Raw genomic sequence first — 72,089 nt, 5'->3', positions numbered from 1 at the left:
AAGGCAAATTAACCTAGCTCTCTCTCTCTCTCTCTCTGGCACTATGGAGCAGCTGCCTTTTCTGAGAAGACGATACCTGCACCAGTCAAAGAAATAAATTTTGTCAGAATAATTGCCAATACGAGTTGAAAATCTTGGACCGTTTGAACTGGCAAAGCTCGGCTGTCGAGTTGGTGAGATTTTAATCATGGTCCAATCGGAATATCAGAAACCCAACTAAAAAAACAAAACTAAGCACATGTTTCACAAGATGGGTTTTGGATTTCATACAAAGTCCTCTTCCTTCTCCGAATAATTCAGGATTTTCAAAAGCATTTCTGCATCTTAATTACTTATTGAGTGGAACTGGGTTTTTAGCAGTGGATTACAGCTTTTCCATCAATGGTTGCACCAAACGACTTGGCTTCTTATGCTCTCGGATGTATGTCTTGAAGTGATGAAGTCATTCTCTTAGTGGAAAAGTTTCCGAAACTTGGAAATTTGCTCTCAGGGCTTGTCAAAAGAGAGCTAAGCAAACAGCATGTCTATGTTTATGCTGGAGGGAAGCAATGTGGGTCACTTGCAGAGGAAGAATTCGGTTAGGTAAACTGTTGACAGACTTGGGGATTTCGACAGATCACTTCTGTGGAATTGTGTTAACCTGAAACGCAGGATTCCATTGATATGGTGGAGCGTCAATTGCAAGTCCTCTTTCTGTACCCTTTTAAGGGGGAGTAGATTCCTCAATTTTCAACAGAATTCAGGGGTTAGATCCTTTTCCAGTGTTCTTCAATCATATGTTACCCACCCCTGAACACGCCAGCAACAGCAGTAAGAGAAATTTGTCTCTCTTCTACTACTGATACCGGGTTGCAGAGAAATCCCTCTCTTCATTTGGATGTTAGCTGCGGATCAGTTTTCGTCAGTGTTAATTCTCTCTGCGTCGTCTTCTCCAATACATCGAAATTCTTACTGATTCTGAAGAAATCGCGTGCTTTCGGCTTGTATGAAAGGATCAAGACGACTCTCCACTCTCAGGCGAAAGGATTAGTTCTCGTACAAACAAACTGGAGAAGTAGAAGAAATAGAATAAGAAGAGGAATTTTAAAAAAAGGGTTTTCTTGGGGTCATGTCGGCGCCGCTCAGCTTGTTATATAAATTGCAATTTGCATGGTTTGAGGAACAACCACGACTTGTCCGGCAACATAATAATCCCTTGATTCCGGATCTTATCTTTGATCTTTGTTGATGGCGATGACGATATTATTATAATAAACATTAGACCCAGTAATGGAATTCAACATAGTTGAGAGGGAAGAGCTTCAACGTGGTCTTGTCTCGTAACATTTTGATGCAATTTTCTGAACTTCGTTTCTGGAATCTCTGCACGAACCTGAATGCCACGCCATTTACTTATCTACTTTTACTTAATTAGCGGAAACGCATGCAACCTCGTCTTCGTCAAACATGCTAAATCTCGTAATTCTGTAGGGAACCAGATAGCCGTGCACTGATACTGCCGCAATTGGTTGAAGCATTTACAGGCTAATCCCTTTTTCGAATTAAAGAGAAGATGAAGATGAAAGGTTCGAAAAAATAAACTGAATTTGAAAGGGAAGAAAGATATGAGCAAGCCAAAATGCTTGTTTTTCTAAAAGGAAAAAAATTAATTAAAAAATAAAAGATTTACAGAGCCATATTAAGCTGCAGTACTCTCATGGGCATGGTCATGGCCAAGGCGCCGCCGTACGAGGAGGAATTACCATAAGAGTCGAAAGCAAATGGTAGGTGCCACCGAGTCTGTTGATCAGTCGGTCTGATAGTTTGTTCCCTGGGTCGTCGGTTTGTTCTTCACGACAGGCCAGGCTTAACGGGAACAGAGCGGTAGCGAGACGATGATCTACATAACAACGATAAGTCGCTCGAGTTGGCCAAATTACCCACTTTCTCCTATCAGGGCCCAGCTGGTGCGAGGCTGAGATGCAAATCCAAGCTGAGTCCGTCATCTGTAGTCGTGCTCCCTTCCATCACCCCTTGAAATCTGTTCAGCATCGGGATGGCAGCGTGCGGTCTGATGATGGAGCTGGAGTTGACTCCGGAATCGTCTGGCCCGAAGCCGACGGCGGGGGAATAGGAGAAAGCCGATGAGGGAGCCCGTGAGGGGTAGACGCAGCCGTGAGGAAGGGTGTGGAAGGGGGGCGCGGAGCGAGAGACGTAGACCCAGGAGGAGGGAGGCGGCGGCTGAGGTTGAGGAGAGGGAACGACGACTGGCGGTGCCAGCAGGTGCGGCGGGGGTGCGAAGGCCGTAACCATAGGATTGTTGCGCTGCGCTTGGAAGTGCGCTCCGCGACCCGCCTGCATTTGTGCGCGCTTCAGCTGCTGACGCTCCTTCTTGTGGGCGTTCTGATGACCCCCGAGTGCCTGCGAGTTGGCGAACTCCCGGTAGCAGTACTGGCACTCGTACTTGCGCCCATCACCACCGCCAGCTTGGACCACAGTCGACTCTTGCGAGTACGTCTCCTTTTTCCCAGAATCCACTTCTTCCTCCTCCGATACGTGGAACCCGAACAGCTTTAGTCGCGTGCTATTACTAGTGGGTTTCTGTATTTCTGCCATTGCTCGCGTATAATATGAGAGAGAGCGAAGCTCAAAGAGAGGGAGAGAGAGAGGGAGAGAGACAAAGATCACGCCGATTAATGGACTTTAAATTCGAAACTCCAAAGAGGGTACTCTCGTTGTCACACGGAAAGAGAGAAAGCGGAAGCAGAGAACAAAATAGGATGCGGAAACAAGAGCGAGGGGAAGTGGAAAGATGCACAGGATTGGTGGCTTCAGGAGATCAGAGAAGGGAAGTCCGGGGAGTCTGCATGTGTGCGTGAGTTTATATAAGATAACGTTGGAGGAAGAAAGAGAGAGAGTTGGGTTTGGTTGCGGACATCCCAAGGAGGAGAAAGGGTTCTTGGGAACATAACCTGGAAACACTCCGGGAGGACTTAGATTGCGCTTGTCTTTGCTATTCTTTTAATGGCATCCTTTCTGAATTTACTGGAACCACCCTCGTCCCATTTTTTATTTTCCTTTCCACCTTAGTGGGCTGCTGTTGCGGTTGGAGAGATGATGATTAATCGATTAATTTATGTTTATAATTAGTGAATATGTTTTTTCCTTTCTGTATAGTCGTGAGTTGTGACCATGTGATAAGCTTCTTTTAGAACTTGTTCTCCTTGAATAAGAGCCAAAACAAGGAGGAAGTTCTTAGTCAGTTCCTTTATTAAAAAAACAAATAAAAGAACTGAGACGGAGACACCTCTTTGCCGAATTACATGACTGACCTTTGTTTAAACAAAGAAGAAATCAATCTACTTTGAATTCGATTCAGAAAAAGGGCCAATCTGTAGATGATTCTTGACTCTTGACTCTTGAATCTACTGTAATTTCAAGCTTCTGCTTTCTGAAGCAATCTGTAACTTAATACGGTTGGATTTAAAGGAACGACACCCGATGTGATGGAGCAAAGCCCATGTCTCTCTGCCTCCGCTTCTGTCAACGGCGGCAGCAGCCAAAAACACCCACAGCCACTTCCCTCTGCAAACTGCATCACATTCCCTTATTAATTCTTTTCAAGTATTAAAGACCATTGGAAGACACAGAGGAAGTTCCCCGTTTGCCCTCTTCCCGTCTTTTTCCGCTTTCATGTTTCAGTGAATCGAACACGGAACCTGAAAACCGTAAAGTCAATTTATTGGCGCACCCGTATTTCCGGTCAGGTCGATAGAGATGAAAAATGTCACTCGGTTTTTTACAGAACCATTCCTGTCACCGGACTGACCTCCCATCTCCATAACATTTGTCTTCACTCGCGACTCGTTTTGTTCAATAACAGTTACACAGTAACTTCTCCTTTTCCGGCAAGACTCCATTCGGTGCGATGGAAATAGGTAATCGTGTATAGTTGCGTTCAGGAGCATCAACTAATAATAAATACAAGAGGGGAAAGCGAACATGGTGGGGCTCGATCCAGTACAAAATTAAGGATATGGCTTTTGATGGACATACATACGCTCATGTCAAGAAGCTCCGTAGATGGTAGGGAGAGTCAGAAACCTAGCTGGGAAAACGATAGGGTTGGTGAGTTTGATGAACCCAGATTTGTGTCTTCTCGGTAGGGAAGACGAACCAGGTGAGTGAAAATGGCGTGTATTGGGGCATGTAAGATTCCATATCCAACTCGAGTACCCTATCATTGTACGCAAGATAGATAGCAGTGGCGGACCCATTTGGAGTTCCAAACAAAAACCAAGTAGGAGTAAAACGAAAACACAGTAGCAGGAAAGGAAGAGTACTGTGTCCTCGTTAATCTGTTTTTTCCATCTTTTCAGGGTACAAGCTAGGATCCTAGGGAGAACGACAGAGGACGATCCACTTGGTTCATTAGCAGTTTGGTTTTGAAATTAGGTAGCAACAGAAGACAGAAGGTAGAGAGGATTTGATTAATTAATTAGGTTGAAATTGAAGCAGAACAAGGTAGAAGAAGAAGAAGAAGAAGAAGAATGAAGGGTAGATGGGTAATGTGGAGAGTAGTGAGGGAGAAGGAAAAAAACAGGAAAAGGAAATGAAAAGCAGGGCGACTTTGGAAGGGGACCCTCCATTGACGTAGAGGAGTGATGAGGGGAAGAGGTTAAGTTTAATGTAAGCGTGATTGACGTTGGCCCTGTTTTTTTCCTAGGGAGAGATCTCCTCGAATCTTACTAACTACAAAGAAAAGAAAAGGATCCTTTCTTGAAGAATATAATAGCCTAGTTAAATCGCACTTAAAAAAGCATAGAAAATGTCATTTCTTCCGAACTCCCTTCAAACTCCCAAAGTCTTCCCACAACTCACAACCAAGGACCCACCCTGTCCCCTTGCTTTTGCTTTTGAACCCTCGCCGTCTCCATTCATTGGTCATGTCCATCCCGAAGAAACCCAGATTTTTCTCTCGTCAAACAGATACCTTTCCTCCTCCTCTTCCCCTTCTTCTCTCTCAAATCGTCTTCCTCCCCGGATCTTCCTCGCTTCTTCTCTTCTCTTTTAAAAATCAAAATCCAGGGGGGAGCCCACATGAATAGAAGAAATGATGTCGAACCCTTGAGAGAGTGTTCAGCCTCTCTTCACTTCACAGACTGGTATCCATCCCATCGGTCCTAACTCCGCGGGTGCTTGTCGGAGCTTCGAACAGGTCCGCCTTCCCGGCTTTTCAAACAGATCGGAGTTGATGATGACTGATGACTGATGGGGAAGGGACCCTCCCCCTAATCAATTTTCATGGACACACATGATGAAACATGTTGGGATGTTTAAGGAGAGGGACGGATGGGGGGGCTCCCTCTCTCTCACATGGCCTTACCCCTGCGACAAGGGGACACTCATGTGAACCTGCAACCTGTAAATACGAAATACCGATCATTGATCTACGAAGTGATTAAAGCTTCATAATCATGGTCGAAATGTGTAGTTTAATGGCTCGTTGTTGATTGAAGGGAAGCAGATAGGTACAGCAAGGATTTTCCGAATCAGGATGGGACCCAATACAGTTGTGTTCATCAATGGAAATTTTTTCTCTTTGACGAGACAACATGATACACAAAGAAGATGACTCCAAAATCCCAAACGAATTTTTTTTTTTTTTCTCCTCCATTAATAATCTAATGCAACTCCCCCCCATTAACTAAAACCCTCTTTTGTTTCTTTGGGAGACCATTTATTATTTGATAAAGCCAGAGCCTCCTCCCAAGTTGATGATTATTGAGTTGAGATCTCTCTTTCTAGATTTGTTCAAAGCATGTTAGCAATCCAACCAATGTGGGCAGCCATTATTTTATTCTTCCCATGTATTCCAAGTGACATTACCTACTTCATTAAACTAATCCCCACAGATTGGGTGGAGTTGGCTTTAAGTCATGTGAACTCTTTTTCTTTTCAAGTCATTTCCACATTAGCTCTCTTCTTCTCCGATTGCTCCTCCTCCCATTTGGTACAGACAACTGAGAAAGAACAAGAAGATTAAGTGGAATAAAAGAACAAGGGGTGACAGGAGGGGAAGCCCGTGAGTTGGAGTTTGGATTGAATGAAGCAATCAAGTGATAAAAAGAATTGAAGGAGGTTTTGGACATTAGTGAGAGCTAGGTATTAGGGTCTGACATGCAACATATAAAGACGTGTGAAGAGATGAAATGCACATGACCGAATACAATAAGAAATCACAATTTCTGAACATTACGTTGCATGTTTTGGATAAACAAGTCTTTGAAAAAATTGCAGCTTTTGGAGCTCAAACACTCTAACCCTCTTTCTTACATATCCTCAACAAATACTCCATCTACTTGGAAACTTTATTCACATGAAAATTGCAGCTTGTCGGGTCTGAGGTGCTTCTCACGCAGCCCTTTTTCTACAGGGAAATTACCGGCTTCCGAATATCTAATTTAGTTTTTTTTTTTTTTTTTTTTTAATCATAAACAAAAGAGCTGAAGTCATGTCTTTCAGATTACGAAATCAAAGGCAACAATGACTCGTAGAAAAGAGAAGCCTTCTCGAACCTTTCCCTGTCGATTTGGTATCCTATGCTCCCACTCCAAGTAATTCTTTACTTATCAGAAAATTAAATAATAAAATTGCAGGCTGTGCTGATGGGGCCCTCCTTCGTCGCTGGGTTATGGCCCACTACACGTAATCTGAACAGATGAAGACTTTTTAATGTCTCTGTGGGTCCTGCTAGTCATGGACTTGGTAGGGTGAAGAGACCCATTTATAGCCCAAGCCTATTTGAGGCACGGCTTTGCTTTAGGTCCTTTTTTTAACGTTTAATTCCATGCATGCCCCTGTAAACTTTAGTAATTGCTAACATATTTTTTAAGGGTTGATTATATATGTAAATACTTAAAATATGGTAGAATTTAGATTTGAAATACTACCTTTATACCCTTGTAATTTACCTTAATTATTTATCTTGAGGGTTGATCCAATACGAAAAGTCGTTTTGTGTGAAATATGTAAAATGTTATTTCAGTTATCTGATTCGTGATCAACGACTATCTCAATTATCCGAGTTTGAGCTTGAACTGGGTTTGAGCTCTAACCTATATTTAAAATTAAAATAAATAAAAAAAGAAAATATTATGATGAACTTAGTACCATTGAACTGTAAGATGTTACAGAGGCGTCCCCGACTTTGTAATCGAATATACTAATCTATAATAACCAACTTAATAGACCTAAAAGAAAAAAACAAATACTTTCATCAATAGTTTTATTCCATTGGCGAACAACAGTAGTGCATGTTATGGAATCCAAAAGGGTTGAACGATCGAACGTCTATGAGGTTTGAGGTAATAAGAATAATTATCAATCAACTAAAAAGAGAATTAACGAGAGCAATTAGAGTAAAGAGAATTTTTGTAAAAAAATCTATGTTAATAAGTCGGTTCACAAGCTAACAAGTCGAGTTTGGAAAATCTAAAGTTTGACTTGTTTCAACTATAAGCTCAAACCGACCTCAAGTAAAAACTGAACTGAGCCAGGTTTTTTCTAAATCGAACTCGAACGATTTGCAAGCCGGTTTGACTTGTTTTTAATTGAGGAGTTCCACAAAGAGCCATTGGGATGCAAAAAGAGAAGACTGAGTACATTGATTAGCGTGGCTGGAAACCAAGTAAGATAGTTTTGGAAGCATAGAATAGAGACATGAGCTTAAAAAATGGAAACCAAACACGAGAGAACCAAAGCAAAAGCAATGAGAAAACCAAGCTCTTGGTTTTATCCAAAACAACTGGGAAGAAACGCATAAAGTGCAAGGAAGTCTGCTTAGAACGCATGCAATTGTCAAGGAGATAGACATGAAATGGGGAAGGTTGGAAGCCTAGTCAAAGAAGAGAACGAGAACAGTTTAGTGTCTCATGTTTCTTGGAAACATTTTTCTAGCTAAAAATTTTTACTAGGAAAATCATATAATTTTCCAAGCAAGATGGGCCGGAAAACTATTAGAATTTTTTTTAATAAGCATTTGACTATTGACGTTGTAATACTTTTAGCACAAGGTAATTTTTATGACAATTTTTTCTTTGACAATTTATTTTGTTGAAAATTTATCGGATAAGTATAGTAATGTATGAGGTTGATTATTAATTTTTATCTATTTTCCATGGAAAAGGCACTAATAAGTCCATTTATTTTTTTTGGAAATTTCTAAAATTTTCCATGTAACTTCCTAGTAAGGCACTAATAGGATTTTATCTGAAGATTTCTTGGAAATGTGTATCCTACGAAAAGTAGTTTTTCCTAGGATATAAATTTCCATCCAGGGGCACTAACGGGGTGATATTATTTGTCAATGTCATAAAAATTGACCTAGTCACCAATCGGTCCTACTAAATTTAGGTTAATTGGGTTTGACCTAGTTAATTAGGTTTCAAGGATACCTGGGAATCCTTCACCAACAATGTTGAAAGAAATCCAAATTAACACTTAAGGATACTTTATTGACTTTAAGATATGAGGGGTATTTGATAATCTCAATTAAAACTGAAAAGATATTAATATTAGATGGTAAAAGTATCTTCAAGCTAGAATAATATCTATTTTTTTTAATAAAAGCCAATTAAACATATGAGGGGCAACTTTTATAATTCCATTTGATGAGGATACTTTGTTACTTTTGCCAAAATTCAAGAGATATTGTAAGTAGACTATACAACACGTATTTAACCCAAAAATATGTTTGTTTTTGGAAATTTTAACTTGTCTACTTATTTGTTTTGTAACTTTGATATATATATATATATATATATATATATATAAAGGTATTTCGATCATTTTAAACAAAAAGGAGAAATAAACCAAAGTCATAAAGTCCATAAGCCTTTTGGAGACAGTAACCCAAAGAAAAGAAATCCAACAAAAAAACTTGTTATTGGGTTACCCATTCAGACACGCCCAAATCAGCTCAATTCAAACCAATCTAGTCCAACCCCACCTAGCCCAAGAGACAAGGGATAAGAAACTAGTACAATATGGGAAAAGAAAATTTCCTACTTGTAGGATGAAGCTCCGTACACCAGTAAAAAATGGTTATAGTCTAAAACACACTCATCTCAATTTTAAAGACAAAAAAAAAAAAATAGCCCAACTTGAGGGCACAACAAATAAACTAGTCACTTTTTAAGGGTAGCTCAAATGCAAATTACCTCTTGGGTGAAGAACAAAAGACTTTACTTAAACTGGATGTTGGGCATACTCCTATACTTTTTAGGTAGTGGGTATATGCATTGCTCTAAAGTGATGAAAACACAAGAAGATAAGCTGAAGAAATACTACAACTTTAATTGAAATGAGATAATTATACAACTCTTATACTTCCAAATGAATCTAGAATATGATTTTTCATCTAAAAAAACTAGGGGAGACTATAACGATAGAACTTAATAAATTTGACAAGTATAATTATTTTTTGAGGGACAACAATTTTCAAAGTTGACGATGAGTAAGATACACAACCATGTAATTAAAACTCAAAAGTTAAAAACAACATCGAAGTTGAAAATTTTTGCACACCTTGAACGAGCACATTATGGAGTGATTAATTTTGACCCAAAATATCTAATTAGAAGATAATTTTGGCTAAAAACTAGGGTTCTAGGATAAAAGAAACCCAATTCACGTTGATGCTCGGAGAGATAATAAGAAAAAGAAGAGATTTTGGGCGGAAGTGACCTTTAGTATTTCTAATATCAATATCTCCCACAATATATATTAGAATTACAAACCGTTTGTTGCTCAAGAAACTAGACTCAATGAGAATTAATTTGATATAAAAATCTTTGTTATTGAATCTGTTATGACCTCATTATTTTATTCATTTTGTAGCTTAATGATTGCCAACTCCAATGTGGATATCTCCTTACATATAGATCATATTGAAAGAAACTTTCTCCTTCTGAAACTAGACTTTGATATATTTCATTAAAGTATAATTTTTTTTATAAAATATAATTATTTTGAGATAATAATCTTATATATTTTGAACTCTATAATCTGGCCGAATTCATTGTTCTTTCTTCTTTATCTAACATGACCATTAACACTTTCGATATTGATATCTCCCTCTAGAAAACTCAGATTGAAATTTTGTTTAAAAGGTAAGAAATAAGACTTAAAAATCTATTTTTTGACATATAATTTTACATGTAAAATCTCATTATTTATAGAATTCGAAAGTTGAAGTTTTATGCTGCTGCTCGAACTTATCTTGCTTCGCTTCAATTATTTAATTCTATTTTTAGAAAACTCTTATCACAAAAATTATTTTTGTGTTGGAAAGTAGACTCAATGATATTTTCGTAAGTATATAATTTGAAATATAAAAAGTTTATTATAGAGATTTGAATACCAAGAAAATAATGTATATGGATAAGAAAGAAAGAAAGAAAAATAGAATATGAACCTAAACTATTAGAGATGATAGATCAGAAAAGGATCACATTATTTTTGTGGGTTGACCAAGTCAACTCACATAATCCCCTCTGATACCATATTGAATTTCTAGAAAAGAGAAAAAAATTCACTAATTTGTAGTAATTTGAGAACAATAAAGCTCTATTTATAATAGAAGAAACAAATAGAATCCAATTACAATTAAACTACCTCTGTCCCGATTACACCCAAAGTTAAACAATAAGTCCTAGAATAATTGAATAATTATACATAAATAGAAAATTAACATAACCAAAACACTTTTAATTGACACTCTGCTGTGAGACCTCCTTCCATGAGATTCTTCTTAGACTCCACCATATTAATTCTTGTTCTATGGGACTTCCTGTGAAAGTCATATAAGACTCTTCCATACATGTTCTTCAACATTAAAAGAAACAGATAATGAGTGCACTCCCTTGCTAAAAGTACCATTAGCACATGAACCCAATGTTATTAAACCTAGAGAGAGGTGGTGAAGGTTTATAAAATTTTAATGACTAATTAAACTCACTAAAAACAAATAGGTCAAGCAATAAGCAAATAACTTTAACAAACACTATAGGTTTATAATGGTCCAGTAATCAGCAGTCTAATGGTATCTATAGCAGCAAACCAATCACCCCCATGTTGACGCCTTTCTATCTCTCTTCTTCTCTATCTCTTTTTCTCTAGTCAACTTGCTCTTTTATTCTATCATCCCCTCTCTTTATCTCTTTTATTCGTTTGGCCCTTCATCTCACTTCCCTCTATTTTTCTCGCCCTTAGCCGTATTTCTTGCTTCTTAAATTTCTATCTCAAGCATCCCTCTTTCTTTCTTCTTCTTTGTGATTATAATATCCAAACAAAATCTGATCCACGGACAACCCAACTATCTGTGAAGCTGAATGAGTCTCGATGTGAGTCTTCTGTTTCTTTAACATCAGCTTCGCTTGTTTTTGAAGCTAAAGATATCTTCTCTGCAACTCTTCTGTCTTTTCTTTCCAACCATTTAGTTCAACCAACATGTGAACAGGCACATCCAGTTAGTCTACGCAGATTAAATCACAAAAGGGCTGAGAAATGATAGATTAGCCTTAGGACAGGGAATACTTAATGGGGTCTGAAGATTCATTTAAAATCGCAGCTTCACTTCATCTGGCAGTCCTTAGCATTTCTCAAAATAAAATCATTGGCTAAGATTCATGATTTAGCTCAGGTGAGTCATGATCATGGTGTTTTTGGATCATCTTCATGGTGCTAAAATCTTCCTTTGGTTTTGATTTGGATTTTTAGATGAGGAGGTTCCTCCAAATTCTCACTCTATTCTTATCTTTCACAGGGTGGCAACAACCTCTTGCATGGGCAAACATGGATCAGAGTTGGAATATTATGAGGAGTTGTTCACTCGTTCTAAGAAAGCTAGTTTACTTGCTCGAACATCAATCAAGGTCAATGGGAGAGTTAAAAACTATATAATTGGAGCTGGATCACCTATAGAGTGTCTTTAAAGAGAGAAGAAGGTTGGTAGGAAGAGGGTCTTCCTCTAAATTTGGTGAACAATATCATTCATCCGTCTAGATATGTAAATGAAAACCTCTACAACAACCTCTATGGATTAAGATTGTTAATATTGAAAGAAGCAATCTTCATCATGGTTAGACTTTTAGCACTCTTGAGATTCACTACCGATTAATGTTGAAACCGATCGTGACACTAAAAGAACTTTTAGTTCCTAAGCGTATGGTAATCATACGCATATTTGTTTAAAAAACAACTAAAGTAATTTTGACTTCTCTTATCTCATCTTGTAATGGAGTATTCTCTTTTTTAATTCCTTTTTCTTTATTAATCGTTTTCGATGATTCTTTTTCTTTTTTCTTCTTCTTCTACTTCTTTGTTAATTCTCTTTTCTTCATTTCTAATTCTTCTTCTTATTATTTGTTAATTATTCTTCTTATTAGCCATTAATTCTTCTTTTACCAATTACATTTTAGCCCATCATGATTTTGACATCTTCTTTACTCAAATCAATATGATAATGTTGTAAAAAATTTGTGATGATTTGAGCATAATTAAGTCTTTGTATTTTTTACGACCATGACATATCTCATGAACCCTTTTTTATAAAATATTATTATAAAATTTATTCTTTATTAAAATTCCCTGAAGTTGTAAAAGTTTGTAAGAGGAACACCATATTGTTTACCAGAACTAGGACTAATGATCTTAAATGCAATAAAAAGAAGAATGCACTAGGTACAATGGTTTTAAATGAATATCACAATGCTAGTACCATTTTCCATTATGTTTGTCAGTCCATACATGTGACAACATCTCAAATTTCTCTAACTTGTTGCTTCATATAGTTATTATTGCATCTAATAAGGCAATTTATCAACTATTTACACAAATAAATTTGTGTTCCCTTCATATATGTGTGGAGTGATCCATTCTCATCTTTCAAGTCAAAGTAGAACATTGTAACAAGGAATGAATACCACGAATATCTATAACTCAATCCATTTCATGCATATTATATAATTATCTATAGTTAATTACTGGCAAATTAAGGGATTTCAAATTGAATCAACTTCATATTGTAACCCCTATTGTCATAAGATATTAATTAAATCTCTTTGAATCTTCTTCTATTCTATAATAATGAGAGAAACCTCTTAGATTATTAGGGTCTGATTGGAACCTCTAGAAAAGAAAAGGAGAAAGAAAGTGATTTTCTAGTGTTTGGCAGCGAAGAATCATGGAGAGAAAAGAAAATGAGTGAGAACTATAGTTTCTCTCTTAATTATAATATTTTCCATCTTAAAATGATGGAATTCCAAGAGAAAAGAAAAGACATAGAAAAGGGTAGAGAAAATTTTATTGGGCTTAATTGAAATCTCAGACCTTTCCATCTTTCTTAGCCGACGAGGCACAAAGCTTTGATCCCTCCCTGGGCCAATACGCTTGCTAATCTGTAGTCACCTCCCTCTCTTTCTCTCTCTCTCTCCTACTTCTCTCTGCTCCTCCCTGTCTCTCTCTTCTCCTCCCCTTCCTTTCTCTCTCTTTCCTTTCGGCATGGAATTCCTACCACCAAGTTTGCCATCACTCATAGCTTATGAAGACTCAGAATCAATGTGGTGAACAACTCATTTCCTCAACCGGTTCATTGGTAAATGATACCCTTTTTTGTATCATTTTGACTGCTCTTTTATGAATGTGTAGTGGTGCAAGGAGATGGTTCCTCGCCATTGATATTATCTTCGAGAATATAAAAAAAAAACACAGAAGAAGAAATAAATCATACCTGAAGCATTGGTGGCAACAACTATAATTTAAGATGTTGGAGAAGATGGAGAGGATAGCATCAAAATTTTCATCCTTTGTAAGATTTCATAATTATAATCGATGATAGTCTTCTTTCGTCTTTGTGACTCAGATCGGTCTGCATTCTTCTCATTTTGAATCGAGCTTTGGTTGGCAGTGACCCAGTCTGGTCTGCCATGAAGCTTTCAATAGGTATCAACGAGATGCTTCAGTCCACCATAGTGAGTGCAAACCCGGTTATCTGACCTTGAAGAACCATAGCCACTTCTACCACCTCTTGCTCGACCTCCTCTATAATTTCTATCGCGCCCTAGGGTGGTAGAAGATGTACCCCTGTTTTCTGAGTACATAGCAGATGATACTTCAGTATGAGAGGTGGAGGAAGGATCTGGTATCCAAAGTAATATTTCATTTATGTCATCGAATGACAGAAGTGCGGAGAAGCTAAGGAGTTGGGTTTTAGCCACTTCAAGATATGGCTCTTGATATTTGACATGCAAGTAGCGGTTGCTAAAACCTCCCGTTGCTTTTCTTGAATAGATATATCAGTGGAATAGGGCTGAGAAATTTTCCACTCCTGAATCAGCCGTCTAAACCTAGCCAAGTATTCATGCAGGTTCTCTCCTTGTTTTGTATTAAACATGTTCTAAAACACATCATATAATTTCTATAAATTCTCGATGCTAAAGTACAACTTGGAGCAAGTGTCCTATATCTGCTTTGCGGTCTCAATGTGGACAACATTATGTGTCACATGTTCCTTGATACTGTTAATTAGCCAACTAATGACAATTGTGTCATTTTTTAGCCATTTAATATAGGAATTGTCATCCGCATCTATGGATGTAGCTGGTTTAGTCAAATGTCCTAAGAGATATCTAGTGATAAGGAATCTCTTAACCGACTGAGCCTGTTGATTTTATGGAAAAGTAAATACTTCATTGACTTTCTTAACTTATTTTTATCAGAGTACTTGAACCTCTATTTATAATAGAGGATAATAGTAGAGTCCAATTACAATAAAACTACATTTGTCCCAATTACACCCAAACTCTAACACTTAAAGATAAGTCCTAGCATAATTAAATAACTCAATTTAGATAAAAGACAAACATAACTCAAACTAGAACTCTTCTAGGACGTGACTATAAGATAAAGATGCATGGGTGAGTCCTTCTTGATCTTCCAACTTATGTCATAAGGATGCCAGCTCATGGTAATCATGGTGGATCCTACTTATGTGCTTCAGCCAATCTTGTGGGCCTTCCTTCGTCGTGTGATCCATCTTGTAATACTCTTAGATATGTGGGTCTTCCTTGGTCATGTGGGCTTGGTCATATCTTACAACACTCCCCCTCAAGCTGGGGGTGAGAGAACAACATGAACTCCCAGCTTCCTACAAATTATGTATAAAATATTTTTGTATAAAATGGCACATCCTCCAACATGCCTTCATCTTCTAACACTCCCCCTCATGCCGTTGCGCCTTTCCATGAGGCCTTGCTGGCATAATATAAGTGAGAGTAAAAATCACTCTTACCATGTAAGACATTGCTCCATACTCCAGTCCTAATGCTGGATGTAGGACACACTCCATTTTTTGTAGGTAGTATGCCTATCGGCATTGCTCTGAAGTGTCCACCACCGTGTCCCTCCACAAGACAACGACTCTCAAGTAGTAGGAGTAATAAAAGCCATTACAGGGGGGTTGTGGGTTTATTTATAATGGTGTCCCAATCTGGACACCGACTCTCATGGTATCCCAATCGTGATTTTTATAGATTGAAATTTATCATAGTGTCCCAACCATGATATTTTTGAGAGTCAAATAAATTATAGTTTGAGAAAAGGTATTGAGGCCACCTATTCTTCAATAATAATGTCTCATCCAAAGAGACATAATAGCAGCAATTGTAATGTAACACGACCATCTTCTAACACGAACCAAAATAATATACCTTGTAGAAGGAACCATGAAATAATCATAATCCGATATAAATATTTTTTCTTAGATGCATAAGCTCATCTTTTGTGCTCCCCCTTTCTTGAATATTTTGGTCACATAAAACTTATCCACAACATATGGAATAAAATACCTCTTTCTTGTACTTCTTCTACTTCTCCCCCTCAAGCTTGGAGGTAATGGCAATGATCCCAGCTTGAACCAAATATCATAGATATAACTATAAGCCCAAATAACAGAAATTTATAGATAAGCCCTCGAACCAAGGAGAAGTGAGATATTTTCCTGATATATCAACTCAAGAAGTGACACAAAACAATGGGCTTAAATTTGGATTTTTCAATGCAACAGAATACTAGCATGACCTTTGATTCTTCCAATGTGAATATATCTTTAAATATAGATCAGATTGACATGAAATTTTCTTCATATGAAACTATACTTAAAAAAATTTCATCCAAGTATAACTTCACTTCATAAAATATAATTATCCGAAGGTAAATAATCTGATAGATTTCGGTCTCTGTCATCTGGCCGAACTAAGTATTGTTTCTCCTTTTTTTCCAAAATGACCATTGACTATTCCAAGATCCATATCTTCTAATAAAGAAATCCTACCGTAAATTGGTTTAATATTTAAGAAACTAGACTTACATATCTTTTTTTTATATATAATTCTCCATATAAAGTCTCTTTCTTTATAGCATAAAATACCTCAGAAGTTGAAGCTTTCTGCTGCTGCTCGAACCTCATTTGCAACCTGACCTTTGCTGCTTCAAATATATATTTCTCTTTGTAGATAACTCATGTAAAAAAATTGGTTGGATAGGTAAAAGAATATAATTATAGATATTTCTTTGGATATATATTTTTCCATATAAAATCTAGTTCTTGATAGCATAAAATACCTCGGAATCGGAAGTTTGTTGTTGCTACTCGAACCTTTTTGTAATCTGACCTTCGCTCATTCAAATATCGATATCTCTCTGTAGATAACTCCAATTGGAAAAAATATTTTTTCTTTGGAACGTAGACTAAAATATATTTTCGTAAATATATAATTTTCAATATAAAATTTTCAGTATAGAGGTTAAAACATAAAGAAAACTAACGGGTGTAGGGACTAAAAAAGAAATACGCACCTAGACTTTGGGTTTAGGGTTTAGAGAAAAGGATCACATGACCTCTGTGGGGGTTGACCAAGTCAACTCACAGAACCTACTCTGATACCATGTTGATTTTATGGAAAAGAGAAATACTTCATTGACTTCCTTAATTTATTTTAATCAGAGTACATGAACCTTTATTTATAATAGAGGATGGTAGTAGAATCCAATTACAATAAAACTACCTTTGTCCAAATTACACCCAAACTCTAACACTTAAAGATAAGTCCTAGTATAATTAAATAACTAAATAACTAAATATAGATAAAAGACAAACATAACTCAAACTAGAACTCTTCTAGGATGTGACTATACGATAAAAATGCCTTTGTGAGTCTTTCTTGATCTTCCAACTTATGTGATAAGGATGTCAGCTTATGGTAATCATGGTGGGTCCTACTTATGTGCTTTGGTCCATCTTGTGGGTCTTCCTTGGTCATGTGATCCATCTTATAATACTCTTAGATATGTGGGTCTTCTTTGGTCGTGTGGGCTTGGTTATATCTTCCAACAGAGCCCAACTTAAGTAATTTGATAACTCTCTCAAGTGTAAAGTGGTAATCTTAAGTACATCACTTTTACCACTCATATTCATATATTCTTCACCCATCACTAATAAATATTCAATTCACTATATCAACCAACCAATAATAGAAGAGAGGAAACCAAACAAGCCAAACTGAGTCAATCAATAATTCACACTAAGCCAAACCAAACCAAGGCCTTAATCATGCACGTAATCAAGGAGATTTTGACTCTACATGCTAATCCAAATCATATAATATTAATTCCAAATATTTCTCAATTAATAAATAGTTATAAAGGCAAGTGAAATCTCAAGGGATCTTAGACAACTTAGAGGATCTTCTTAAAAAAGGAAATTTTCCTTCTATGTCACTTGTGTCAACTATCAATACAAGATCACAATATTTGACTTCATTCTTTCCTTAAATTATTTAGGAAATAAATTCTAGAGAATAATCTAATATAGGAAGTCTTTAAATAGATAATCACAACACTTTCTTTTCTTCAACTTTCCCTTTAACAAGTTCTAGAAGAAGGAAACTCTCCTTTCATACAAAGTGTGCCAACTTTGTAATTAAATCATAGCTTTCTTACCTTTTTCCCTTGAATTTTTTAGGTAAGATAATCCAGAGGATAACACAGAAAATGGAAGGTCAAAAACCTTGCAAAAGACTAGCACCTTTTCATAAAAAAAATCCGTCTCTCGGTAATTAGAAAACAACCTTTATTGAGTTCTTTTTAGAGAGTAAACATACAAACATGAACATAAACCAATCTTGAACGAATTTAATCATGCTTTGATCATGATAATTCACATATATAGCAAGAGGATGAAAAAAATTTCATCCAAGATATATTTTTCTAGGAGAGAAAATTGAACTTCTATGCTTAAACCTAGCATTTAACATTCTCTTACATGATTCAAAGCAAACCGAGCATAAGAAATCTTGCGTGAGATGGAACACTTATCTTTTAACCAAAAAAGAATTGACCAGTAAACCTCTTGCCAAGATCAAGACATTATCAAAAAACATCTCATGAAATGTAAAAAAAAAAATTCTTTGCTTGTCGAACCTTTGCTTTACCAACAAAATCACACGAAACTTGATAAAACTCACTTAATCACCACCTTAATGTCGGGATCCTAATCCCATTGCTCTGATATGTTGGATTTAGAATCCTATGATAAGGTCCTCGACCAAGAGGGTGATAGAGGAGAATAAAAGGAGAGGAAGAAGGAAGAGAGGAGAAAGGAGAGAGAGGGATGGCTAAGGAGATGGAGAAAGAGAGGGAGATTTGAGAGAAAAGTTTAAGGAAGAATTTGAGCAAGAAGAGGGGGAGAATTAATGATCTACCTCAAGCCTTGAGTCTCTATTTATAGTTGAGGAAGAATAAGTTTATAATGACTACAATGCCCTTAGGGTTACAAGGTCTCAAAAGGAAAATACGTAAGTAAACATATATCATCTTCTTTATTTACACCTTTGTGCTATCCTTATGAGAAACCCATTAAATTGCATCTTTTGCCACCTCCTTAACGTGGGAAAGGTATTTACCTTAATACCACATTGAGATGTCTTCCAAAAAATCTAAATACTAATATTTATATATTATTTATAGAAATTCTGTAATATTTTTGTTATATTTGAAGGATAATTATTTATTATTATAATATTTTGAAAGAGATTAAAGACAAAGTTAACTTAATAGATAAAAATAGATGTAGAAAAATTAATATTTCATAGTGAATTGTGTCCACCCCTAAGATTGGGTCCAATGGTACCTAGCTAGTTTTGTCTAGGTTTTATATTGTTTCAATTAATTATTTGTCATTTAGGTGAATAAATTTATAATTTTATTATTTTATTTAAATAATAAATGAATACATTTTATGATATATAATTATTTAATGCATAGATTTTTATCATTTCAGTTTTTTGTATGTAGTGAAAATTAGTTTTTAAATTATTGAAAACCAAATTTTAATATTTAATATTTTATTCAAGTACTGGAAGTGATTATTTATTTCTTTTATTTCATTAAAATATATTTTATTTGAAAAAATAGCCTATTGATTGTTTACCATTTTAATTATGACAAAATTGTGATTTTATAATCAATTTTTATTATATATTCTTAAAAATATATTTTTACACAAATTTAATTTGGTTTTCTTTATTGTTAGTGCCAATTCTAAAGTACCTTTATTTACCATTGCTTTCATGATTATACTTATTTAAAATAATTTTTTTATGTCTTATGTTTTAATATAATGGTGGAGTAATGGACTTAATTGCATTAACAAAATATTCGGCTTCTAAAATTTGGAAGTTCAAGCACAATAACAAATGTGAAGTACAAATTGTAATGAGATGTTGATACTCGGAATTCTGAAAATTTTCTGCATGAGAGGAAAGTGACCCTTTGGTAATCCCTTAAGGACCTGTTAGTGCATTTTTCAGGAAATGCTGAAAAAATATTCCTAGTAGAAATACGTTTCCAGGGACCATTAGTGCATCATGTTTCTTAGAAACACTTATCTAGCTAGAAATTTTTACCAAGAAAATCATATAATTTTCTAGGTAAGATTTTTCAGCCAAGATGGCCATGAAAACCATATGGAAAAATTTTGAATGAGTATTTGACAATTGATGTTGTAATACTTTCAGTATAAAATAATTTTTCAAGGTAATTTTGTATTTAATATTTTATTTTATTAAAAATTTATCGGATAAGTATGGTAATGTATTAGATTGGTTATTAATTTCTATTTATTTCCCTAGAAAATGCACTAATAGGTCCATTTAATTTTCCTTGGAAATTTCTAAAATTTTCTTTGTAATTTCCTAGTACAACACCAAGGTTGTGTTTGGAACACAAAAAAACGGAGAGAAAAGAAAAGGAAGAGAAGAGAAAAAGAAAAAAAAGATTATTTTCTTTTGTTTGGATACACGTGGAAAATGAAAAAGAAAAGAAACTTAATAATATTTTGAAATTCTGATGATTAAAAAATTTTCTTATGTTTCAATTTCTTTTCTTTTCTCTCCAAATTCCATCATTTTGTGAGAGAAAATTTATTAACTAAGAGAGAAAGTAATTGTATCTCTTATTTATTTTTTCTCTCAATGATTCTCTGCTAATAAATAATAAAAAATATTTTTTTTCTCCTTTTTTTTCTTCTTTTTATGGGATCCGAACAGACCCATAAAGTCTTGACTGAAAAGAGTGGGGATGGTAGAAATCGACACATTAAAGGAGTGGAATAGTTTAGGCCATGGCAATTGCCATCAGCTAGCTTCTCCTTTTCAAGTGTGAAGACCAGTTTTGATTAATACATGCTGGATAGTTAAATTTCTTATTTTGACTAAAAAATGTATTTATCATGCTTACGAGAAAGAGATTTTAAGGGTCCAACCTATCCCCTGATGATTCCGAATTCTCTTCAAAGACAGGTCTGAGCTCTGATTGAACAGGGTACCACGAAAGCACCTTAAATTGTGCCTAGATTTGAAATTATGAGCGTTTTTTTCATCCGAGAAACTATATGAGCGAATCAGCAAATTCATGTCTGCGAAATCATCTGCAGACCCAATCACAGTTAATAATGAAGTGTTTTCGTTTAATCTCCTGTTTTAAAAACTAAATACAGATTATTTGCGAATCATCTTCTGCAAACAAGTGACTGTAAATGAATCCGAGAACGATCAGTGAAAACTGAGTAGTGATAGTATAATATTAATATCCATTAACTCAGAAAAGAAGATAAAGAACTGCTTCACATCCATTCACTCATCAGCACAGCCGGGAACCCACAACGGTCTTCTTGGCGACTGGTTTGCTTCTTCCTCTCGTCACTTCGTCGATTGCAGACGCAGCAGCAGCGGACAATCCCTTCAATTCTGTCCAATTTACACAGCTTTTCCTCGCACTGTGGACGCCAACACCGCCCCTCTTTTCGCCCCCGCTAGCGGACTTACTGACACCGCTTCCTCGCCATAGACTCTTCGAAGTCATCGCCGGCGGCGTCAATTCCGACATCACATTCGGCTTCTTATTCTCTTTCCTTAGTAAACGTGAGAAATCCGGTACGGACTGAGCGACAACCGAGGCTCCGCTGGGGTTAGAGTGAGCACCGAGAAATGACACCTTCTTCGGATCACTCGTCGCTGCTGCAGCTGCAGCTTTTCTTTGCCTCAATTTCAGGTCTCTTAGCAAGGAGTAGGCGTCGTAACTGGACCCTCGTTCCAGAAGCTGGCAGGAATGGGATTGGAGGGCCATGTTTCGAATAGTGTAAGACGGATTGAAGGAGACGAAGAGGGATTCGAGGTCCTGAAGTTGATGTTGCAACTCATAATTTGATTTCTGCTCTCTACAATTCGCCATGACAGAAGTAATTCGCTGTCGTCTGTCAAAACTCTCAAAGACCACCCCACCAGTGTCTTCACCAGGCTCGTACTTCTTTCTGAGCATCTGACAAGGTCGGTCCTTAATGTCACAGTTCGATCCGCAACGGCTAGAAATTAGACCAGAGCGAAAAGACCTGAAAAGTTGGTGCGCCTTTGTCAACAAAAGTTGGTTTAAAAAGTAAGAACAATGGAGTCCTTTCCCTCACTGGAGCTTTTGCCTGCAAAGCAAAAAATCCCCAACGGTCACATGGTTCCTCGATGGGTTGCCTAAGCCTGATCAACCCCGAATCATCTACAGAATATTTCTACGGAATCGAAAGTTGTTTCTTTATCGTAGCCTTTCAAACAACCGGTGATTCCCGACAAACGTTCTCCATTAAAACTACCAAAAGATCCTTTAATTAAAGGGTAATTAACATAGACAAATAAGGAGGTTCATGACATGCTATAATTCATTTCAAACAGAAAACTCGATGCCTCTGCCGGCAATGCCTACTAACTACCCTTTACGTATCAAACTTTATGAAATTTGTACTTCTGCTTAAGATTAAATCGGTTAACGTTTTCATCGAAACCTTTTAGTACCAGTGTCCTCACTGCTTCCACTCCTTGCTCGAGAGCAGTATCTATCTGTGAACAAATGAAACAAATTGTCCATGAGTTCAGTGAAATGCTGATCTTCTGAGAAATTGCAGAGACATGAGAAAACAAAAAATCAACCAAGGAAACGCTTCTGTTTGCTTGTTAATAGATCAATTGTCTAGATCTAGCTCTGATTTAGAAACTATTTTATGACATGTGAATCTCCTCGTGAGAGCTGAAACGCTTTTTTTTAGTCTCTCAGCTTCTTTCTTCCTTTCATAAAGAGCATTGACTTGTGCCAATGTCCATCGAAAATTCTCTCAAAAGAATAGATGTAGTGTTTACTTACAAAGACGAGGAATAAATTTACCTGAGCTCGTTCCTCTGAACTGAATTTCTGCAGCAGAAAAGCTTTCACATCCATAGTCCCAGGGGAGTTCCCAATGCCTATGTAAGTTGAGAGGATTCAGCCTGTGCAAATCCCTGATACCCTATAATCTTAAAGAGATAACATTCTCCAGGCAAACATTTTGTAGATGTACTTGACTAACCTATACACACGCGAGGAAAGATTCTTGAACTATCCAAATGGTCCATCACACTCTTCATTCTGAAATACATAATCATCCATGGAACAGATTATTAAAACAAACATATCAACAAGACAGGAATTTTTTTGTTAAAGCAAGAATCTACCTCTAGTACATGAAATCTAAGATCCAAAAAAACCAAAAAAAAATGAGAAGCAATCCTCACAACACTGAGGGCAAGATACAGTTCAAGAAGACAAAACGGCATCATTGGTCTTACAAAATGGTAACATTACCGTCTAAAGTCACCAGAGACCTAATCTCAAAAGAACAATTTTTTTGAAAATGTACTTGCACAGCCACATACCCATTATGATGACCATGCCCTCCTTTTGGTTTCAGCCTGATGACACCATTTGGTAAGCTCATCTCATCATAAATCTGCAAAATCCATATGTTCCAGATATAAAATGTCAACTACCGGCATGTAGAATTGATTATTATGTCAGTGTACACTCAACACAGTTTGAAGAAGGGGAATGACCAGAAACTTACCAACATAATATGACGTAACGGCACCTTATAATAAGAAGCAAGTGGTCCAACCTAAACAAGAAACATAAGGAAACTCTCATAACTATATAAACACATGATGAAAACTAAAACCTAAGTTAGCTACCAAAAAATCCCCCAAATTTTCAACCTCAACAACTCGCTGACTCCACAGTGCTCCATATGAAAGAGAAATGAAAATGTAAAAAGTAAATAGAAGCAAAGAAAATGAACAGAAAATGGAGAGGATAAAATGCACCTAGACAAGGATCAAAAGAACTACTGTAAAACAAGGTAATCTCATGAATGACTCCATTAGTGATTAAACACAAAATCTTTATGGCACATGGTTGGCTACAAGTTGCAAAGGAAGGACTAGAACTTAATTAAGACACACGTAGGCACGAAGCTCCACCAAATGACATATCAGTACGTTTAACAAATATACCTCAAACTTGAGTAAAGAGAACAATCCAAGCAGTTGACCGCTTATAAATTGAAAAGGGCGAATCAATCTGTAGACTTAAAAAGTCTATAACATTCTAGAAGTAGTAATGCAGTCAATGAAATACCATTGGACTTGAGAAGCCAAGAGACTCTAACTCAAGAGCCAAAGACTTGGGAACATATGTGAGGTCAGTATCTAGAAAGAACCCTCCACATTGGATCATCCCTGTAAAACTGCTCATAATCTAAATCAAGTGAATCACTTAGTATCCCTGCATACGCTAGGATAAAAAATGAACAGGAACATAAGCGATTTCAGCATCTTGGTCATATTCTCTTGGTCAGAAACCTTTTCACTTTGAGAAGATGTGGTATGTAAATCCAGATTTCTCTCAGCTCTTGGAGGTTTTGTGGAATGAAGTCGTGCTGATCAGCACTGCTATGGGCCTTATCTCTACCTGGATTCGCACTCAAAAAGAATTTGGTTGTCTATCATGTACCCCTTCCCGCACCAACTGGAAGATCATTGCTCAGATGTCCATTCCCTCAGCGCCCCGCCAAGTTGATATTTGGAACCCCCCCACCGGATATTACAAGTTCAACTTTGATGGCAGTGCTTTTGGGAACCCAGGTTTGGCTGGCTTTGGGGGGGGGGGGGGGGGAGGGGGCGCTACTCTAGCCCTCTTGGCGTTGCGGACTCGACCATTGCTGAGCTCTCTAGCCTCCTCTACGGGCTTCGAATCTACCAAGATCACTTTAGAGGTCCACTGAATGTGGAGGGTGACTCCAAAGTCATCATTGGCTGATGCTCCACTGCCTCCTTCCCCCCGTGGCGTCACTGGCAGCTTTTTCTTGATATTATGGATATTGTTTCCACTACCTCTTGTACTTGGTCCCACGTTCTTAGATATACCAATTCGGCTGTTAATTTATGTGCCAATTTGGGTCCTTCCCTGCAATCTCTTGTTGTTAGGGGAGGCCTCCCTTGATGTACTCTTTTGCTTTCCTTTGTAATAATATCATCATCATTTAAAAAAAAAAAATCCATAAATTCATTCTCAAGCTAAAGATTCTCAAATATATGATAGTAAGTTGGATAAAAACAACATTTGGCAGCATTCAAGAGGAAAAGCTCTTATCACAAATCCAGCAATAGTGCATACTTGAAGAAGCTCGGAAACTCTCACCATCAGAAATGGACATGAGATAAGTATTAAGCATAGCTCTTCAAGACATGGTTCACAAGGAAAGGATTTTCTGGGAGCACAAGGCTAGGTTTAGATGATTATCGCATAGAGACTCAAACAACAAATTCTTTCATTTGATGAGCTCTAATCATCTCCACAAGAAACTAGTTTCTTTTTTGGGGGTCAATGAGACCCTTAGCAGTTAGCTCAGACCCCACAGGGATCATTAACACTTTGTCCTCCTTGGTTGCAAAGCTTTATAAGGAAGACCTATGCCCCCCTCTCTCCACTTAGCCTCCCTCACCCAAGTTGAAGGTTCAAAACTTAAGTCACTAGGCTCTCTTGAAGAGATTGCTAATGTTGTTGCTTCTGTTACGGTCCCGGGTCATGGATCGAGTAACACAGCGTGGGATTTGTGAATCCAGCACTCAGAATTTACACACTTCACGTCAAGGGTCTGTGTATGAGTATTTCTTCTTAACCAGTGCTTGGCCAGGAGGAAAGATCCTCTTTTGAGGGTCCTACCGAGTTGTTGTGCTAGGTAGAAGACCCCACAGCAATGCTGACCTTGCTAGAGCAAGGTGCTCTCTTTTCTTGGTCACGGCAAAGAGGGTTTGGCCCTCTTTGTTGCTGCTCTAGCTAAGAATGCAATCCTTCTTTCTTAAATAACTTGAAACACGAGTTTTGGGATAGGTTAATACCTCTTCTTTGATGTTATGATCAGCTCCCACGTTGCACCAGGATTTGCTCAAGATTTGAGGATAAAAATCCTCACTTTGCTGCTTGGTAAGGGAGGAATTGGGCCTCTCTTGCTGTTGCTGCCGAGAGGGAGGATAGACCTCTTTGGGCTTGGAAAAGGGGCAGGAAGCTCATTTTCTTAGTAGGGATGATGGTGGATGAATTTGGGTGAAGATGGATGGCAATGGAGGGTGAAGGATAGGTTGGATTTTTGGAGTAAACCCTAAACTCGAGATCAAGAGGTGATCTCAACCTATTTAAACTAGGTTATTCTAAAATCTCAAAGTTTCCCTATTTCATTCATACCTATCCCTTAAATAGGGAGTGTTAGGGTTAGGGTTACAATAATTCCCCATAATGCCCTTACATATAAAGTAATTAGAAATAACTCCTACTTAAAACAATATAAGAAATAAATCCTACTTAAAACAATATAAGAAATAAATCCTACTCAAAGAATTATAAGAATTAAATCCTATTGAGTGAGTTGTTGTTGTCTTCTTCATTGTGTGACTCGGTGTGCTATTGAGTCCACAACATTTGCCTCCCCATGGAGAAAGAGCTTGTCCTCAAGCTCAAAAGTTGGGTAGACTTGTTTGAAGATGTCCACACGTTCCCATGTTGCAGCGTCGGGGTCAGTGTCCGTCCACTGAACGAGAATCTCCCAATGATCATTGGTCAGCCGTGCACGTAACACCGCAGCTGGGTTAAGATTAACCTCGCCATGATCAACCGGTGGTAGGAATGGAGTGGATGTAGGCTATGCTCCGGAATGCGGCTTCAAAAGAGAGACATGAAACACATCGTGAATTCTGGCTGTGTCCAGTAATTTGAGTTGATAGGCGACTGGTCCCACGCGTCGAAGAATGGGAAACGGCCCAAAAAAATCTGGGTGAGAGCTTATGACATGGAGGTCCCGCTAGAGACTGCTGACGGTAGGGCTGGAGCCGTAGCCACACATACTTTCCAACCTCAAAAGAGACCTCACGGTGGCCTCTGTCGTATACATCCTTCATCCGAGCTTGGGCACGTCGTAGCCGTTCTGTGATATTCTGTAGCAGTAGATCCCTGTCTATGAGTGCCTGATCAATCGTGTCCACGCGGGTGGACCCTAGGTTGTACGAGAGGAGGCGAGGTGGATCTCGGCCATATATAACCCGAAAAGGAGTGGATTGCAATGCAGAGTGGAACGAAGTGTTGTAACAGTATTCGGCCCACGGAAGCCATTGAACCCATTGTTGCGGACGATCCCCCACCAAGCACCGTAGATACATCTCGATGGTGCGGTTCACCACCTCAGTCTGCCCGTCTGTCTGTGGATGATAGGCGGAGGAGAACTTCAATTTCGTCCCACTCAAGCGAAACAGTTCCCGCCAAAAGGTGCTCGTGAAAACTGCATCTCTGTCACTCACAATGGATTCTGGAATGCCATGTAAGCGGACTATCTGCTCCAGGAAAGTCTGAGCAACCCGTGTTGCTGTATACGGATGAGCCATCAGTATAAAATGCCCGTACTTGGAGAATCGATCAACCACTACGAAAAGTACAGATTTGCCGGCTAACAGAGGTAGGCCTTCCACAAAATCCATTGAAATGTTGGCCCAAACTTGCGTAGGAAGGGCCAGAGGCTGGAGAAGACCGGCTGGACTCAAGTGCTCGGCTTTGTTGCGCTGGCATACCTGACAGTCGCCCACATAAGTCGCAATAGAGGGTTTCATGGCTTGCCAGTAAAAATCAGCTCGAATTCTGTGCAAGGTCTTCTGGATCCCCTCGTGTGTACTGTCGTGGTAGGCCGAGAGAATAGCTAGAATCAACTCGGACTCAGGTGGAAGGAAAATCTGATGCTTGTAATAAATAAGTGAATCCTGGATGGACCACTTCACATTCATTGTCCCTTCTGAGATCTGCTGATGCAGTTCCTGCAGTGCAGGGTTAGTAGCATGTGCTTCTCGCACCAAGTCCATAATGAGAAATCTCGGCTGGCTGATAGAATAGACCAACTGTTGATCTTCAAAACACCGTGACAAGGCATCTGCCACGTTATTTAATCTCCCCGCACGATACTCCACCGAGAAGTCAAACCCCAACAACTTACTGATCCAATGCTGCTGTGGCGACGTCGTCAAACGTTGTTCTAGTAAGAATTTAAGGCTGTAGTGATCCGTGCGTATGAGAAAAGCCCGGCCCCAGAGATAAGGCCTCCAATGTTGGACCGCTTTGGCCAACCCAATCAATTCGCGCTCATAGGCTGCCAATTTGTGATGGCGGACTGCCAACTGTCTGCTAAAATAAGCAATAGGATGGCCCAGCTGCTGTAAAACGGCCCCCATGCCAACGCCCGAAGCATCGCACTCTACCACGAACAATTCGTCGAAGTTGGGAAGTTGTAATACTAGCGCGGATGCGAGGGCAACTTTGAGTGCCACAAATGACGTGGTGGCCCCCTCATTCCAAATAAAGAAATTTTTCTTGAGTAAACTCGTCAATGGTGTTGCCACTGGCCCATAGTTCTGAATAAATTTGCAGTAGTAGCCCGCAAGCAGCAAAGTCAGGATTTTTATCCTCAAATCTTGAGCAAATCCTGGTGCAACGTGGGAGCTGATCATAGCATCAAAGAAGAGGTATTAACCTATCCCAAAACTCGTGTTTCAAGTTATTTAAGAAAGAAGGATTGCATTCTTAGCTAGAGCAGCAACAAAGAGGGCCAAACCCTCTTTGCCGTGACCAAGAAAAGAGAGCACCTTGCTCTAGCAAGGTCAGCATTGTTGTGGGGTCTTCTACCTAGCACAACAACTCGGTAGGACCCTCAAAAGAGGATCTTTCCTCCTGGCCAAGCACTGGTTAAGGAGAAATACTCATACACAGACCCTTGACGTGAAGTGAGTAAATTCTGAGTGCTGGATTCACAAATCCCACGCCGTGTCACAAGGAAAGGATTTTTTGGGAGCACAAGGCTAGGTTTAGATGATTATCGTACAGAGACTCAAACAACAAATTCTTTCATTTGATGAGCTCTAATCATCTCCACAAGAAACTGGTTTCTTTTTTAGGGGCCAATGAGACCCTTAGCAGTTAGCTCAGACCCCACAGGGATCATTAACACTTTATCCTCCTTGGTTGCAAAGCTTTATAAGGAAGACCTATGCCCCCCTCTCTCCACTTAGCCTCCCACACCCAAGCTGAAGGTTCAAAACTTAAGTCACTAGGCTCTCTTGAAGAGATTGCTAATGTTGTTGCTTCCCTCTCCTCTAGGAAAGCTCCCGGGCCTAATGGTTATGTAGCTGGTTTTATAAACAAGGACAAGACTTCCTTATTGAGGTCCCATGACATGTTCAATGACTTCTTCCAGAACAGAAGCTCTATCTTCATCATGGAAGCTTCTCTTATTGCACTTGTTGAGTGGGAAAAAATCCCACATTGAAAAGTGTTGAGAAAAGTTAATGAATTATGTTGAGCTTAGGCCTCATAAGCAGTTATTCATTTTATGATGGAACCAAACTCAACCCGATAGTGGTCCCAATTTACTCCCTAAGTTATTTGTGTGTTATACACTCTATAAGTTGAGAGCCAGGTTATTTGTGTGTTGTATGCTTCATTGGGAGTTTGCGTGCACATCTCAGGCCCACTATGTATAAGTTTGGATATGAGAGAAAGTGTTATGTAAAAAAAGTCCCATATTTGAAAGTGATAAGTAAAATTAATGGGTAATAAAATTAAGCAATAGGCCTCTTAAGTGGCTAATCATTTTGGGATGGAAATGGGCTCAACCCAACAACACTTACAAAAGAAGGATGGTGCCGATCTCCCAGGTAGCATTCCACTACTTAGTCTAATTTCCAACATATGTAAGTTTATTACCAATGTTTTTGCCATTAGATTAAGCAAGGTACTCTCCAAAAAAAAAAAAGTAAAAACCAAAATGCATTCTTGAAGGGGAGGGGAATCCTAGACGCAACCTTCTCAGCTCATGAGCTTCCCACACCTTCCACAAAAGTGGACTCCCTGAATTTATTCTTACACTGGAAATGGAAAAGGCATTTAATAAAGTTAGTTTCTCTTTGCTTGACCATGTCCTTTTTAATATGGGCTTCGAGGAGCATTGAAGAATGTAGATTCTCTCATCTGCTTCATTCTCCTTGCTCTTCAATGACACCACTCATTGCAAGCTCAAGAACTCAAGGAGCCTGAGTTGGGGAGACCCCCTATCCCCTCTTCTATTCATCTTTAGTTTGTTCGTTTGTCTTTTTTTTTTTTTTTTTTTTTTTTTGGAAACCGCCTATCCCCTCTTCTATTCATCTTTAGTTTGTTCATTCGTCTTTTTTTTTTTTTTTTTGGAAATGGTCCTCTCTTTTAGAGTGGCTAAGTAGAACAATTGGCTATATCACCCCTGCCAAATTGTTGGCTAGGGCCCCATTACTCAATTAGCTAAGGATAAAATATGATTCTTGTAGAGGGATTTTGATCAAAACACAAGCATTAGAGCTTATCTAAGGTCAATGAGCAAATTGGACAAAATCCTCATTATTTGTCACAAATATTGACCAGCCTAACACCTCCTACTTTGCAAAATTTCCTTGTGTAAATTAGGCACCACTGACATACTTGGGCCACACCCTTTTCATAGGTTGTCCCACAAGGCTCTTTGGAACCCTATTGACCAAAGATTTGGGAAGCAACTTGGAAATTGGCACAGAATTTTCTCTCATTAACTGGTTGTTCAACTTTGATTGGATCTACATTTCTTTGGCTTTCATCCACCGCTTAGCATCCGTAACTAACATAATACATTGGGAGAAAATTCCTATGGAGGGGGGCTTCAAATGATTTCAAACATCACTTAGCCAATTAGAAAACTGTTTGCAAGCCTTTGACCGCAAGGTGCCCTAGCTATTAAGCAAATCAGAAATATGAGTTTGCCTCACCCATCAAAAGTGGTTGTTGAAATTGTTAGGAATTTGACACCCTAATTCAATACTATCGAGAGCAATAATAATCGCAGAAGAAGAAATAATCAAGCACGAACACATAATATTTATACATGTTCGGCTCAAGGTGAGCCTACGTATTGTTCTTCCGCCACTGCAATAATTCACTATGATGAAGAAGAAGTTTACAAGAGAAATCGCACACACTCAAACTCTCTGTGTTTTTCTCTAAGCTCTCTCTCACGCAACTCATGATCATCCATCACCCTAATAACAGCACCTCCAAATGCTAGGAGAAAACTAGGGCAACCGAAATGCAAGTGTGAAATCCCCAAACTACCCTTAATGAAACAACAATCAATATATCGTGGACCTTTCGGGGGCACCACCCCCGATCCTCTGGAAGAGGGCCACGGTGACCTTACCGTGTTCTGACTCTGCGTAAGGCATTAATTAGACTCCACAACTTAACAGAAATTTGATTTTGAAATAGATATTTTTTAGGGGGGAAAGACGTTGTTTGTGGAAAAAGTATTCTACAAAAAAATCGTTATATTTGCATAACAGTAGTGTGAGAGAGATTACGGTTTAAAAACCGTTACTTGCATAACAGTAGCGTGGCAGAGATTAGGGTTAAAAACCCTTCTCCCCTATTATAACTTAATCATTAGTAAAAATTACAATAATGTCTTTGCTCCTCTTAAAGCAGTTTTTTTGCAAAAAACACTTTCCTAGAAAATTTAAAAACCACATAAATTAAAAAATATAACTTATAACACTCACCCTCAAGCTGAAGCACGTAGCTTCAACTTCTTGCAATAATGTCTCTCATTGTTTCCCATTCTAAGCATAAGAAAAAAATACGCAAAATTGGTCTTCAAATTTTCGAGCTTGTCGTTGCTATGTGATTTTGACTTATATGCGGTTTCGCTTCTTGAGCTTAAGCTTGTAGGACTTGGACTAAGTTTCATCAGCACCAATACAGTTATCACTTACAGGCAGCAAAAAATCACCCACTTAAGGGCAGCAAAAAACTAACAGCATAAGCACAATACAAAACTACCCACCTAAGGGCAGCAGAAAACCACCCAATTTTAAGGGTAGCAACAAAGTCACTTCATCCACCCAATCACTGATGAGCGCACTCTCAAAGTTTGAGACTTCCCAATCACTAGAGAGTTCTCTCTCATAGTTTCAGATGGAATGACAGACAAGTCAAAGGGATATCCACAAATTCAGCAGCCGCATGCGCTTGCTAAAAACGGAGCTACCCTGCAATCCATGGTTGTCAGGGACATGCTCTCCTCTTTGTAATTTCTGTAATTCTCTTGTTTATATATATATACACATCCTTTTCAAAAAAAAAAAAAACATGTCAAAGGGACATGAAATATATTTAATCCAAGGTGCATAAAAATAAAAGACATCAACTGTAGAACCACTGAAAATAATCACAAAAACTAACAAGAAAAATTAACCACGAAAACTACTAGAACATTGAACATAAAATTGACCAAGAAAATAGATCACCAAAATTCACAAAGACACCTCAGCATCAGAAGAGAGAAACCTCAGAAATTTCATCACCTGAAAAATTACCCACACCTTGGGGCAGATCAAAGTGGTGTTAGAGAATAAGATATTTCTCCGGAATCTCAATGGATCAAGAGGTTGGGGATTTATTAAAGATTATGTGGAGACAATGTGTCTGATGCTGAAAAGCCATAAGGAGAAAAGTACTGATAGCTTGCAAAGAAGTCGGATGACTATGTGAAACAAGACATAGAGGGACGATAGCTTGGCTACTTGCCTGGGCAGAGGATGTGGTCAGCAGTGGAGGACAGACCAGTGGAAAGCACGATGAGAATTGGCTTCTTTTTCACCTCAGAGCATGAAACATACACACAGGAGTTGCAGCAGAAGGCAGCTTCTCTTTGCCATTCCATCCAACCTCTAGGTCTCAGGATCCCACGATTGACAAATGCTCCAAGACATTTCTCCGAGTATGGCAAACTTGTGGACTGCACCATTGTCATAGGCGACAAGAACTGTTTTCTGCAGTTATAGCCAGGAATGCTAAGATGGGTCACTGACAGGTGTTGTCGTCATGCTCTGTGATGTCGTTGGTTACAATTAGTCCAGAACCACAAGCATCGGTCAGTTTTGAAAGGCAGCACGAGCCACAACATGCACAAGGAATTCTCTGTCTACAGACTCGAGGGTCTTGTATATTCCCACCAGTCCTGCCGTGAAGTTTTTGCAGTCTGCACCAATAATTCCGGCTAGAATTTGAACCTAAGGAGGGCCTTAACAGCCGATGAAGCTTCTAAAACTCAGAGACTTCTTTCCATCCTTGATGACACAATAATTTGGAAGTGTGACCCATCAGGATCTTATACTATGGTGTCCCAATACTCCCATAATTGTGGCTAAAATCTTGACAATGATCCTATTATGGGAACACCGTGGCGCCTTAAAATTTCCGCCCAAAGTACTTCACTTCCTATAGTGCACCTTGAAAGATAAAATCCTGCTCACAAATCAGCCACATAAGAGTGGTAAATTTCTTGAAGATCAAAATTGTAAATTTTGTGCTTCACATCCCAGATCTTTAAGCCATCTTTCCATGCAATGTAATTCTACCAATCAGCATTGGTCAACATTCATGTCAAAGTTTGGTCTTCATTTTTATTCTCCTCACCTTCCCCCCTCCTTTCTTTCTTGCAAGCATTGTTTCTCGTCTAATACTCCATGAGGTATGACCAAGGAAACAGTATCAAATCTTAAATTTGCTGCCATTATTAGGAATCTCTGGAAAGAGGGGAATTGGAGAATTTTAGAAATAAACATAGGACACTGCAAGGAATCATTGAAAAGGCCATTTCTTGTGTCCTCTTTTGGGCCAGCAATCTTCAAGACATCTCCCATCTTGAAGCATCATTAATCTTGTATCCTCAGCACCACCCTAAGAGGGTTGATTGAATCTCAATGTTGATGGGGCCTTAAGGTGAAACAGGTGCCTCTCATTGTTAAGGGAAACTTGGATGTGGTTATAACTTGGGCTTGGGGGGAAAACCCCACTGCTTATGTATTTTGATGAGATTGAGAACATCTGAAAATTGCTCACCATCCATATCCGCGAGAGCCAAATAGTTTGGCAGACAGCCATGCAAGGGAAGGAACCTCCCGTCAACAACTTGCATTCAGTAATACCTTTCCCTTGAGAATTTCTTATTGTATCTTTGTTTTCTTTTCCTTTGTAGCATTGTATTGTATCATTTTGTACTCGTTGCTCTCCTTTGAGCCTCTAATTGAATACTTCTCATTGCTTTCAAAAATGTAAAGCGAGGTTTCAAAAAATAAAAAACTATTAGAAAATACATTCAGGGGTATTTTGGTCATTTTACTACTTCAGTGGTTAATTTTCTTTATGAAATCTTATTATGCATGTTAAATTATATCAGTGGTTAAATTTTCATGTACACAGGATGTGTAGTTAGGGAGATATAAGGAGATTAAGGCTTAGTAAGTGTATAGGGGCAAATTTGTAATTTGTACCTCAAAACACTTATGTAAGAAGTCTGGAAATTCGTGCACAGTTCCCAATGAAGCCTTCCAGCCTCTTCAAAGAGTTCTTTTTCTCGTTTCTCCTTTTTCCTCTCAATTTTCTCCTCTTCCTTCACCCAAATCTTGATTTTTACATGGTATTAGAATAGTAGATCATTGTTGGGAGCATTCTATTACAGATTATTGCCATTTTTTAAGAGGACCTGCTAGAATGAGAAAAACTACAGGTTTTTTATGCTGGTGCATCAAAGTTAAGTTTTTTTCTTTTTTTCTCTGCCATAACCTTAGGGTTACAAGTCTTTATGAATCATTAAGGATTCTCTACACTTTGATTGCCCTTATTGGATTTTTTGAGATCTATGTCACCCAACCCAATGTTGGATGCCTGTCTCATCACCCAATTGATGATGTCAGCCCTAATTGTTACTACTTTTGCATGATATAGGTTGAAATATCTGTGAATTGATGGTTATTGGATTGTTGAAGTGCGTATATCCTATTTTTGTGTCCTAACCCTAATTTTGTGAGTGGGGCCCACTTTGGTGATAAATCTGAAAAATTGTCTGGAAACTTAAATTGGTTATTTTGTGATCATATAAGTATTATGGCTGAGACAGGAGAAGTTTATATCCTGTCTAGAGAAAATTCTAGGTTTTGATAGAAAGGATACGATGTTTTGATAGAAGTTGATAGGACCTAATTATCTTAATTGGGCTAAGTCTGTCAAAATGTATCTTAAGGGTAGAAAGAAGTTGAAGTTTATCCGAGATGATCCCCCAATGCCTCCAGATGATGATTGGGAGGTAAAGGACAGTCAGGGATACTCTTAGAAATCAGGTGATGAATTGTGAGACAGCAAAGGCTATATGGCTGTCTCTAGAATCTTTATATGCACAACAGAGTAATCTTTCTCGAGTTTATGAGCTGTATACAAACTTTTTTTGGGTAGAAAAGAGGAAATCGAACTATTACAGAATTTTATAGTGCATTCCTTGGCATATGGCAGGAGATAAAAGTATAACATCCGTTTACTACGGATGAGAATGAGTTGAGAAAACAGTAAAATCAACTGCTTGTTGCAAAAAAATTGGATGGCTTAGGTGCTGAATTAGATGCTATTAAAGCCCTAGTGTTAGTTTCAAATGAAATTCCTACTCTCTCTACCACTTTTAATCGGATTATGAGGACTAAGAAAACTATTGTACCTGGAACAGGTACAGGTAAGATAATGGAAGTCACTACTCTTAATGCTTCCAACACTATATCAGCCCCTATAGATTCCTCCAGAGGTAGAGGTAGAGGTAGAGGTAGAGGCCGAGGTATAGAAGGCCCAAGCAAAGGTAGAGGATGTGGTGATGGTAAATTAGAAAGGAACTATATTCATTGTGGCAGAAATAATCATTATTCTAACAGATGTTGGGTTAAGTTTGGGAAGCTTGCATGGGCTAATTCTACAACTCCTGATAGTGAAAGTGGGAATTTAGATTTTTCTATGTCGATTATACCGGGTACTCCAAATGAGATGCAACAATTGATACAGCAACAACAACAAATTGCTCAGCACATGGCCTAGATCTATGTTGCCTCGACCTCAGCATTTGTAACTCATGCTTCCATCCTAGATCCTAGTTCCACCAGTATTGATTCAAGTACGGTAGTTTATCATATTCACTCATCACCGTCCTGGGTTCTTAACTCAGGAGCCTCCAGACACATGTCAGGTATGTTGTCATTGTTTTCCGATTTAAAAGAGTCTTTGTGTGTCCAACATGTTAATCTTGCAGATGATTTTACCTCTCTATTTAAGGAGTAGGCAATGTTACTCATGCTTCCTTTTTGTCTCCTCAGTCAATGCTTTTTTGTTTCCAAGTTTCCTCTAAAGTTGTCGGTTAGTCAACTAGCCAAGTCAATGAGTTGTTCTCTCACATTTTATCCTACTCATTGTGTTTTTCAGGATCTTGCGACAAGGAAGATGATTGGTTCCGCTAGTGAGAGAGATGGGTTATATTACCTAGAGAACCATCGACAAAATAGTATTCAAGTGTTACATACCACACATTCTCCTCTACAATGGCACTTGCGGCTAAGTCATCCGTTTGCAACAAAACTGACTCAAGTCTTTCCAGACTTTCTTTCAAGTTCTTCTTTCCAGTGCGAGTCGTGTCAACTGGGCAAGCATCACAGAAGTTCGTTTCCAATCTCGTCTCATAAAACCAGCCATCTATTTGAGATTGTACACTCAGACATTTGGGATCCTTGTCCCGTGACTAGTCAGTTTGATCATAGATATTTTATTTCCTTTATTGATGATTTTAGGATGTATACTTGGATTTACCTTCTTAAGGAAAAATCTAAGACCTTTGATGTATTCAAACTTTTCTTCAATAAAATAAAATTTTAATTTGTTGTTTCGCTTCATATCTTGCATACTAATAATGGCCTCAAGTTCATGAGTCATAAATTTTGGGTCTTTTGTCAAGAACCGGGAATTATTCATCAAATATCATGTATTTTTACCCCTCGGCAAAATGGCGCAGTTGAACGTAAGAATCCCCATTTACTGGAGGTAGCTAGGACAATGATGATACATATGCATGTGCCCAAGTCTTATTGGGGTGATGTTGTTTTTACAACTTGCTTCTTGGTTAATAGAATGCCTTCGTCTATGTTAGAAGGAAAAATTCTTATGCAAGTTCTTTTGCCGTCCGTGCCATTATTTTCTATTTCCCCCCACATGTTTGGTTGTGTCAGTTTTGCTCATGTATTTAGGTCTTCCAAGGATAAGTTGTCTCCCCGAGCAGTTAAGTGTGCATTTTGGAGGTACTCTCGCACACAGAAGGGGTACAAATGTTTTTGCTTGTGCACTAGAAAAATATTTGTATCCGTTGATGTTACTTTCTTTGAGGATGTACAGTTCTTTTCCTCTGTCTTTACCTTCTGATCCTGTTGTCTGACTTGAACCAGCACCAATTATCAATGTACCAGTTGATGTGCCCATTGGACCGTCACCAGCTATCACTATCGAGAAACCATTACAGGTATATAAACGCTAGAAAGAAGTATCACCACCGACTCTCTCACCAAACCATGACTCTACTTTGTCTCAAGATCCTGAAGGTAATGATCTATCTTCTGGAAGGGTATCAGGCTAGGTATAGGTACGTAGTATCCGTTATCTCAGTTTGTGTCTTTTTGTTCCTTATCTGACTCCTCTAAAAATTTTGCTTTGTCCATTTCTACCTGCACTATCCCTTCTACAGTGCAGGAAGCTTTCTCGTCACCTCATTGGAAGCAAGCTAAGGATGTTGAAATGAATGCTTTGATAGATCGGGACACTTGGCAACTGTGTAATCTACCATCTGGGGCCAAAGTTGGTGGCTACCGCTGGGTTTATACTATCAAGTATAATGAAGATTGTTCTATTGAGCGGTATAAAACTCGGTTGGTAGTAAAGGGGTAACTCAAACCTTTGATAATGATGTGTTTGAAACCTTTTTGTTTGTTGCTCATTTGTCATTTGTTCATATTTTGCTCTCAGTTGTAGTGAATCAAGGGTGGTCCTTACATCAACTAGACATTAAAAACGGCTTCTTATATGGTGATATGGAAGAAGAGGTATATATGGAGAAACCTCCAAGAAATGTTGCTCAAGGGGAGACATAGAAAGTATGCATAATGCAATTTACGGGCTGAAGCGGAGTCCACATGCTTAGTTTGAAAATTTCAACCAGGTTGTGGTATCTATAGGGTTCTCAAGGAGTCATTGTGATCACTCCTTGTTTGTGATGAAGATGTCCTCTAGAATTGTGGTGTTTTTGGTTTATGTAGATGACAGTATATTATCTGGGAGTGATATTTCTGGTAGGATACCAAGTCTCGTTTGTGTACACATTTTCAAACTAAAGACTTATGATCGTCGAAATACTTTTTGGCAATGAAGTGGCAAAAAGTAAAAAAGGTGTTGTGATGACACAATGTAACTATGTGACAGATATGCATCAAGAGTATGGTTTGTTGAGAGCCAAGCCAGCTGATACCCCAATGGAAGTGGAAAATGATCTCCATGATGAGCAGAGTGATGAATTAAATGACAAAACACAATGTCAAAGGTTAGTGGAAAAGTTAATTTATACACCTATTACTAGACCTGACATTTCTTTTGCAGTAAGTATAGTGAGCCAATTTATGGAAAATCCTCGAAAAGTACACTTAGAAACTACACAGAATTTTGAGGTATTTCAAATAAGCACTAGGAAAAGGTCTTTTCTTTAGACCTAACAATTATATGAAGATAGAGGTTCTCTTTGATGCATACTATGCAGGGTCCAAACTGAACAAAAAGTCAACCTCTAGATATTGTGTCTTCCTATGAGAAAATTTGGTTTGTTAGAGAAGTAAAAAGCAGAATGTTGTAGCCCAGTCTAGTGCAGAAGCTGAATACGGGTGATGGCTCACACAGTGAGCGAGTTGATGTGGGTTAGGTTAGTCTCACAAGAGTTGGGTTTCAACCAAAATGAGTCGATGAGCATGTTTTGTTATAATCAAGTTGCGATCTTTATTGCAAGTAACCCAGCTTTCCATGAGAGGACTAAACATATAGAAGTGGATTGCCACTTCATTCGAGATTCGGTGAGGAAAAATGAGGTAGTAACTCTGTTTGTTCGGTCTGGAGATCAATTGAGAGATGTCTTCACCAAGGCCCTTGACAAGCAAGAATTTATATCATTCTACAACAAACTGGGACTCCTGGATTTACATGCTCTAGCTTGAGGGGGAGTGTTAGAAAATATATCCAAGGGTATTTTGGCCATTTTACCCCTTAGTATTTTGTTCATTTTACCATTTCAATGGTTAATTTTCTTTATCTAATCTTATTTTGTACGTTAAATTATATCAGTGGTTAAATTTTCATGTACGTAAGATATGTAATTAGGGAGATATAAGGAGATTTAGGTTTATTAAGTGTATAGGGGCATTTTTGTAATTTGTAACTCAAAATAGTTATTTAATAAGTGTGGGAATTCGTGCAAAGTTCCCAACAAAACCTTTTAGGCTCTTCAAAAAGTTCTACTCCTCTTTTCTCTCAATTTTCCCCTCTTCCATCACCCAAATCACGATTTGCACAGAAACAAAGTGAAGTCAGCATCTATAAAGGAAGCCCTCCACATTGGATCATCTTTCTCTGGACATATCCTAAACACCGAACCACTATGTGGCTTGTGCATGAACCCTGTATAAACTAGGAGGACTACAAAAGTTCAATTGAAACCTTAAAAACCATAATTCCCTACCTCACTCATTCACAACTGATTTAGAGGTAAAAACTTCGAGTGAAGATTTAATAAACTTATTAAGACTAAATTAATAGCTGCATTGGCATAAATAAATAACGGTATACCATATTAAAAAATATTCACAACATAAATTCTTTTAAATACTTAAAAGTGGGTCATGTCTTGAGGTCAAGTCTCACTATGGTGGCGTATCTAACCAATTCAAAAAGATGAGCCTAAATGCTTTTAAAGAAAAGGGTCAAAAACAGCGTACTGCCTCTCCACTGAAGTTCATATAAGCCTGAGATTTTTCCAGCAATATAGGCACCCGGCCGATGGAACCTGAATCAATTACAAATAACTGCTGAGAATCTAGTCACTAGAATATAAAAACATAAAAGGGCGACAGACTTAAGTGGCTCAATAAAAGTTGCAGAGCATCTCACTTGGCCCACAAATGTAAAGACAACGTCCCATGGATCATAACCAGACAAGGGCTCTGGGGTACCTATTCCAATTAAGGCTTTTGACTGAATTGTGTTTAATGAAATGCCTTCTGATTGAGAAATCTGATCAATCATTTCAAATCCCACCTGTCGAAGAAGTTTGATAAATTAATGAGAGCAAGTGCCCAATCATCAAGGTAAGCATGAGCTGTGACAATAAATAGCTGGTCAATAACCATTCATGCAATGCCTTAAGATCTGAATGGAACAAGCCCATTGACTAGTGTTGAACCAGACCAGGGCCTTGCGGCTGTTGTTGTCTGAACCAGTTGCACCAGACTGAGACAATAGTCAGTTCAGTTTACTCATAACCAAAGGTTTTGGACAAGTCAAACACAAATAAAACAGCCAAGCACAGTGATCAACCAAAACCGGCTCAACCAGGCCTAGATTAATACCCCATCAAAATAACTGCAGGAATTGTCATAAAACAAACCCAAGAGAGAAACTATATCAAACTTCAATAAGTATCTAATATGATATTTACATTGTGCCTTGTTCCATAATATTTGTTTCCTGGGTTTCCCAACCCAACAATCAGCCATGGAGTATACTCCACTTTATCTCCATCACAATTGTGCAATGAGGCAGATATTCGATGCTTGATAAAAAGTAGAGGCCTCTTAACAACTGGGCTGTTACGAAAGGATATATAAGTGCCTGGAACAGAAACAGTGTGCAACATGACCTGAAAAGAGAGAACTTCATCACTGAAATACAGTCCAATTGTCCCAAAGAAATGCTGCTTTAAAAATGGATGTCACATGAGTATCTTCACCCATCACAGTTCTCTTTCCAAAGAGATGTGCCAAAAATGCAACATTGTGAAGATAAAAAAATAAAATGAAAATAAAAGCAGTTGAAAACACAATCAGAATATGTCAATCTTTGAATATGTGAACTGATGTAATAAAATGAAAAATAAAAAATAAAAATATAAAAAAAGAAAAGCAAGTACTAGGGACAGTTAAGGATTACATTTGCACAAAAATAGACAAAAACATAGAATCATTTGAAATTGCTTGAAATTTTCCAAGAGAAACAATTACTGCAGTAGGTGAAAGCTTTCATCACTGTGGTTGACAGAGCTAGAAGATATAGACAACAGAAAACTGTGGATGAGACAGATGTGACCAAGGCAACCTAACAGAAAAAAATAGTAAATGATAGGGCGAAAAAAGATGGATTTATTGGTATCAAACTAGTTAAGGTTTTGATGATAACGATCGCTGAATAACCTCATCAAGAGGTTCTTTTCAGTTGTTGAAATTTTCAGAATTGCAATTTTTACAAGTGATATACAGAAACACAATTTCATCAGTAAAGTTAGAAAGCTAATTCACAAACCAGGACTAAAAAGATTAAATATGAATCAAACAATAAACTGATAGAAAGTCAAATGAACTGTATCTACTAGAGTTTCTCAAGAGTCGCATAGCTTCTGAAAGTATCACGTAATTGATGTGGACCATGATCACATCAGTGCCTACAATTAATAAGGTATAAGACAGGTCCCCATGTTAGTTGTCTGGGCCAGCATGGAATGAGTGACTCACAGATACAATTTATGGAGATTCATATATCATTGTGTAGGTATTTTTGTATTCCTGTTATGTCAAAATAAACTGACATCAAAGTATGAAAGCAATTTAAGTAAAGATTGAATAGGCAAGTAGGCATTTTTCCAATGCTTAAGGGGTATATAGGTAATTGATCATTTCAGAAAACGCTAAAAATTGGCTACTCAATCCATCTTACACAGCATTAGGATTCATACTCAAAGACTTCAAAGAATACAGGGGAAAAAAAGAGAAGCAAAATATTTTCTGGTTGAAAGAGTAATAGATCATGCAAATGAAGGGAAGGATGATATGTCAAAGTTAGGAACATGTCACAGATAAAAAACAGTTCATGAGCAGGGGCATAGCTACCTTGGTGGCTAAGGGGGCCATGGCCGCCCCCCACGATTTTAAAATCTTCTCTATAGATTACCTAACTTTAAAATTCTGGCCTCCCCAACTTATCTGTAACTAAGAGTTCCGATGTGGAACTAAAGCAGAAACCAGCTAAAAAGGATTTGGGAATAAAGGCAATAAAAAGTAGTTGGAAACCTTAAAACTTAAGACATTTAAGAGAGAAAGAGGTAAGGAAGTATGCATTGATTTATTTCATCACAGAAGTCACCAATAGTCTCATTAGCAAAGATTGAAGAAGCAATCCCACATAGAATTAGTTTAACAAAAGAAGATCATATGAGCCTATGGCAGTCTTGGATTTAAGGTTTTATGCCAGTTCACATAATTTTGGACAAGATATGACCCCTGATTTCATTGTGTTTTTTTCTTATTAAAATTAGTAAAATTATCTACTATTTAAAATTTTCCATTGCTTTCATTTTGGGTAGATTTGGTGTGTGAAACAATTCTGGATATCTTCATAATGTTTTTTTTTTCCTCTTTGACACAATTTTTATTATAGTTTTGTAATATGATAGAATAAAAAAATAATGTAATATATAAAAAATAATGTGAAATTTTTATGGTGCAACATAGTCTTCTTAGCACTAAAATTCTAGTTATGCCCCTGTTCATGAGTGAGAGAAGGGGGGGAACCGGATTTAGTTGAGAAGATAAAACACAGTTTCCCCAGATGGAAAAATAACATTTCAAAACATAACTCAGATATTAAACTAATGAAATGGCCAGGTGATATCCGAAAGCCATCTTTAGTACATGCATACATATACACATCTGTATGGGCGTGTCTGTGTATGCATGTATGATGTGGGTGCATGTGTACATAAATAGAAATAGATACACATGCATTGAAACTACAACTCAAACACTGGCATCCATTGATCAGAAAAAGTCTGAAGTTTAAATATAGTAAATCTCTAAATACCTAAATCAAGCCAGTGGATGGGCAGGTCAACAGTCGGATTGCTGCCAAGCACGAAGTTTGTTTTTTAACTCGAATGTAAAAATCCAATCATCACTTGATGATTCTAACAATGCTAACATGAACATTGAAATAAGTAGTACCTATTGTTCCTAGTTCAATTTTAAAAAAAAAAGGAATAAATCAAGAATGCAGACAAAAATTACAAGCCTGATTTGGGTATATTTCTTTCTGAAATTTGGTTACTTCATGGTCACGATACTCTTCTTTTCCGATCCAATACTAATGTGATAAACAACATTTCTGACATATCAGAATACCTACTAGATCCATACTAAAATGAGGCAGATAGGGTCGGTGCTATTTTTGGGCATTGTTGGCGTTTCTATGCTGATAGTTCATTTTTCCTTGAAATACCTGCAAATAATCAATTGAATAGCATACACTGGCTTTAAATCATAGTATGACAGCAAGCATTTCGTGGAATTTTTGTCAGAACCAAGACGTCTGGAAAAACAAAGCATCCATAAGCTGAAAGTATTTTATACAATACTATGGCCTAAATCTGATATGGCATACCATGCCCATCAGCCTCGGTTCACAGAAGAAACACGTGCCATCTTCTGAATACTATTACTGTAAAAAGTTTACCCGATTCTTCTTGTTCACAGAAGTTTTATTTCTAGATTTTCGAAAGACGAAGTAGTTCTAACAGAAAGTTCACTCGTTAGTGTTTCCCAGCGAACAGGAGGAGATCAGCTCAAGAGTTCCTACAATACTTCTGGTGAAAATTCGCTGACACGAGATATCCATTAGAAATGCAGTTCACAAAATGTAAAGTGATGGCAGAAGAACAATCGTATCCAAAACGCGGGCCAAGTGAAACAGAGGCGCGAGTTATTAGGACCAGAATGCAAAGAAGAAGAATGTCGTAAGTATTAAAACGCTTGCCTCCGCTCGGATCCGCTGATTTCTTCAGTCGGATTGAACTACTCCGCGGGTAAATTCCAGAAGATGTAAGACTGAATTTCCTCTTTACCTCATCGCTCCTACCCCTTCATGAAGCCTGCTCATCTTACTACGCGCTCAGCAGTGTTTTTTTTTTGTTTTTTTTTGTTTTTCAACTGCTTTTCAACTGCTTCAGCTCAAGGCTAAAAGAAAAACCTTATCTTCCGGAGCTGTCAAAGCTGGGTATTATCAGATACTCTTATTACCAAGTATTACGTATCTTGCGGATAAAAAGATTATGGATTGGGGACATAAGTTAATAATAAATTGATTTCAATTTTCCTTTTTATATTATATTAAAAATATCACTAAGTAAATTATTTAAAAAATATATATTTCTAAGGTTACAAAAGCTGGATACAATCAAAATTTGAATAAGTATATAAATATGTGAAATAAATGAGAGAAAAGGACTAAGAGACCCTTCTTTCCCTCACATTCTAATATATTTAATATGCAATTAAATATCTTCACATTTTTTATTTATTTTTATACAAATGAGAATATCCCTTAGTTCAACCCTCATTTTTTTTTTTATTTAAGTTCGACCCTCCAGTTTCTAGGTTTTGTTTAGGTAAACTTTCAAGTGATCAAAAATTCATTTGAACCCTTTTAAATCAAGACAGAGCATGTTCAAGTTTGTCCAAAAGTCACATTTGGGTTATATGTTAATTTATTCAAATAATGCATTTGAAACAAAAAGATGAACCGATAAAGTACCAACATGAAAGAAAATCATATTAAAGTAATATTTTATATATTGTTGTTGTTAATACAAAGTATGGTAAATTATTAAGACATCTACTTAATATTCAATTTAAAAATTTATATTTAATTTTAAAAACTATGTGATAAAAATAAGAAATAAAATCATAATATTTCAATCTAATGTCAATAGTCTAACTTTCACGTTAGAATTTTTGGGATGCATAAGTAATGGGTGAACTATTTTAGGGTATAAACTCACGATTCCCAATTTTGATGTTCATGGCCTCTCTATTGACTTGGGATTTTAATTATCCTTGTCAAATTACATAGGTAGGGGTATTTTGATCATTTCCATGTATTTGATAAGTGTCATAATGTATCAACTAGGTAATATTTTATGTCATTTGCCTATATTTCAATTTGTATGAAAATCTAACTTGTATAGAGAGAGTTATGTAGGGTTATACATGAGGAGCATTTTAGTCATTTCATACTATTTTCACTTAAACAGATACTTATCGAGACTTATCCCAACAATTAACCTTGTTGCTTCTCTTTGCCTTCTTCCCCCTACACTTCTTCTTCTCTTTTAAGTCGAACTCTCTATTTTTTTTTTTTTTTTTTCATGGTGGTCAGTGTAGCAGTAGTGATCCTTTGGCATTTCTAATCTCTCTCTCTCTCTCTCTCTCTCTCTCTCTCTCTCTCTCAAATTTCCTCAATCCCAAAGGCTGAAATTAGATCGTTCTTCTCCCTGGTAGAAAAAATCCTTTTTTTTTCTTTTTTCTATTATCATAACCTTTTTTGGTTGATGGCTACTACAGGTATTTGAGCAGTAATAATACACCATTTTCTCTAGAAGATAGAGACTGAATTTTTTTTTTTTGCCTCATACCTACATGCATCACTTTACCTTTGTTGATGTCTTCCTTCCCTTGCTCACATCATACTACCAAAAGTCAATTTTATGTTGTATTTAATGGAGATTTGGTTTAATTGAAGATTTATACATGATCTGATAAGGACATTGCCCTAATTGGAGTGTAGGACCCATAATGTCCTAATTTTGAAAATTTTGAAGTGAACTTCAATTGGGTCCATTACTTCTTTTGATTAATTTAGTACATTAATTGAGGTAAATTTGAGACTCAAACCAGAAAAATCAAACACTCAAGTTGTTGCATTTAGACATTCAGAGATTTTTTAGGTAAGGACTTCGGGTCTATTCAAATCACATCAATTAAATTGAATTAGTCCAATTATGTGAATTGGTCTAGGTCTGTATTAAGTGTACCTGAAGACCAAAAAAAAAGCTAAATACATAAGGGATAATCTTCCTATACTCATTATTGAAGATTGGGAAGTTGAGGACAACCAAGTCATGACTTGGTTAACTAACAGTATGGAGTCCATCCAATATTTGGGATACTCTTGCTTCTATCTTATCAAAAGAGAGTTTCCTTAGATACATTAGTTGTATGTTTGATATTTCAATATGAAGAGTGATCATGGTATATTAACTGACTAATTTATTGAGATGTGAGGTGTAATACAAGAAGTCGCTACATTTCATCCATTTACTATGAATGTTGAAGAAATTCGGAAGAAGGAGAATTAGATACAGGTTGTTCAATTCCTTAATGGTCTAGGATCAGAATATGATTCTACAATGGTTCATGGTGATACCATTACTCTTGAATAGGCGTTTAATAGAGTTATACGGACAAAGGGAGTAGTGGTAGGCAAAGGGGAGAACAACATTTGACCATTTGATGCAACAACTCTCAACTTCATCCTTCATATAATAAGGTTGAAAATAGAGGTCATGGAAACAATAGTAGAGGGTGAGGAAGAGATTCTTCTACTTGTAGTCGTAGTCAGAATGATAGAAGTGACATGAGATGTATTCACTGGGAAGAAATAACCACTTCTCTAAGAAATGTTAGTAGAAGTTTGGTGAGCTAGCTTGGGCTAACTCTATTGTAACAAACCTAGATACATCTTTCAATTCTAGACTTCAAGATGACATACAACAGTTGATACAATAGTTGAGTCAATTCCTACTACTTTTACTCCTGCCACTACTACCACTATCACTGACTCCTCTACTGCACCAAGTGCCACAATGGCAAGATCGAGTATGACTACAGTGAATGTGTCACATTCTCCCTCTTAAATCATTTATTCAGGAGCATCTATACGTGTCAGGTACAAAATCTTTGTTCCAATCAATTAGTTCACCCAAGTCTTATCGTCGTGTGGTCTTGGCCGATAGTTCTACTTCCCCAATTTTGGGGGAGGGTACTATTCTTCCTTCTCCCAAAATGTCATTAGACTTTTTTTTTTTTTGTTCCTAATTTTCTTGTTAATTTACTTTTTGCTAGTCATATTACTGTCTTTAAATTGCTCTATAACCCTTTTTCCTACTTCATGTGTGTTTCATGACTTGAAGATAAAGATGACGATTTGTTCTAGACATGAGAAAGATGGGTTTTATGTGTTGGATGGTGTTTCTACTCCAATGCTATTGGCGCATTATCTGCAAAAGATTCGTTGTTCTTATGGCATTTGAGGTTGGGGCTTCCATCACCAACAAAATTTTACCAATCCTTTCCATCTATCTTTGTTGATGTTTCTTTTTAATGTGAGTCATATCATTTGGGAAAACATTATAGATCTAGTTTCCCAAGTAGTTCTAGTAATATTCTCATATTTTTAAATTAAAATTTGTTGTATGGGGCCCATGTAAAGTTTTGAGTCCATTTGTTTTTAAGTATTTTATGTCTATCATATATGACTTTAGTAGAGTGACTTGGTTGTATCTTTTAATATAAAAAATCTAAGGTATATTCGTGAAGTATTATAAAGAAATTAAAAACCAATTTGATGCACCTGTTAGTGTATTTCATATTGATAATAGACTTTGAATACCTTAATCAACAGTTTACATATTTTTTTGCACCACATGGAATTATTTACTAGACTTACTCCCCAACAAAATAGGGTTGTCGAACGTCAAAATCATCATCTTTTTTAAGTAACCCATACTTTATTATTTCATATGGATATTCCCAAATCATACTAGGGAGATGTAGTGTGTAGTGTTAACATCTTGCATTTTGATTAATTAGATGCCATCATTTGTAGTACATTGAAAATTTTTTATCCAAATTTTAAAGCCAGGATGTAAACTATTTGATGTTATTCTTTGTATATGTGGGTCTACTTGTTTTGTTCATTTTTTTCCATTCGTTTATGGATAAATTATCACCTCGTGTTGTAGAGTGTGTCTTTTTGGGTTATTATCGTAATCAAAAGGAATATAAGTGTTATGATCTAGTTAACAAGAAAACATATATCTTTATATTTTAGTCTACTTTATATTTTGCTTCTGTCATAAAGTTTCCTTAAGCGCCTTATGTGGATAACCCAATTCCTATTATTGTTATGGATGTCATTCCTATAGGTTATACTCCACCACTTCAGAGGTTTAGTAGGCACTCTCATTGTCTATTGCCTCCACCACCATCAACAAATTGTCCAACTTGTGAGCTCTTGTCTCATGGTCAACCATCTTGGTCTTTGCCTACAAATCCTACTACTTTTGAGTTAAATATTCTTATCAATCTTTGGAATGGTAAACAATCTTGTACTTCTCATTCGAGTTTCTACTGTCTGTTTTGATTTCTTACCTTGCTCCTACAAGTCTTTGGCTATGTCATTATGCTCTTCTTGTGTTCTTCGTTTAGTGTAGGATGTTATGACTTCACCTAAGTGGAAACGAGTTATGGATGAGGAAATGGATGTATTGGTATCTAGACGTACTTGAAGCTTATTTGAACTTTCTATAGTGGGTATTGTTGAATGTCGTTGGGTCTATACTATCAAGTATAAAGTGAATGGGATTATAGAGCAGTATAAAGCCAGACTAGTAGCCAAGAGCTATACCAAGATAATTGGTGTGGATATCTTTGAGAAACTAATACCTGTCGTTTTACTTTTATCCGTATATTTGTTTTAGTGGTAGCTAATCAAGGGTAGCCATTGTATCAATTGGATGTAAAGAATGTCTTTCTGTATGGAGAGTTGAAGGAAGAAGTCTATATAGAGCAACCTCCAGGGTATGTTGGGGGAGAGTGCTAAAGTATGTAGGTTGAAGAAAATTATCTATGGGCTTAAACGAAGTTGAAGAGCTCGGTTTGAAAAGTTTAATAGTGAGGTGATGCAGTTTGGGTTTTACATAAGCCCTTATTACTATTATGTTTTTGTAATCAACAAGGCATAAGGTATTGTGATTTTAATTTTGTATGTCGATGATATTATCTTGTCTGACATTGACATAGAAAAAATTGTAGAAGTAAAAAAGTATTCGGGCACACACAGTTTTAGACTAAAGATTTAAGACAACTTAAGTATTTCCTTAGCATGGAATTAACTTGGAATAAAAGAAGTATTGTTCTTTCTCAACAGAAATATGTTGTAGACATGTTGCATGAATATGGTAAGTTAAATGCTAAATAAATGGAAACCATATGGAGGTGAATGCTAGTCTCTATGATAGTCCCTTTGTTAAGGATAAGATCCAATACATATGGTTAGTTAGGAAGTTAATTTATGCGACCATATCTAGACTTGATATATTCTTTGCAATAGGTATAATAAGCCAGTTTATGGAAAATCCTAGGTTGGCCCATTTAGAAGCAACTCACTGAATCTTGAAGTATTTGAAATGAGTTCCTGCAAAAGGTCTTTTGTATACTGGTATTTTTATGCAGATTATGTTGGGTGTAAAATGGATGGAGGTCAATTACTAGATATTGTTGTTTTGTTTGAGCTAACCTAGTGAGCTAGAAGAGCAAGAAGCAAGCAATGGTAGTCAAATCTAGTGCAAAGGCAGAATACTAAGTAATGGCTCACACAATTAGCAAGCTCATGTGGGTCAAGTTAGTATTGATTAAGTTGGGTGTTTTTGTCCCAAAACTTTGACTATGAAATGTAATAATCAAGTAGCAATTTCTATAACAAGTAATCTTGTGTTTCATGAAAGAACGAAACACATAGAAGTTGACTATCATTTTATTAGAGATATTGTCTTGCAAGGGAAAGTGGTTATTTTGTATGTCAAGTCCTTAGAACAATTGGAGATGAGTTTACAAAACCTCTCTGAAGGGAAGAACACTTGGGATTTTGTGACAAGTTGAAATTGTTTAATGTTTACTCTCCAACTTTAAGGGGAGCGCTATGTAGTGGTATTTTGGTTATTTCTATATATTTGATGTTGGAACTTAGGATTCAATGATGTATGATCAAAGTAGATGAAGATTAAGAGTTGAAAAGAGGAAGAAGAGTCGGGGAGAGAAGGTTTAAGAGGAGAATAGTAAAGAGTGACAAATTTGGAGAAGGAGATAAGAGGAAGAAGAATAGGGTTATGGACTTGTCCAATCCTTCCCCCATTAAGTTGTATTTATAGATATCAAAAGTACTAATATTACAAGAATATCATTCACCCTAATAAAAGTGAATAAGAGATAAATCATAAACCAATTACATCAGTGTCAACCTAAATACATCATATCTTCCAACATATGACAAGTGTCATAATATATGAGATAGATAGTATTTTATGGTATGCGCCTATGTTTCAATTTGTATAACAATATAAGTTGTATAAAAAGAGTTATACACGAGGGGCATTTTGGATCTTTCATATTGTTTTCACTTAAACAGATTATAAAGGGGATAAGTCTCGATTGCAAAGACTTATCTAAGAGGCCAACATTGTTGTTTCTCTTTGTCCTCCTCCCCCTTCACTTCTCCTCTTCTAACTCACATTTTTTCTAATTTTTTGTTTTGTTTCAATCCTTATTTTAATAATTTTGATTATTTTAACTCTGCCCCCTTTGCAAAAAAGTTATTGGGTCTGTCGTTGAATCCAGGGTGGACTCCCCAATCTTTGGATTTTGTTTAGATAAATTTTCAAAAGTTGTAGGTTTCGAATTCAGACCTCATGGAAACTGTTCAAAGCAGCCAGAAACTGATTAGGAGCATGGAGTACGTACTTGTTTTTTCAGCATATGAGACCTGACTAGTTTAGTTTGAGTTGAGATTGAAGAGGCCTAGGGAGCAGTTGAACGTCCCTGCAATCGTAATAGTTACAGAACACTGGCCTGACGTTACCGACTGGGATTTTGGTCGTCTTGCAAGACTCTCCTTATGAGGTCGGATAATAGTCGGATAACGGGAAATATAGCACTGTCCAACTAAGTCATGGACATGATTCTTAGACTTCAAGAAGAGCGTGGGAAGAAGAAGAAAGAGGGCAAGAGACCTCCAGAAGTGGCGATTATGTGTCGTAGGATGTTGACGATCATGGTATGTACTGAATTTTGCAGATCCATTTCATCATATTTGGAAAGTGGGTTGTCACTGTTGAGCAGTTTCACTTCAAAGAGAGACATTGGAGAATCGAATCTCTGCATCTTCGTAAGAAAAGGAAAAGGATCTGAAATGGGGTAAGTAATTTCGATATTTTATAACCAACAAAATGACAAAAGACAAGAGTTTCAATATCTCCAATTTGTGTACAAAATTGCATTCTAGGTTACTTATCATATTACAGGAGATCCCAAAAGGTCAGCAATTCGTTACAACAAACAAAAAATAAATAAGCTGCTTCTTGTGATTAAAACTTCTGACACTACAGCATCACGACAAATCATCCACAACTTCATCAACCAAAGCTCCAAGGATGTCTCCCTCGATTTTGTAACCCATTTCAAAAGCTTCCGTTTCAAAATCTGTCCATTTCCGCATTGAAAGCCTCAGGTCCTCCTCAATTAACTCATCCAGTACCTTCCCCGCCAAGTTGTTCCATTCGGTGATCTTCTCATTAACATTTCTGGCAAGTCTGTCTAAAGTCAAATGCAAAGGCAACCTACTCCAGGCACAAAAGCTTGTTTTCCTATAGCAGCTATACATCGAGTCAAGACACTCTACCAAACAATCAAACAGAAGTCTGTTTTCCTCTTTGGTCTCCATAAATCCCCAGGAGTTTTTCATGTTTTCTTTCAGCTGGGTTTCAGCATGTGTTTTCAGCCTGTCTAGCAGATGGGCAAAGGCTAACTGATCAAGGTTTTCAAACAAGAGCTCAACATTTGATATAACTTCCCTTACGTGGATCCAGTTGCTTCCTGTAATACCAATCTCAGCAGGATGGATTCCAAGAATCCTTGTAACATTGTGAATGTAATTAGAAGCATTTTCAATTTGGACATCACAGGTGCCCATTGAAGTTGCAGAATCACATATATCTGTTTCAAGATATGATGAACGAACCACAAAATGGGGGCGGTTGGCTTGAAGATCATGCCCTGGATTAGAAGCATGTAGGATAAGTTAAATGCCAAGCAGTTGTCATGGAATAGAACTGAATCTGCAATGCTGCATACAAGAATTTTTCATACCTGAGCCACTATCAAGACTTTCAGACAAACAACTTTCATTTGAGAAAGAAGCATCTAGAATAGATGTTGGGCTGGGATTATCACCATCAGCGGCAAGAGAAAATTTCAAGGAAGCATCAGCTTTTACATTGTCCTGGAATTTTAGTTAACAAAAACGCATATTTCAGTGGTCAAGAACAGCAAAAGAAATAATCAAGGCAGTTCCCTATAGTTTATCACACAGCCAACAAACAGCAAAAGAAAAAATCAGCTGCCAGCTTTGTTGAATGAAAGAGTCGAACATTAAAGCATTTTAGATCATCCACATCCTTATCCTTTTTCCGGACTCATCTACATGCTCTGACACGAACTCCTCTAATACACGAGTGTAATAGATGTGCCTCAAATGAGACCCATTACTTGAACTTGTTGGATTCCAACAACCCAATCTAGTCTAAAACTAAGCAAAATAGTAATGAACTGATTACATGACGTGTTAACTGCTTTGTTGAATAAAAGAGTCGAACATCACAGCATTTAAGATCATCCACATCCTCATCCTTTTTCCGGACTTGTCTACGTGTTCTCACATGAACTCCTACAATAGATGAGTGTAATAGATGTGCCTCCAAGACCCATTACTTGAACTTGTTGGATTTCAACAATTCAATCTAGGCTAAAGCTAAGCAAAATAGTAATGAACTGATTACATGACCTGTTCACTACTTCAGTTCCATTAGCCTGTTTTTGGTATCAGTTACACATGTTGTCGACAACATAAGATACACTCTAGTTATCTTCATTAAAAATCCCTGAAACTCATTGAAAAGAAAAAAAAACAGGAAATACGTGGATCCTTTGAGAAACCTTTGGATTGCAAATCAGTTGCTCGTTCCTAATACTATTAATGCCATTTTTACAAAGAAATAATAATGATAATAAGAAAGAATATATCTTCCATAATGCACACGGTGTTATTCGTTTTAATGCAACTGTGACATACTGAACAACTCAAGGACAGTCTCCACACTTCAAGAAAGTCTAAGGGAGATTGGTGTGCTTCAAATTGAACTTAGACTTTCATTACTTGCCAAAAAGTACTGATTCTAGATTTAGAAAGAAAAAGACGCACACACCTGTTCTCTCTGGCTCTCTGGAGCAAACTCCATGCCAGCAATAGATGCATAGTCACTCATACTATCTCCTAAGTTTGGACTTCTCCCTGGTATAACCTAAACAGAGAACACCCTGAACGACTTGGTGAGACGAGACCAATTAAGTATTTCAAACATATGCCCTTACAGTGAGATTCTCCAGTGTACAATATCTATCCAGTGTATAAGGTGACAGAGCTCCTGGAAAAGACTTCTCCTATGGGGTGCAGTGAATCAGATTACCAAACATGCAATCTTCTTAATGATAAGGAAACAGAAATTAGGAGACATGCAGTGAATCAACAGAGTGAGTAAGATTCACTTGAAGTGTGGAGACTGTCCTTGACTCTTTCTATACAAACAGAAATTCCAAAAGCAATCTAGAGCCCTTGGAAATTGAAGATGCTTTCAAGAAGGAAATGATAATGGGATGCAAGTTCATGAGAAAAGCAACAATTGTTCAACATGACGAAACTTCTCATATTACCAGAATTATCAAGCCTAATGCGCTGAAATTTTTAAACATCTGGCTTAACAATTACTTCACACTGAGTTTCTTACACCAATAGTACCTAAATTCTTAAAGACCAACACCAGACAACAGTCATTGTTAGTAGACATTTGGGTTCCACTAAATCCACACACAACCCATAAATAGACATGCTCAGCAGTTGGTATCTAACACAGGTCTTACATGACAGTGATGAAGAACATTACTTAGGATGGAGACATCTTGTGCTTTGGTTTTTGAATGAGACATACAGGTGGCCAACTTCGATCAAATGAAATGAAAGGAAAGAATATTTTGGATACTTTTTTTTGTTTGTTTTTGGATAGTTGGCACTCAACCTGTCAATATTTATTTTGTCCAATTATTTAAATTTAATCTGAAAATTCACTGATACAGGATTCTCAACAACAATCAGTCTTCAAAGATGTTTGTTTCAAGAGAGAAAAAATATGTCTTTATAACAATACAAGTTCTGTCAAATGTGACTGCCTGCAATAAGAATTAAAGAGTTTGATAGGTCTATATGCATTCATGAAGAAAATCATCCATGAAAAATATCTTACCTTGTCACTGCTAGAGCTGATTGCTGGAGTACTTGTGGCCTGCCGATCAGATTGGTTTGGACTCTCATAACATGATCCATCATTCAAATTGTTGTCTTCATTGTCTTTACTTGTATTACGTCCCATACTTAGAGCAGATATCAGCTCTTCAAGAATTGCAGCAGTAGTTTTCCCTTGTAGACAAGCTCCAGTTCCCAACTCATCTGTCTCCAAGCTAGTCAACTCCCGCAACTTCTGCTCCAAGAGAGCACCAAGAGCATCTCCTTTTTGTTCCGTTGCTTTAACAGGAGATAATTTCCTATTCTTTGCATCCACAGTTACTTTTTTCTCATCAAATGCACCAGTAAGTGCCCCAGATCGCCCCTTCCGCTTGTCTGGTGCAACCGTAGAGGATCTATTATTAGGCCTCACAGATGAACTAAACATGAATGACACGATATCCACGTCCTTGCTAGTGATGGCCTTAACACCTTCAGCCTGCAGCTGTATATTCCTCTTTACACTAGTATTCAGTGATCCAGACATAGACGGCCCTTCCCCATTGACAACACAGGTTCTCATACTTCTCGACCTGATCGCTGCAGAATGAGCACCTGAGCTATCAAACTGTTGCATGCTATTGACTGGCCTTCTTTTTCGTGCCAGGGAATTTAACCTTGAGCAGTCATCTTTCTTGTTGAAAGCAGTTCTTTCCAAGTTATGCTTACCACTGTCCTCTGGTTTGACCTGCGTCCTGGTTCGGGACTGATTAGACACGGTTCTATTCAAAGAAACATAATCTTTAACACTGCTAAAACTATCAGAAGCACAGGGCCTTCTCACAACCTCGCGATAACACATCTTGGGCATAGTGTTTACTTTACTTATCTCACTCTGCTTCTGTTTGCTTTGTTTTAGCATGTGAGGTGCCACATTATGCTGGGGCTTAATGCACTGATGCAGACCTTCACAGGCAGCTACCTTTTCTAACATCTCTTCATCATGACTCTGGACATGAGCTTGAGCTTGAACAGCAGGAGATCCTTTAGAGTTACCTGTTCTTGACACACCGTTCCTCTCCTTCTCTTCGTTTCTTCTCTTATCACGTGAAAATACAGTGTAGTTCAGTTTACACCGCCCAGAATCATGAGAAGAAGCATCACTGAATTCAGAGCCAGAAGAAGTAAATTCAGGAACTTTCACAACATTGGACCCAAAATCTACTACATCCAGCAAACTACCGCAACTATTGCAAGAGGCTTGTCCCATCAAAGGCTTTAATGATGACAATGAAGTTTCCCTTTTCATGACATCACCCCGTCCATAATGATTCGAGGGAGCAGAATATGTGAGGGAACATTTTGCCCGATTTGATGCTTGTAAGCTGGGTTCCAAAATCTTTGCGGCAGCCTCCATTAATCGGGCTGCACTCCTTCCAGAAAGGTTCCTTGGGCTCTTGACTGGAGAAACTAGCTTCTGATGTTGTTTCCTAGAGCGGGACAAAACAGTTCTAAACTGCAAGGCCTCAGCCCCAAACTTAGAAACAGAATTTCTCTCAAAAAGCCCAGTCTTTTGCAACTTCTGAGGCCTTGAATCTAGCTTCCCATGTCCTTTTTCTAAATTTTGCCCTTGTTCATAGCAAAAGAATTCAGACCTTCCAGAGGTATTTGTTTCCTGATCATGTCCAAACTCAGAAAACGAAGCTTTCTTTGTCTGATCATCAGGAACTGCTGGCATAGATTCAAGACCCATCAACCTCGCCACCAGGTTAGGAGTCCGCATTTCACCTTTTTTTTTCGCACTGGCTGATGAACAACGAATGTCATCAACCTCAGGCTTATTCGGAAAGCCCCCACAGTTTTCATCCGCAATCTTACAAAAAAAAAAAAAAAAAAAAACTAGTGAGAAAACCACACAGTTAAGAACATGAATCAAAGAATTCATGGGGGAAAACGGAAAAGAGAAATGAGGAATACCAAAAGAAGCTTCCCCATAGGCAGTTTGTCCCCCCCTCCGAATTTCCGCGCAACGCGTTTCAAACGAGCTAATGCATGTAAAACAAAAGAAAGAACAAACAAATAAACACCAACTTTCACCACCCATATCAAATAACAGAGAAATGGGAAATCTAAAGCATCATTCCGTGAAGAAAAAGAGACGATCATGCAAAGTAATAATGACAAAGAAATCATGGGACGAACTGAAATTTACCCGGTGGAAGTAGTTTCTTGGAGAAAAGCTTTTTCTTGGACGATCTCCTGTTCCGATCAAAGAGCTGAAAGAAGATACCGACACAACCGCGGGTCCTCTGAGGTCGCTTCTCAGCAATTGCCAATGTTGAAGCAGTTATCTTCTGCTTGTCGCTCATTTTCTACGGTATCAAATCATAAACTGTGTCATAGATTACCACTCTATCTTAAAAGTTGCTTAAATTTGCCCGCAGCCGAGAAAATGCGCTTCAGATAAAAGATTGAATTTCCTTAAGTAAAGAATGATTCTGCACAAAAGCGGAAGCGGAGAAGATATTCTTGCATAAATGCTTTTCTCTTCTAATATTAGAGAAGCTCGTATCCTTGGCGTGAAGGCGACACATTTCCTTCTGTAGGCTCTCGCTTCCACACCCCACCTGAACACCACACAGTAAGTGATGACCAAGAGTTTTTTCCGACAGTGAACACTGATAAGCGTACCTCACGATGCCAAGATCTTCAAAAGAATGCGTAATGCGAAGAGTAATATCAAATGAACATGACCTACAAGCGTCTCTCAAAAAACAAACATTTTTCGCCAAGAAATTTTGATCATAACATGTCAAGAAAGCCAGTCGAGTGCCCTAATCTCAAAGCATCCAAACCCAGAAAGAGAAATCCTATCACTCTCGCACAGGCCCTTCCAGAATTCTTAAATCCTCTACATTTTCTGCAAGCTCTCCTCAAAGTTTTTGTCGGCAATCCAGTAAGAAGTCCCCAAAGAAAAACCCATACTTGTAAGAAAAAGCACTCCTAAGCATAGCTTACTGCCGGCCAAACTTCAGTTACACGAAACCAGCGATAAAGAGGAAGCCGGAAAACCAGAGGAAAATTCAGCTTGGGATCCCACCATTCTCAGCACTATCTCCGTACATGATCAATCGACGAGATCAGAGAAAGTCTGCTGTGAAAAGCCAAGGAGGAAAAAAGCAGACCGATCGCGTGATTCATCCGCTAATCACACAGACACTTCCACTTGCACGCGGTGATCAACTGGTCTCGGCGCCCGAGATGGATCGAGAGCGGCGAGAAAGAAAAAAACGGACAGCGCAGTCGCATCTCGTTCTCGCACTGTCGCACAGCAGTACGACCAAGGCGTGCGTAGGATAGGGGCATAGAGGTGCGGAGATTAAGAAGCCGAAGTGGATCATACAGTACCCAACGTAGTCATACAGGACAATAAAAGACTGAAAAGGGAAGAAATGGAAAGACGGGGATTAATAAGGACAAAAAAAGGAAGGGCGTTACGTCCCTCTCCAGAATTTGTCCGCGTCCGTTCACGGGAGGAGCGCACGCGACAGCCAGACTTTCCGGGACTGGGTCTGACAGGAAGCCAAGCCGGTGCGGTCCGACCGTCCACCACAGCATGGACCCGGTGAAGGACTCGGAGAATCGTGTAGGATTGAAAGGAGCCAAGGGATGCCTGAGCCGGAGGTGCGCTGCGGCAAGCGGGAAAGGCAGGGGCCAGGGGGAGCGCGGCCCTGTAGACTTGAGGAAAGCGATCTTAGAGCAAAAGATAGAGAAAGGACAGGGAATAAACTATGGCAGTGCGTCAGTGGCAAGGGACAGGATGGTGAAAACTCGAGGCAGAAGCTCTGTCCAATGCACACAGGCTTGAGATACCAGAGACAGGAAGTCGCCGTAACGACAACGTTGGCGATAAATGGAGCATTAGAGTCAGCCTCGGCAAAGCTAAATAATACCTTAATTCCACGTTTGACCCAAGGCGATGGAATCTCGGTTTTGGTTCGTAGTGAATTTCGGGGAACTAGTTTTAACACTTCCACTGTCCAGGAATATTTGAAGCGATTCTGGCCATGACTGTTATGTTACCGGTTTAAAGTAACAATCTTGTATACTAAAAAAGAGAAGCTCATGGCTGCTGATACGAGTAGTTGTTTTCGTTGAGAGCTTTCTCGCACGATCTAAAGAGCCTGAGCTAATCAACTGCCAAAAGATCTCTTTAAAATCATTGACCCTTGTCCTTCCCTTAAAATCAATGGGATCATATGAGAAACCTATGAAATCTAAGGAGCGCCCAGTAAGCTTTACAAAACCAACTGGTAAATCATCTGCCACGCCGTAGAACTTTACCGTCGGTGACTCAAAAATCTGAATAGAAGAGTCTGGTTACCCACCTACATGGCTTCAGGTTGGTCCCCGCCACGAGGGGGTAGGCAAGTTCCAGCGATGCAGAATTTATGATTGGCCATCGGGAAGTCAGGAAGGAGCCTTCCCGGAAGAGATCAATAATTGATACTAACATCACGACATGGCTACTGGCTAAATCCTTCTGGTTGTTGATTATTGAATGCAATCGCAGTTATATGAGACTTCCATGTGGGGGACCTCTTTTTACTTGATCTACTTGGATTCCCTCCGAACGCCTAATAGCTCAAGCGCCAATGATTAGATTATCAATGGGTAATCATTAGTTCAATGACAAGTATATGGAAGCTTACTGATTACTCTTCGTGAACAGTGGTTGTGCAGAAGCAGGAATTCAACTCAGTACTCTCTGTAGCTGCTATTTTAAGGCATTATTATACCATAAATGGTTTCTCCAAAACATGAAGACCACAAAACCAGAACTCGGTACAAAAACAAATTAAAAAAGAGCAAAATTGACCAAATCAGTACAGGAGCAGTTCAGACGATTGACTCGGCAAAACAAAAAGACTTCCCCGATAATCTAAAATCTCTGCCAGAGGAAGACGACAAGCCAAACAATCTAATAAGCAACCATCTACGTGGATTGCAACATCGTTGCCTGTCTCTGCATTCTTTAAGTCTTCGTAGCAATAAATCTCTCTGCTCTCTGGTCCACCGAATCATCATCACTTGAACAGGGGAAATTATCGCCGTCTTTCGGATCGAACCCATCAATCGTCGGAGTGCCAGCACAGTAGCAAAGAAGAAAAATGGAAGAGAGACTTTGGCTGCTTGTCTTCTTGAGCTGCGCCTTGTGGTGGTGAAACAGAGGTGTGCTCGATGAAAACTGGAATTCTTCAATGAACGCATAATTGTAGTACTTGAGGAGCCTGCGCCTGTTCTTCCGAGCTCTCTTGAAAGCAAGGAGGTTTTGCTTTATGGGTTTCTGGAGATTCTCCATAGGGATGCTGAAGGAGATAAGATCCCCAAGCCTTTTTGTAGATCTGGGGGCGTTTCTGAGGCATGCTGGGGAGACTAGAAGTGGTTCTTTTGCAGCATCTGAGTGTTGGGAGGATTTTTGAGTAATGGAGGTGTGATGAGGTCCCGACAGGTTGTTATGGTAGAGAAAAAGGCAGATTTGAATACACATAGAAGGAGACACCAGACATAGCCAAGATTACCATTTCTCTAACCAATGAGGAGATTGAGGAAGAGTTCTTGCCTCACCCAATTTATTCCCTCTTCTGGTACGTGAAGGAACTTTTCCTCTTGCGATCGCTCTCTAATATAACTCTGAATCCTTACAAGGTTTCATAATCAACTTCAAAAAGTACTACACAAGTGAACTAGTCTTTTCATCAGTTTTGGTTTCTTCCATCAACTTTACATGCGGTAAAACGGAAGGACCGCAGGATTTTAAAGAATTTTTCTGATGTATTCTTTTCCGTTTAGGAGGCTATTTATAAGATCTTACATGTTAATTTTAGGTCCAATTTAGATCCTAAAATCAAGGTACAGAATTACGGATTGATGGAAACAATTAGTTTCCTACAATTAAGCTAATTTAATTTACATACATTTTATTACAGTCTGCACACACTCTCCCTCAAGTTGGTGCATAGATATCGGTCATGCCCAACTTGTCAATTATACCATGAAATACCTTCCTTGATACTGCCTTCGTGAGCATATCAGCCAGCTGACTCTCAGATTGAATAAAAGGGAATTGTATAATCTTTGCATCAAGATTCTCCTTAATGAAATGACAATCAACTTCAACATGTTTAGTGCGATCATGTTGAACCGGATTTTGTACAATTACGATGGCTGCCTTATTATCACAATGGAGATTCATAGGTTTGGCGTATTCGATCCCTAAGTCATTCAGGACATTTCTTATCCATAACAACTCGCAAATACCATGAACCATGCCTCGAAATTCAGCTTCAGCATTTGATCTTGATACTACCTTCTATGTTTTGCTTTTTCAAGTGACAAAATTCTCTTCCACAAAAGTAAAGTAACCCGACGTGGATTTTCTGGTTGTTTGATCACATGCCCAATCAGAATCTGTATATCCTTCAATATTAGAGATACCATTTTTTGAGAATAACAAACCATTTCCTGGAGCACTCTTTAAGTATCTCAAGATCCGATAAATTGCTTCCATATATTGTTCACTTGGTGCATGCATGAACTAACTCACAACGCTCACTGCATAAGCTACATCAGGCCTTGTGTGTGATAGGTAGATTAATCTTCCAACTAATCGCTAATAACGCCATTTGTCTGCTAGGATTAGATCTGGAAGAATTCTGAGCTTATGATTCATTTCCATGGGCGTCTATATTGGTTTACAGTCAAACATTCAGGTTTCGGCTAGAAGATCCAACACATATTTGCACTGTGAAAGGAAGACTCCATGTTTCAATCTTGCAACCTGAATTCCCAAAAAATATTTAAGTTGTCTGAGATCCTTCATTTCGAATTTAGTGGCTAAATACTCCTGTAAAGCTTGCATTTCACATGGGTCATCTCCTGTCATGACCATATCATCAACATATACAATTAAAGTTGTTATTTTTCCTTCTTTGTGTTTTATAAACAAAGTATGATCTGAGTTACTTTGCTTATAGCCAAACTCCTTCATTGTAGCTGAAAATCTCCCAAATCATGCTCTAGGTGACTGTTTCAGCCCGTACAATGATTTTCTTCAATTTACAGACTTCACCTTAACACAAAGAACCACTTTTAACTCCGGGTGGTAGCTCCATGTAGACTTCTTCTTCTAAGTCTCCATTGAGGAAGGCATTTTTAACATCAAATTGTTGCAGAGGTCAGTCTCGATTTGATGCTATAGATATAATAATGCGAATTGTATTGATCTTAGCTACTGATACAAAAGTATCCTGATAGTTTATCCCATACTTTTGCGTATATCCCTTTGCAACTAGCCAAGCTTTATATGTATCAATTATTCCATCGGGTTTAAGTTTCACCCTGAACACCCATCGACATCCAATTGTCTTCAGTCCTTTAGGCTGTGAAACAAGTTCCCACGTGGCATTCTTTTGTAGAGCCTCCATCTCTTCGTTCATTGCCTTTTTCCATTTTGGATCAGCTAATGCATCCTGCACATTACTAGGAATAGAAACCTTGAATAATTGATCAACAGTAAATGCATACGATTTAGTCAACCTATGGGAGGACACATAGTTGTTGATTGAATGTTTGGTCTTGGCTTCAAGATCAGGTTCATACTGTTTCTTTGGAACTCCCCTATTCAATCTTTGTGGATATCTAGGAGTTATATTTTCTATAGGAACGCATGTTTCAATAGATTCATCAAACACAGGATTCGTATTTACTTGAGGATGAACATTTTGGGTTGATTCTTCAGTTGATGGTACAAATAGAGGCAACTCTGAGGATTCTTCAGGAGCAATTATTGATTCACTCTCAGCTTTATGGTTGGGAGCACAATTTTGTTGCACATCACGATGACCTGGTTGATTAAAAAATTCATTCACTGCTTCTAACTCATTACCTCCACTATTCTCTTATTGATTAAACAAGTCATTCACTGCTTCTAACTCAATAAACTCAGCCCCTCCGCTATTCTCTTCGCTTGAGTTCTCCCCCTGAAGAGAATTCTGAGAGACTCCCCCTGAGTAATAGGGTTTTATGGAAAAGGCATCTAGAGTTACATGAAGCTTTCGGGTGTGTGAATCATAGCACCGATATCCTTTTTGTAAATAGCCAACAAAAACACATCGTTTGGCACATGGATCAACTTTATTTCACAAGACTTTTGGGATATGAACATATACAGTACACCCAAAAACTCGGGGTTCAAGATTCAGAAGATGGGGAATGGAAATTAGGGAATGCAATTTTTGTTAAGGAGTTTGAAAGTCTATAACTCAAGAAGGTGTTCGATTGACAAGGTAGGCAGTAGATTTGACAACTTCGCCCCAATAAAATCGAGGCATGTTCATGCCAAAGAGAAAATCACGCACTACTTTCAAAAGTTGCCTATTCTTCCTCTCTGCCAGTCCATTTTGTTGAGTAGTATAGGTGCATGAGGTCTAATGAAGAATTCCATGGTTGTTTAGAAAATTACTCAGAAAAGCATCGACAAACTCAATACCATTGTCAGATTGCAAAACACGAATCTGCTTCTGGTACTGAGTGTGTACCATTTGGTAGAATTTTTGAAAAGCTAGACACACATTACTCTTTTTTATCAACAAGGATACCCAAGTCATTGTAGTGCATTCATCAATAAATGTCACAAAATACCGAGCTCGAGAAATAGAGGGAACCTTTGCAGGACCCCAAACATCAGAGTGAATAATCTCAAAAGGTTTAGAACTCTTATTCAAACTCGGTAAATAAGAGATACGGTGGCTCTTAGCCAGTTCACAAGTGTCACAATGAAAATCCAAATTATTCAAACCTGAAAAGAGTTGTGGTCGCAATTTCTTAAGATAACCGAAGGAAAGATGACCGAGTCTTTAGTGCCATAACCATATAGTTGCTTGAGCACTGTCCTCACTACTAGTTTGATTTGCCTGACTAATTTTCAATCCCCCATTCGCTGTTAACTCCAAATAGTAGAGTTTGCCCCGTCTAACACCATAACCAAAAATCTTCCGGGGTAGAATGTCCTTAAAGACACAATAGGAGGGCCAGAAAGTTACAGTACAAACAAGAGTTGAAGTAATTTGGTTAACAGACAATAAATTGTATTCAAGAGATGGAACAATAAGGATAGTATTTAATGTAAGATTATTCGAAAAGATAATTGATCCTTCCCCAGTAATAGGAGAGGTACTACCACTGGCGGTGGAAATAACGGATTGAGGAGAAGGTAGGACAGATTTTAACTGATTGGAATCCCTCGTCATGTGATCGGATGCACCTGTATCAATAAAGTTCTATTCTTAAAATATGCAGAGAATACTGAAGCTTTACTGATAATACCTAGATGGGCAACATTTGTCGTGGGCAGCAGCTTTTCCCCAACAATCTCTTTTCGAAGTTTTTTTTAGAAGTCCCACCACTCTGGATAACCAATAATCTCGTAACATCGCTATTACAAATGACCTTTTCCCCTGTAGTGAATGCATACCCAATTGTTAGCTTTGTTAGAGATTGGACAATAACTCCCCATTGTCCGTCTCTGGGTTGATTCGAATTTTGTCTCTGGTCCGGGAAGTAGTCCGGTTCGGTTCGGTAGTCAGGTTTGGTCCAGTTCGATTCTATTTGGTCTGGTTTGGATCGGTTCAGTCTGGTCCGATTCAGGTCCGGTTCGGGTCTGGTTCGGTCTAGTCCAGTTTGGGTTGGTCTGATCCAATTCTAGTCCGGTTCTGTTTTGGTCCAATTCTGGTCCGATTCGATTTTGGTTCGATTCGGATCCGCTGAGTTGACCCACCGATCTGGGTTGGTTCATTCTACAGAGAAATAAAGGAACAGTAGTTCCTAAGTTTAAAAAAAATCACCTTTCTTCTTCGGCAGCGACAACAAAGCTTCGGCTACGGTGGTGGTCGGCGGCGATAACAGAGCGGCGGTGCGGTCGTCGGCGTTCGTTAGCACTCATCGGCGTTTGTCGGCGTTTGTCGGCGCTCGTCGGCGACGAGGTTTCGGCTACAGGACCGTCGGCAGTCATAGAAAAAAAATAGTATGTCGGCTTCCTTCGGTGATAGCAGTGATCGGCAGCAGTAGCGGTGCTAGTGGTGCAGTTGTCGGCAATCGTCAGCATTCGTCGGCGATGAGGTTTTGGCTACAGGGCCGTCAACAGTCGTAGAGGAAAAAAAAAAGAGTTTGTCGGCATCCTTCAGAGACGTCAATGGCTACGGGAGCACTTAGCTTTGATCTTCGGAGACGGGAAGGAAAAGAGAATTCTCCCGCTCTGATACCATGTAAAATCGAAAGATTTCAAAGAATTTTTTCGATGTATTCTTCTCCGTTTAGGAGGCTATTTATAAGATATTACATATTGATTTAAGGTCCAATTTAGATCCTAAAATCAAGGTACAGAATTACGGATTGATGGAAACAATTAGTTTCCTACAATTGAGCTAATCTAATTTACATACATTCTATTACAGTCTGCACACACATGCTCATTTGAACTTACCAGAAAAGTGAAACATGCACCCTTTCGGTTACTTGCAGAAGAGTATAGAAACAGCTTCCACGACTTCTCTGTAGAAGAGAACCAGGAAAATCCTGCAAAGAGCTCCTTCTTTTCATAGTTAGAGACAGAGCTCCCTCGACAAACCTTTTTTTTTTTTAATTAAATCATAGATTAGATGATTCACGCAATGATCAAGCATTGATAGTACTTTAGGGCTTGTTAGTGCCCAGTGTAAGTGAAATGTATTTCACTTACATTAGGTAAAAAGAACCAAAAACCGTTAGTACCCAACATAAGTGCAGGAGGAAAGTAAAATACAAATGTACTTCACTTTCCCCCATGTTAGGCATAATGGGAGGGAAAGTGAATTCAGAGGGGTCGAGCTCTGAATTCACTTTCCCTCCCTCAATTACATCAGGCTCGGGTTGTCGAGAAGGAAGGCTTTGTCGAACGAGGGCTTTGGAGAAATTTTTTTTTTGTCTCGCTCGCTCACAACCTTCGGCTATTTCAATCGCCCTTTGTGCGACCTGTCTCCGGCGCTCGACTCCCTTCCTCTCGCCGTCCCCAGCACCGACGACCTTTGGCGACATCTCTCCCCTCTCTACAACCTCTTCGGCTCCTCCCTCGCTCGTGACCGTCGGCAATTTTAATCGCCCCCTCTACGACCTCTCCTCGGGTCTTGACTCTCTTCTCGCCGTCCCCAGCACCGACGACTTCTCTTCCCTCTCTACAACCTCCATTATTCGTTACACTCGTTGAGCGAGGAAGACGAGTTACAGTAACTCAATGTAACGCACGCCAGAATTACTATTATTAATTTTTCCTTTTAAATAACCATCGTTATTATTTATGTTCTGCTTTATTTTTTTTATAATATCGTTTTTCTGTTTTTAATTTTATATTCATATTTTGAACTTTTTCATTATGCAATACTTAGTATTTAATTACTTCCCAATTTTATTTTTTCATTATAAAGTATAATTAAAACTAATAATTAAATTTTATTTTCTTTCATTCCTTTTAAAATAATTTTAGCTTTGTTTAATGTTTGGGTCAAGTGGAGTTTGTAAACACTCAACCTAACCTCAGTTTTTGGGATATAGGAAAAAATAAACCAAAGGAACAGGAAAAGAAATGGAGAGGTATGAACGAATTTACTAGTTAATACATCTAACAGACTGATCTGTTAGGTACGGAAAGCTACCGCCTATAAGAGTGAACCCTTATGACACTATTATCTTTGTCGGTCTTGAAATATCACTATTGTATAAGACTTATATAGGAATACAATAAATTACCGAAATATATCATCCACGATACTTATCGAGAATTCTGAAACAAAATTCAAGATATTTCTAACTTTATAATTTTCAAACATGGCTCTTTAATCATTCATATTTCATAGTGCCACGTGTCACTTGTATACATCCGATTTGATTCGAAAACCCGTTCTTGGAGCGAGTTAAGTTTCCGTAGCCACGTGCGCAAAATAACGAGGGCCGATGAAATCGGAAAGGGCAGAGTCTGTAAATATGTAGGTGGTTCGGATGCAAATAGGAGAAAATTCAAAAATAAAAGAAAAAACTGACTTCGTAGTTCATAGAGAGAGGCCTTCTCTGAGTCTTTGCCTGCCTTGCCTTCGCGCCTTCTAAAGCTTCAACCAACGCGAGGCGGATACGCGCTCTGAAATCTCTCGCCGTCTCTCTTCTCCCTTCTAATCTTTTTCTTCTTCTCTGTGTGACGGTCTCCAGTGCAATAACCGAAGCGGATCCACTCTCGATGTTCATGGCTGCCGGGCCGGAGCCGGAGAGGAGCCCCCAGCGTCTGCACAATTTCGCTATGCCCTCTCTCAAGTGGGGGAATCAGAGACTCCTCCGATCCATTAATGTCAATCCTTCGATTTTTTCGTCGGATTCTGATGATTCTCACCCGCAGGTTCAGCCTTTTTCCTCTACTCGAACGCCTTCGAATCCCCATGGGAATTGTCAGAAACCTGTCGCGCATTCTCCTCCTCCGCCGTCTCCAATCGAGCAATTGCGGAAGCTTCCGCCGCTGGCGATCAAACCGGAAGATGGAATCGAGAAGGTTAGGGAGAAGCTTCTTGTCCATCTACGAGCTTTGACCAATGCCGACGAAGGAGAAAAACGAGAAGAAGAGGAATTGGTGGAAATGATCCCATGGAACCTCAGAACGAGGAGAGCTGCTTGCGATGCTCCAATCAAAACTCCAAATAATGGAGAAAAGCCTCGACTGGATGACTCTATTCCTCTGCCAACAGAGACTCGCCCGAAATCCCTCCGTCTAAGAGGACTCGCTCCCGAAAAGGTTGAAGACAATAAAAAAGAGATTCCTGAGTTCTCAATATCTCTAACACGAGATGAGATTGAAGAGGATTTCTTGGCCATGACCCAATTTAAACCACCTCGTAGGCCGAAGAAGAGACCGAGAATCGTACAGAAGAAATTGGATGTAATTACGGATCTTAACCTGTTTGTTTTTTATCAAAAGCTTCAGTCCTTAAATTTATGCTCGAATTTTGACAAGTATTGCTTGTTTCTGTCTTCGAAGTCTGAATTATCTGATTATTTCTGCAGGAGTTATTTCCTGGTTTATGGTTGTCAAATATTACTCCAGACACGTACAAAGTATCTGATCTTCCCGAATCAAAAAAGGTACATCGAAACGCTTCTTTCTCTTAATTTTTTTCAGTTGGTCTAATACGTCCCTTCTTACTTCACAGTTCTTGGATCTAATGATCTGAATTTTGTGTCTTGCAGTAGTTATCCACTATTTTACTGGCAGCTGGAGAATCTTCAGATTTTATTTGGCTAACAATGGCTGCACAAACATCTCTTACAATCACTAGAGGTACATTACGTCTTTAAATGTACATTGGAAAGAAAGTTCACCTATCAATTTGAATATCTCCTAGGCATTTTTTCAATTTGTTGTACAACGATACTGATTATTATAAGATGTGTCACATCAGGATACTAATTCTTTGGTTACGAAATTCTTCAAAAAAACTCTTTTGCTACAAATTTTCATGGCAATGGGAGTATTCTGGATTTTGATTCACATTCTAGATTCGTTTACTTTCTGAATTCAAATTGCATCTAAGATTCAATTGATGTTGAACTTCTAAATGCAAGGGGTTGTTGTTTATAGTAATTATGAATTCTTTTGCCATTCAGAGATATTTGGATGAAAATGGAGATAAGTTAATATCCTGCATTCAATTTGAATCTAACTTAGTTTCACTTGATATTGGACTTCTACATGCGAGGGGTTGTTGTTCACGGTAATTATTAATTATTTCAACATCCTGAGATATTTGGCTGAGAATAGAGAAAAGATAGTATCCTGCATACTCCTACTATCTCGTGTCACTGTTTCTTGCCTTTCTGGGAAAAACAAAACCGGAAAGGCAGCTGCATGTTGTTACAGGGACAGCACATATCGGTGCATCTTTATGAACTTAAATGATCCAATGACGTCTTATACAGATTGATGGAATTCTTAAACTCATTACTTAAATTTGGGCTTAAAATGGATGGAACTATGACTCAGAGCTTCTTTAACAAAACCATCCTTAGCATTTGATTCCATCACCTGGCATCGGGTGTATTCAGTGTCTTATTGAAGAGAAAAACTCTAATTAGGATACTTTATTTTGGAAACAAAGTAAATCAGTTTTACTATGGCACATATTTTTATTCACCCATGAGAGGCTACTTGAGTTTTTTTTTTTTTCAATAAGTAGCCTACTTGAGATTAGAGTCCTTTCTTCTATAAAGCACTGCATATAAACGAATTTTATCTGTGCCAATTGTTCTGAACTACTGCAGAGTGAGTTAATCTCTGTGATTGGGCTTGCTGCCTTGTTAATTTGGTTCTTCTCAAATTTCTATTAGGCCTTTGAGTTCAAAGTCAGCAACAAATGTGACAAAGTATGGTAGAGGAAACCTTTGTTTGGAAGCTAGATGTGAGACTAAAATGCAGCCATCATTTGGCATCAACACTGGGATATATTTGAGTATGCCTCCAGGTGCAGTTCTGACTTGTTTGAGTGAGCTTGTATCTCTTATTATGAAAGAGAGTGTGTGGATAAAGGGTTGTGTTTGAAGATTAGGTTCTGTATCTTAATAACTGTAGGGTTTGTGGCTCCTTCTGAGAGGAAGACAAAGTTGGAGAGCTTAGAAAGGTATCAATAATGTGCCAAACCTAAGATTGCAAATGTTTAGTAGGCAAATGGTGCTCACATGTGTTCAAATTTCTTAGTATTATCATGGCTTTAGGCTGCTGTCTTGGTTCAAAAGCACAGTGGCAGATGGCATATATTGTTGCTTTCTACAGATATCTCATGTTACCTGTTAAATGCTGCTTATGGTAATAGTTTTGAGTTCAGTAGCTTGTCTGGTTACATGCATGGAAATTTTCTGTGTAAACCTAGTTGCAGGCAGAGAAGGTGTCTAGGAGAGTGTGTCAAAGTCCTAGTCAGTCTATTCAGCAATCAGCATTCTCATTCAGTGAAGAATTTCTGATCTTAATTTTGAGAAAACTGGCTGAATATAAATTTGAGAATGATTTTATGTGGATTTCCTATTGTGTTTTCTCTTCCCCTTTATTTTTCTGACCCTTCCTGTTTGCATTTAACTGACTATATGTCTGCATCTTGGCTGTCGGTTATCTATAAAATGCTTCTACAGGATTGTAGTTGTGAAAACGGCTCTTTGTTGCCCTTTCCGTGAAGAGGTAACTGGAAGTTGTTTTAAGTTCATCCATATATGGTATAACTGAACCTTGATTTTTTAAATTAATGAATAACTTTTTTCAGTTTACTTATTGGAAACAGATCCAGGCTCTAGTCTTAGTCAAGAAAAATAGTTGACATTAAAACATTAATTGCCCTGTCTTAACCTGGTCTTTCGTCTGGTTACTGAGCTTTTGTTCTGGTCCCGTTTGGTGTAGCGACGAAACTGTCACTTTTTGGGAAACTGAAATGGAGTAAACTCTGTCTTCAATTTTCCTAAGATTTGCACAAAAATTCGCTTCTCAAAACTTGCCGTTTGAGTGAGGACTCTGTTAACCCATAATAGAATCTCTTGAAAGATGGGTTGGGTTGTCTTGTCTTCTTCTTAAAAGGCATCCCAAACTAAAAACGTAACTAAAACTTTAAATATTATGTTAATTAAACTAGTTAGAAAATAATATTTTGCATGTTTATATGTATGAATTAGACTTTAACTGAGTTAGACCAATTTGAGGAAACGATGAAAGGGTAATTTTTTTAATACAAGCTTCTCTGATATTGTGGTTTTAGATATGCTTGTCATTAATGTTGTGTTTTCATATATGGTCAATTTTTTAATAAAAATCTCTTAACTCTAATTGACACTATTAAGGATATCATGATTATGATTTTTAATATTTAAATTTATTTATTTGTTTTTTATTTTAAAATTTAAAGATAATTGAGAGAGGCATCCTATCCTCTCCAATACTAGCAAAAATAGGAGACTCCTTCCTTGCCCAAAGAAAAACATGAGGGGAAGGAGGACAACTTCTCTTTCTCCCCTATTTGGGATGGGAGCAAATGCATCCTTATAGTCAGACTTGAGGGGTTGGGGAAGAAGAGGAAAAATTATTATTCTAGATCATGTCTAATTATTCAATTCTTTGAGTGTTTAACAATGGAACTACATTTATTTGCCTACTTTCCACAATATCATCATGTGAGTTTTATGAGATCCAAATTTTCTACGATGTTTGTGTACTTGACTCACCATTCGTCTTGACTCCAGCTATAAAAAACATTGTTATGATAGAAAAACCAACGATTAGGGTTTTCTTGTTGTCACCCTTCCTACCCAAACCATCTCGGAGCATCATCACCCATTAGTTATGTGTTGGATTCCACCATTTCCAACAAGAATCCTCCTCCTTTCCATTGGAAGCTTTGACACTTTGTGTTTTACCGTCAGATTTGTGCCAAACCTCCTTGCCTGGTGTCGCCTAGTCGTTGACCAGATCTGAGTTGTCCTCCTCCGCCATTGTCACAACTATTGACCTAGAGTTGAATATCATCCATATTTTAATGATAACAAAACTCAATAGTGTCAACAATTACAAATTTAACATTTCATATGTGTCAACAATTACAAATTTAACATTTCATATGTTTTTCCTTCAAGAGATACAAAAATCAAGGACTTTACAAAAGAACTTGAACATGCACCTCAAGATCTCAAACTCTATTGATGTGTCGAGTTATCTTGAAGAAACACCCACGAGAGAAGAAATGAATAATAGAAGTTTAGATTCCCAAGTGTATAGAAAATCTCAATAACTTTAACCATAAGAAGGCATGCCCAAATCTTTAAAACTATTCTTCAACATGATAGAATATGCAAGTAAACTATTCTTTCTCTAAAACTTGTTAACAAACTTATGCAAATAAAAGCTATTCTTCCTATGATGAACTTCGTTTGCATAATTAAGGTTTGACTTAGATAACACCCTTCATTAAGTGGTGATTATGAAAAGAAATATTACATTAAAATTATTATTATTGATTTAGGGTTTGGTTTTGAGACTGCGACCAATCACCAATGTGGAAAAATTAATTCTTTTTAAGAAAAGACCGCCAGAAAAATAATTATTTAGGAGGGGAATATAAGCCAATGAATGTGTTTATTTGTCACTAAGTAATGAATCGATTAACATAGGATTAATATATTAGAGATTCATGAAATGTGTATTTTTATATTTATTAATCAACCACGTGAAATAAAAATTATTATATTTTAATAATAATAATTGACAATATCCATTAATAAGTGTAATAATATTAAGTTTGATAATTAATTATAGAATGGTTTTAAAATAAATCGATAATGAAGAACAAATAATATCAATGCTTATTATATTTGTTAATTATGAACATGTTAATAATATATTTGATAAGAAATTAACAAAATAATGTCAATTTAATTAATTCATATGATAGTATGTTTATTTACACTTATCATCAAGACTTCTAAAATTTTAATATAATAAAAGTATTAATAAAAAACATAAAATAGTATTTAATAACTAATAAATATAATAAAATTAAATTCGTAATAAA

At 37.8% G+C, this 72,089-nt stretch overlaps 4 protein-coding genes across 5 annotated transcripts; 1 reads left to right on the top strand and 3 right to left on the bottom strand.

Moving 5' to 3' along the window:
* Positions 1–1,528: 1,528 nt before the first annotated feature.
* LOC137942022 (zinc finger protein GIS3-like) lies at positions 1,529–2,949 on the bottom strand. Its single transcript, XM_068787688.1, has one exon. The coding sequence runs from the start codon at positions 2,593–2,595 to the stop codon at positions 1,933–1,935; it is 663 nt and encodes a 220-aa protein (XP_068643789.1). The 5' UTR covers positions 2,596–2,949; the 3' UTR covers positions 1,529–1,932.
* A 19,247-nt stretch (positions 2,950–22,196) lies between these two features.
* LOC137941707 (chloroplastic group IIB intron splicing facilitator CRS2, chloroplastic-like) lies at positions 22,197–44,214 on the bottom strand. 2 transcript variants are annotated; one of them, XM_068787236.1, is made up of 9 exons: positions 44,008–44,214; positions 40,646–40,846; positions 40,161–40,245; positions 39,927–39,994; positions 23,519–23,569; positions 23,331–23,404; positions 22,985–23,043; positions 22,804–22,880; positions 22,197–22,481 (listed from the first exon to the last, which is right to left on the bottom strand). In XM_068787236.1, exons 2-9 carry the CDS (start codon positions 40,841–40,843, stop codon positions 22,365–22,367), a joined length of 729 nt encoding a protein of 242 aa, XP_068643337.1. In that variant the 5' UTR covers positions 40,844–40,846; positions 44,008–44,214; the 3' UTR covers positions 22,197–22,364. The 2 variants fall into 2 exon arrangements, with proteins under 2 accessions (XP_068643337.1, XP_068643338.1); XM_068787237.1 differs by having other exon boundaries at positions 44,096–44,104.
* A 7,073-nt stretch (positions 44,215–51,287) lies between these two features.
* On the bottom strand, positions 51,288–57,726 carry LOC137941833 (uncharacterized). The gene is made up of 5 exons (XM_068787427.1): positions 56,630–57,726; positions 56,395–56,462; positions 54,440–56,290; positions 52,233–52,365; positions 51,288–52,139 (listed from the first exon to the last, which is right to left on the bottom strand). Exons 1-5 carry the CDS (start codon positions 56,784–56,786, stop codon positions 51,475–51,477), a joined length of 2,874 nt encoding a protein of 957 aa, XP_068643528.1. The 5' UTR covers positions 56,787–57,726; the 3' UTR covers positions 51,288–51,474.
* A 9,019-nt stretch (positions 57,727–66,745) lies between these two features.
* LOC137940729 (uncharacterized) lies at positions 66,746–67,878 on the top strand. The gene is made up of 3 exons (XM_068785862.1): positions 66,746–67,429; positions 67,555–67,632; positions 67,738–67,878. The coding sequence occupies exons 1-3, from the start codon at positions 66,746–66,748 to the stop codon at positions 67,738–67,740; spliced, it is 765 nt and encodes a 254-aa protein (XP_068641963.1). The 3' UTR covers positions 67,741–67,878.
* Positions 67,879–72,089: the final 4,211 nt, after the last annotated feature.

Source organism: Aristolochia californica, unplaced genomic scaffold (assembly GCF_029961685.1).
Source record: "Aristolochia californica isolate CCGP_79_NKW_82.1479 unplaced genomic scaffold, dmAriCali1.0.hap1 SCAF_9, whole genome shotgun sequence".
Taxonomy (NCBI): Eukaryota; Viridiplantae; Streptophyta; class Magnoliopsida; order Piperales; family Aristolochiaceae; genus Aristolochia; species Aristolochia californica.
Note: the sequence above shows the minus strand (reverse complement) of the source record. Positions and strands in the feature narration are given on the sequence as shown.

Excerpts from the sequence above, each read along its gene's own strand:
- LOC137940729 (XM_068785862.1), top strand. The coding sequence starts at position 66,746 with ATGGCTGCCGGGCCGGAGCCGGAGAGGAGCCCCCAGCGTCTGCACAAT. Across the intron at positions 67,430-67,554 it reads TCGTACAGAAGAAATTGGAT|GAGTTATTTCCTGGTTTATG; the intron begins GTAATTACGGAT and ends TTATTTCTGCAG.
- LOC137941707 (XM_068787236.1), bottom strand. The coding sequence starts at position 40,843 with ATGTTGCACACTGTTTCTGTTCCAGGCACTTATATATCCTTTCGTAAC. Across the intron at positions 39,995-40,160 it reads AAAAGCCTTAATTGGAATAG|GTTCCATCGGCCGGGTGCCT; the intron begins GTACCCCAGAGC and ends TAATTGATTCAG. Across the intron at positions 22,482-22,803 it reads GTTCAGAGGAACGAGCTCAG|ATAGATACTGCTCTCGAGCA; the intron begins GTAAATTTATTC and ends ATTTGTTCACAG.
- LOC137942022 (XM_068787688.1), bottom strand. The coding sequence starts at position 2,595 with ATGGCAGAAATACAGAAACCCACTAGTAATAGCACGCGACTAAAGCTG.
- LOC137941833 (XM_068787427.1), bottom strand. The coding sequence starts at position 56,786 with ATGAGCGACAAGCAGAAGATAACTGCTTCAACATTGGCAATTGCTGAG. Across the intron at positions 52,366-54,439 it reads TCAGCTCTAGCAGTGACAAG|GACAATGTAAAAGCTGATGC; the intron begins GTAAGATATTTT and ends CTAAAATTCCAG. Across the intron at positions 52,140-52,232 it reads AAGTCTTGATAGTGGCTCAG|GGCATGATCTTCAAGCCAAC; the intron begins GTATGAAAAATT and ends CTTCTAATCCAG.